Source organism: Hibiscus syriacus, unplaced genomic scaffold, assembly GCF_006381635.1.
Source record: "Hibiscus syriacus cultivar Baekdansim isolate YM2019G1 unplaced genomic scaffold, ASM638163v2 tig00111582_pilon, whole genome shotgun sequence".
NCBI lineage: Eukaryota > Viridiplantae > Streptophyta > Magnoliopsida > Malvales > Malvaceae > Hibiscus > Hibiscus syriacus.
In genome coordinates, this window is record NW_024063126.1 from 391,634 (window position 1) to 463,722 (window position 72,089).

General features: G+C 34.0%; 3 protein-coding genes across 3 annotated transcripts; 1 reads left to right on the plus strand and 2 right to left on the minus strand.

Moving 5' to 3' along the window:
* Positions 1 to 9,303: 9,303 nt before the first annotated feature.
* On the minus strand, positions 9,304 to 14,038 carry LOC120165198. The gene is made up of 5 exons (XM_039174770.1): positions 13,889 to 14,038; positions 13,192 to 13,320; positions 11,634 to 12,446; positions 10,577 to 10,745; positions 9,304 to 9,473 (listed from the first exon to the last, which is right to left on the minus strand). The coding sequence occupies exons 1-5, from the start codon at positions 14,036 to 14,038 to the stop codon at positions 9,304 to 9,306; spliced, it is 1,431 nt and encodes a 476-aa protein (XP_039030701.1).
* A 23,291-nt stretch (positions 14,039 to 37,329) lies between these two features.
* LOC120165199 (L-ascorbate oxidase homolog) lies at positions 37,330 to 38,839 on the plus strand. Its single transcript, XM_039174771.1, has 3 exons — positions 37,330 to 37,438; positions 38,146 to 38,431; positions 38,539 to 38,839. The coding sequence occupies exons 1-3, from the start codon at positions 37,330 to 37,332 to the stop codon at positions 38,837 to 38,839; spliced, it is 696 nt and encodes a 231-aa protein (XP_039030702.1).
* A 10,826-nt stretch (positions 38,840 to 49,665) lies between these two features.
* On the minus strand, positions 49,666 to 51,583 carry LOC120165162 (L-ascorbate oxidase homolog). The gene is made up of 3 exons (XM_039174743.1): positions 51,333 to 51,583; positions 50,097 to 51,203; positions 49,666 to 49,990 (listed from the first exon to the last, which is right to left on the minus strand). The coding sequence occupies exons 1-3, from the start codon at positions 51,581 to 51,583 to the stop codon at positions 49,690 to 49,692; spliced, it is 1,659 nt and encodes a 552-aa protein (XP_039030674.1). The 3' UTR covers positions 49,666 to 49,689.
* Between the last annotated feature and the right edge of the window lie 20,506 nt (positions 51,584 to 72,089).

Genomic DNA, 72,089 nt, shown 5'->3' on the forward strand with positions numbered 1-72,089 from the left:
AGATGAAGAAAAGACAATTTTTAGATGCTCATTCGGAACATTCGCTTATTGGCGAATGTTTTTCGAATTATGCAATGCGTCGGGTACTTTTCAACGATGCATGTGCATATCTTTTCGAATTATATTGAGAAAGGAATTGAGGTATTTGTGGATAATTTCACGGTATACGGTAACTCTTTCGATGAATTACTTTCTAATTTAACAAATGTATTGAAGCGATGCTTAGAATACAACCTTATTTTAAACTAAAAAAAATGTCAATTTATGGTTGATAAGGGGTTGACTCTAGGCCATATCATTTCTTTGGATGGAATTATGGTTGATAAAGCCAAGACTGATATTATAAGCTCACTCCTCTACCCCAAAATGGTAAGGGAAGTTCGATCTTTTCTTGGCCATGAAGGATTTTACCATAGATTCATTGAAGATTTTTTGAAGATAGCGAGGTCATTTTGCAATTTGTTTAAAAAAGATCAAGTATTCGACTTTAATCCAAAATGTAACTTTTTGTTTAATATTTTGAAGGATAAGCTAATATCATTTTCGATTGTACAACCACCATTGGGACTACCCTTCGAGCATATGTGTGACGCCTCGGATACTAGCGTGGGCGCCGTTCTTGGTCAAAATATTGACAAAGTGCCACATGTGATAGGTTATGCATTTCAGACTTTGGATTCAGCGTAGAAAAATTATTCTACGACCGAAAAGGAATTTTTTGCTATATTTTTTTCTTTAGAAAAATTTAGATCATATTTACTTGAAACTAAAATAATTGTTTTTGCTGATCATGCAACACTACAATACTTGATGACCAAAAAGGAAGCGAAGCAGAGACTAATATGATGGATTTTATTGCTTCAAGAATTTAATTTGGAGATTAAGTGCAAGAAAAGGTGCGAAAACTTAGTAGTCGATCACCTTAGTTGTATACCCCTTTCCATGACTGATCCACCAATTCAAGAGGAATTTCTCGTAGAAAATCTCATGATGGCGCACAAAATCACTCCATGGTTCGTAGATATGGTAAATTATTTGACCACAGGTAAGTTAACTTTAGATTTACCAAGAGTAGAGATTTATCGAATTAAAAGGGAATCATGATTTGATATTTGGGATGATCCTTACCTTCGGAAGCACTGTTCTGATCAAGTAATTCTGCGATGCATCGCCGAAAATAAGGTAAATTTGATCTTAAACTTTATCATTCATATTCCTGTGGTGGTTATTTTGGACCAAAGCGAACCGCCTATAAGATTTTAGAATGTGGATTATTTTGCCTACAATATTTCTTGATGCTTATTTATTTTGCAAAACTTGTGAACAATGTCAACGTGAAGGAAATTTAGGCCAAAGAACGAAATGCCTCAAAATCCGATTTATATATGTGGATTTTTTTTTATGTTTGGGGAATTGATTATATGGATCCTTTTACTTATTCATTTGGAAACACTTATATTATTTTAACTGTCGATTATGGTTCTGAATTGGTTGAAGCTAAAGCTACCTGAAATAATGATATTAGATCCATAATTATTTTTTGAAAAACTTTATTTTTTCCAGGTTCGACACGCCTAGAGTGATTATTAGCGATCGAGGAACCCACTTCATCAATCGGACTATTGATGCACTCATAAAGAAATTTGGAATGACTCAAAGAATTTCCACGACATACTATCCACAAACAAATGGGCAAGCAAAAGTCTCGAATCACGAAATAAAGGCAATTATTGAGAAAATCGTTAAGTCGGATCGCAAAGATTGAAGTCTTAAGCTTTCTGATTCGCTATGGGTGTATCAAACGACTTATAAAGGCTCCATTGGAATATAACATGGAGATGAAAGCGATTGTCGAATTGCGAAAGCTTCACATTCAAGAATTGGAGGAAATCCGACGAAACACTTACGATATCGCTCGAATCTTCAAGGAAAAAAAAAAGAATTTATGACCGCAAAATTTCTTTTAAATTTTTCATTATCGATAAAAAAGTTTTGTTGTATTCTAAACTTAAGCTTTTTGCAGGTAATCTTAGATCGAAGTGGCTCGGACCATACACAACATTTCAAATATTTCGTAATGGTGCGATCGATATTGAAGATAATACCAGAGATCGATTTAAAGTTAACGACCAATGATTGAAACCGTAATACGAAAATGCTTCAATTGGTTTGATCAAAGAAATTACTTTGGAGGAATCGAAGATTTAATAAAGGTCGTCAGGCTAAAGACGTTAAAAAATAGCGCTGATAGGAGATAACCCATTTTTTTATTTTTATTCGATTGTTCCAATTCTTCATTTTTATTTTTTTATCTATTTTATTTTTTAGTTTTAAAATTTTGAAGGTACCCGTTGTTCCTAATCAAGTTTGGATAAAGCGAAGAATTTATTTTTTTATCGAAAATGGTGAAAGCAAAATTGCATGGGAATTTAATGCGCACCGTTTCATCAATGGTGCAGGGTAGCATCTCCCATTGGTGGCAAACACACATTAGCAAAACCCCTTCCAATTTGTTTTCTAATTGTTGCCCATTCATCCTACTTTCCCCTAAAAACCCAACACTGATTTATTTATCTTCTCCCAGCCGCCAACTTCCCCCAATCCCTTCGTAACTTTTTGCACGTGAACCCCACCATATCACTAAATATCCCCTTGTTCAAACTTTTTTATTAATAACTTTGACTTCACAAACAACTCAACCCTAATTTAAACACTTCCATTTTTTATCACGTGCAAGAAACCCTCACTAAAACTAAACTCTTCTTCTCCATTTTATTTCCCCCAAAACCCTCGTCGTTCCGATCCAAGGTACCACCATTGTTAATTATTTTCTCTCTATCTTTTCTTCTTTCACAATGGTGAGAACAAGGAACCAAACTGATAACACTTCTCGATATCCGGTCACCCTTGATGGTGGTCACTGTCGTTTCGTCACCCCACCCGTCATTGAAATACCAAACGGGTCTGACTTATTGCCATAACCATCACCTCATTGCGCCCCCGCGTCTGTAGCTCATCTGCGCAAAAATCGTGTGCACGTTCAGCTTCTTCCGAGCCCGTTCAAGTCCCCCACCATCGCCACCTTCGGCCGCCTACTATTCTATCAATTTCTTTTTGCAATCGCACGATTCTATCAGTCCATCCAGACCACGGTAAAACTGACCATCATCATCATCAAATCTGACTTTTTACTCCATGCTGTCGAGATCCTTTTCTCAGTCGATGTCGGACGAAACACCTTCATTTTCTGCTCATACGACATCACCTGAACAATCCGAGGTAAATTATGAACCTGTCAATAATGAACCATTACTAATGTGGCATCCTATTTTTAGATATTTCGAGGAGTGGGTTTCCATCCGGAGTAACTTCATCACCATCTCCACAATCATCCGGGCAGCCGCATGCTTCACCATGTTCTGCTGCAAGTTCAAGCAAAGGACATATGAACGAAGATAATGCACATGAATATGTGCATTATTCTGAACGCCATCGTCATGGGTGCACCTATTCTATCCCGGTTGAAGAAGTTTTTCGAGGCTACTTAGACTTTGATGATGAGGACACTTTGCAGTTCAATATCATTCAACACTGTAAATTTCAGGTTTGCAAATTCATTCCCAAATATACTCTTGATTCATTGCACTTACATGAGTCGGTTATGCATTATTTTGATACTATTGGTTGGTGATCATATTTTGAGATTAGGCGTAGCACATTTTATGAATTATTGTTTGAATTTTACGCTAAGTTTACATTTTTGCCTCATCGAGTTGTGACAAATGATTCCCCTGATGTTATATCTTTCCATTTGCTTGGACAATATTTTTCTATGACTTTAACTGATTTTAATTTTTCCTTGGAGTTCATGACAAATGTCATGGACCAGGATTATCTTACCACTTTAAGTGAAATGCCGCATGACGTTGACATGGACACAATATACGAGGCACTCATTGGTTCGACCGGAGCTCGATACAATACGAGGACGACAAAGGGATATCACATTCATGATCATGCCATCCGCTACATTCATCGGTTTTTGGCATACAACTATTCTAGATATAATGACACTACGTCCTATTTGAGTAAAGTTGAATTATTTTTCTTATGGTGTATGCAAACATAAATAAAGGTAACCTTAGGCTTTTGGTTTGCGCACACTTTCGAGAGAGTAGTACTCTCCGATCACCCATTGATTCTCGACCCTTTTATTTTTAATCTTGCATCTAAAATATTTCCATTGACTTTTGATTCTTCACAATTCACTTATGCTTTTGCGATGAATCTATTAAATGATGATGCTTGGATTCGATGAGAATTCTCGCTGGCACTCTTGATGTGCCACATATCGTTCCTACTGGTATTATTACCCCACACAATGTGCGCATATTTCTTCAGAGGGACATGCCTAATGAAGCACCGAAAGAGCTTCCTCAGTCGGACGTGCGCAATAAAACTCATGAAGTACATGGCCGATTGGATTCCATCGAGATGAACCTCACCAAGATTCTCCATACCTTCACCCAGGCCCATCTCAACATGACCATAGCCACAACAATACCTCTCGGTGTAAACAGTAACATCGAACCTATCAAATCTGCACTACTCCTTTTATTCGTTGAAATCCTATCCTTATCTCTAAGCTGGATTAGGCCCTAATTAGCAACTAAAACCCATTGCTCACGTATATCCTCCCTTAGTTTCTCTCAAACACTAAGGATCATTAACCTAGTTTCTCTCGAACACCAAGTGTTATAATTAAGAAATGGACACTCTCATGCCTCCTACAATCCCAATTAATTAAGCACAATGAGCAAAACAAATAGATAAATATAAAAACCTTAAATCATTCAATAAAACAAAAACTTAATCATCCATGAGAACCCACACCAAATAATGTTTAGTTTATGGTAGGGTTCGAAATATCCAAGTGAATAAATTGTTCCATAGAACCCAAGTAAATTGAAAGAAAATAAAGCAAAGGGATGGAGGAAACTCCCAACGCGCTCTACCGTTTGCTCCTCGGGCCACCATGAACGACACCTTAGCTGGCTAGCTCCTCTAGGACGCCTAGCACGCCATTCCCTAAGCTGGACTATGGAGGAGACCCTTGAAAAGAAAAAAAGGGAAAGAAAGTTAGAAGCTTTATAGCCGCTTTGCTTAGCTCATTCTTTCCTTAAAGAATCCTCTCCTATTTTTGGTAGCTACCTTTTCTATTTGTACTAGGGAATTTCCTAGGTTTTAGTGTAAAAATCCCTATAGTACCCTAAGGTACATTTCTTTTATGTGAAGGTGGTTGCAATGGAGGCTGTGGTCCCCTTCTAGGCGGTTGGTGGCAAAAAACGTGTGATTGTGTACAGCTGGCAGCTTCCATAAAAATATCTTCTTCAGTTTTTGTCTTTTTTATACGTACAGGAGTTGTCCCAATTTGCCTCGACAATTCTTCTTGCTCACTATCCAAGAATGTTATACCAATTCTCCATGCTCACCCTCTGCTTCATCGACCTGTACATAACCAACAAAAGTACAACCTTCCCTGTAAAATAGCACCATTTACATATTAAAATTCCACAAAAAAGGCAAACCACCGAATGTAATTATATTCTTTTATATGCATCTAAATGAACCTACATGTACCTTGAGATAACCAATAACTTAAGTGAAAAGGCCCTAAATATAGTATTTTTATGGACTTATCACACCCCCAAACTTAAGTTATTTCATGTCCTCAAGCAATAGATAATAGTTAGCAAAAGAAAAATGTCATGGCAAAGTTCAGTTTCAGAACAGTTAGGTGTAATAGAGTTTCAACACTCAGAAATTTCTTGGCATCAACAAGTTAGACACACGAAGATTTCAATAATATTTCCCTAGGACAAGGTCTTTTGCAGGTGTGTATGCGTGCTTATATCCAATCTATGCTTAGTCAAGTTAGAAAATTCTAAAGAAAGTCTACTATTCTATCATAGCATGTTTTCAAGTTTAAGGACAAGTTCATTACTCTCATTTCATTAACACTTAATTTTTTTTAAACTGCTACGAGGGGAGTCAACCTATCACAATTACCCTTTACTCATGCTATTGCTTCCATTTATTGAAACACGGTATCCAAGTAATACAACACAAGACAAAGGAGCAGAGTCATCCCGTGACTACTTTCATTCCTTCTATGCTATGGCTTCCATTTATTGAAATATAGTATCTAGGCAATGCCATAGCAAAGAAGAGTGTTCCTCTACAATTATGCCGAAGCATTTATTCACCATTAACCATAATTCAAAATATAAAAGGGAGTTTAATTGAAACAATTAAGTTCAATCTCATTAGTACACATCAAGGTATTCAAGCTTTCTTCATAAATAAATTTTTAAAATTCCTAAGCATAGAGAACGTACAATCGTGTAACAATTCAAAGCGCAAAAAACCAAGTCCTTGAACAAATCCTATCAAACTCCAAAGTCACATACATTTGGTTCTATCCATAAAGAAGAATATCGACGTTATCAACTTATTCCAACAAACTATCCTAAAACGTACTAATGCCATAGAAAAATAATTATACTAACCCTATTATGCAAATGACCTAAAAAGAACACTACCTTCCCCAAACTTAAGGGTTATATTACCCTCAATGCAGAAAATAAAATAAGTTAAATCTAAACTACATGCTATGAAATGCAATGCAAGGTACCTCGGGTTAACTAAGATGGTGGTGGTTCTGTGGCGGTTATGTTGCTCCTGGTGCGCCTCTTCAATGGGCGTCGGCTCAGTTCTGAGTTCAACGAGCAGGTCAGGCATCTGCTCAGGATCCTTAGAAGTTGAGCTCTTGACTCTCCCCGCGGACTTCTTCAGGAGACATTTGGTCCTGCGCACGGGTGATTGTTACGACATTTTAGATTGTGTGGGTACTTCCCCTTATGGCTCATTAGTAGTGGCATGAGTCTCCATGTGTTGTGTGGGCACCTCTTTGGGGAGCTGTTCAACGGTAATGGATGGTTGCATGGGTTGGTCCTATTCCCTGTAGCTTACAGCTGGTGGTCTTGCTCTTGGTCCTCATCCTCAGGCTCCATGTTGGTCTAGGTATCATCTTATGGTTCGGGTGGTAGGGGATCCAGAAATGCCGAGGCATTCTTATATTAAGGTAAGATTGAATTAGTGAAAGTTAGAAGATCCTGGGCCAACTATAGAAGTATCTCCCTGAAGTAAGACTAAATCACTGAGTCTCTTTGCTTGACATAAACAAAGAATGTTTAGAGATCACCCGATAAAGTTTAAACTTGTTCCCTATTCAATCACGATGATTCCTCAACAACAATTAGTTTTGTTGTGACATTTGACCTTGCAGCAGTCTCTACAATCACCTCGGGCTTGTCCTCATTGAACCCCAATAATACCGATAGCTTGTCTGTAGTGATTCCTTCAACCCAGGGATGAGTTCATCATAGTCATCCTCTATGACCTTTTTCTTTGAACATAGTGTCGTGATGAGACTTGGAAAAAAGAGGGCACTGGTCAGTCGCTTTAAACATGCATGGGTCTACTCCACAATAATCTTCCCCACATCAATTGACCATTCCATGAGTATCGAGTATAATAGCATCATACGGGGTAGTGAAATAGTGGTGTTTTGGGCGGTGGGCATCAACTTATGCTTCATAAAATGGTTATATAACTTCACCATTAGTTAAAGCCTCTCCCAATTCATCGAGAGACGAGTAGCTTGAACATCATTCCATGCAGAGTTCGCAAAACATAAATATTCCTTAACCCAAGATAAGTCTCAAAATCGATATCCTCCTCAAATATTATATGATGATCTACAACCTCTGGAATTTTAAAGTAGCGGTTAATGGCAGTAGATGAAAAATGAACATTTTTATGTCTCACATAAACCGATCATTTCTTTAGTTCAGAGATGTGGGTGAAAAACTTTCGAAAAATGGAGACATTCATGTTTTTGGGATATCGTACAAAATTTTCCTATTTGTGACTGTTAACGACTTCCATGAAATTCAACCTTAGGTCACCGTAGGAGAAGATAAAGCCTTGCTCAAAGGAAAGCCTTCGGTTCTTGATGCTTTGGAATCGTTCTTTGGATTCATCATCTTGGAATAGCTGGGGAAAAGGTGGAGCGGAATCGGGGGGAAAGGAACATACCATGGCTGCTTAAATGTACAAAGACTAAGACAAAAAGCTTGAAGCTTTGTTGGTTATGATGTTTTTCTCCTTTGAAGAAAAGAGAAGAAGATGAAGTTGAAAAGATAACAAAGGTAAGAGAAGAGAGTAATAAACAACAAGCGGTGGGGGGTTAATGAAGAAAATGTGTGGAGGGGGTTAAAAGTAATAATGAGAATGAAAAAAAGTGGAGAGAGAAAAATGAAATAAAAAGTCAAAAGGGATTTTTTTTGAAAACTAAAAATAAAGTCTCCATCTCATTTTGTTTTTAGCCACTCAAAACCAATAAAATAGGGTTTTGTCCTTCTTTTGTCCTTGAATCCCTTTCAGATGTCACTTGCATGGTTAACATAAAATATTCACCTAGGAAAATCAAATAGAAAATAATTAAAATAAAATTAATCATTGAAAATAAAATAAAGAAAATATGTTATTTATGAATAGAAGTAAAAAACATCATGGCATTTTCAATACAGGCATCCTGCAATTATAGTGTTGGCTTATTCGCATAATGACAGCTCCAGTGTATGCCTTTAAACATTGGCTGTTGATCTTCAAAATTATCTCATCATCAAGATTTTTGATGTCCACAACTCAATGGGGATAAACTTGGTGCATCTTAAATAGTCCAGACTATCTTGACTTAAGTTTTCCCGGTAATAGTTTCAATCTTAAGTTGTAGAGGAGAACCTGCTGACCAATATGAAAATGACGTGGTAAAATGGTCTGATCATGCCACTTCTTAGTCTTTTCCTTGTATAACTTGGAATTTTCATACGCTTGTGCCCTGAACTCCTCCATCTCATTGAGATCGAATAATTTTTTTTTCACCAACTAATTGGGCATCAAAATTGAATTTCTTGATGGCCCAATAGGATTTGTGCTCTAACCCAACCGGGAGATGGCACACTTTTCATATATCAACTTAAATGTGGACATGCCTATCAAGGTCTTAAATACTGAACGGTATGCCCAGAGCGCTTCATCAAGCTTCGGTGACCAATTATTCCTTTTGGGTTTCACCACCTTTTCCAAAATCTGCTTGATCTCGAGATTTGAGACTTTAGCTTGCCCATTGGTTTGGAGGTGATATTCCATGGTAATTTTATGCTGCACTCCATACCTCTACAATGTTTTGGCAATTAACTTGTTGTCAAAGTGGGTGCCCTTATCACTGATGATAGCTCTATGTGCACCAAATTTCTTAAAGATGTAGTTATGAAGGAACTTAAGCACAATCTTTGAATCATTCGTTGGCGTAGTAATTGCTTCAACCCACTTGGACACGTAGTCCACTGCCAGTAAGATATATAAGTCTCTAAATGAAGACGGACAAGCCCATGAAGTTGATGCCCCACACATAAAAAAGTTTTATCTCCAAGATATTTTGCAAGGGCATTTCATGTCTCCTAGAGATGTTTCCTGTGCGTTGGCATCTATCACAAGTCTTGTAAAATGCATTGGCATATTTAAAAAGGGTAGGACAATAAAAGCTTGATTGAAGGACCTTTACAGCAGTCCTTGCACCTCCAAAATGACCTCCGCACGGACCCATGTGACAATGATGTAAGATTTCTCTTTGATCCTATTCGGGGATACACCTTCGGGTTATCTGGTCTGTACATCGCTTGAACTGGTATGATTCGACCCAAAAATAGAATCTAGCATCGTACATGAATTTCCTCTTTCCCTGGCTATTTATGTCATAAGGTAAAATACCACTAACAAGAAAATTAACAATTCCAGCGTACCACAGAACTGTCGTGGCATATAATATTTTCTCATAAGGGAATTCTTCTTTAATGCCCAAATTGTCACGACATTCTGAATTGTTTTCTAGCCTAGAGAGATGATCAACAACTTGATTCTCTGTACCTTTCCTATCTACCACCTCTAAGTCAATTTCTTGCAAGAGTAGTATCCACCTAATGAGTCTAGGCTTGACATCCATCTTGTTCACTAAGTATTTGATAACTGAGTGAGCATTGTGAACAATAACTTTGGTGCCTATCAAGTATGACCTAAACTTATCAAATACAAATACCACGACAAGTAATTCTTTCTCAATAGTAGTATAGTTAAGTTGTGCATCATTCAATGTACGGCTGGCATAATAAATAACATGGAAGATTTTACCTCAGAGTTGCCCAAGCACAACTCCTATGACATAGTGGCTTGCATAACACATCAACTTGAAGGGCAACGTTCAATCAGGAGGAACTATAATTAGTGTTGAAATGAGGCTTTGCTTTAGCTCTGTGAATGCGCCATGACAAAATTTATCAAAACACAAAAGGCTGATTTTGTTGCAACAAGGTACACAAGGGTTTAGAAATCTTGGAGAAGTCCTTGATAAACCTTCTAAAGAAACATGCGTGTCCAAGAAAATTTCTATTGCCCTTGACAGTGGTCGATGGATATAACTTCTCGATCTCCTCAATTTTAGCTATATCCACCTCAATACCCTTGTGTGAAATTTTGTGGCCTAGCACAACACCTTCAGTCACCATGAAGTGACATTTTTCCCAATACAACACCAGGTTAGCCTCTTCACAACACTTCAAAACCTTCACCAGATTGTCAAGTCATTTTTCAAAACTATCTCCAGAGACAGAGAAATCATCCATGAATATTTAAAAATTCCTCAACCATGTCGGAGAAAATGGCTTGCATGCAGCGTTGAAAAGTTGTTGGTGCATTACATAGACCAAAAGGCATCATACGGAAAGCATAAGTTCCATAAAGACACGTGAATGTTATCTTTTCTTGGTCCTCTGGTGCTATGGAAATTTGATTGTATCCCGAATATCCATCTAGAAAGCAATAATATGTCTTGCCCTTCAATCAAAAAAGTATTTAATTGACGAAAATGGTCCTTCTTGGTAGCCTTGTTGAGCTTACGGTAGTCCATACAAATCCTCCATTCAGTGACGATGTACATGGGCAAGAGGTCATTGTCGTAATTGCTCACCACAATTGTGCCTCCTTTCTTGGGGATGCATTGCACCGATCTCACTCACAAACAATTAGATATTGGGTAAATAACTCTAGCATCAAGCCATTTGATAATCTCTTTCATGACCACCTTTTTCATGACAGGGTTCAATCTCCTCTGTGGCTTTATGGAATTGCAATGCATTCCTCCAGCAAAATTTTGTACATGCCTATGGTAGGACTTATCCCCTTCAAATTTTCCATGGTTATCATAACGTTTTCTTATGCTTTGACAAAACGATTAACAAATTATGTTCTTGGTCAGGATTAAGGTTGGAAGAGATAAATAATGGTAATGTTTTATTATCACCTAAGTAAGCATATTTGAGATGTTGTGGCAAAGTTCTTAGTTCCAAATTGGGTGCATGTTATAAGGAGGGCTCAAGATGAATAAATTCTTTGAAATCAATATGTTCAAAGCATATATCTGGTCTAGCTGAGATTAAGCTTGACTGATGTACCTCTATGGGGAATTCCTCAGCCTCCTCTTTGTTATCCTCTTTCATAAGCTCTTCATAATCAACCAGTTGTGTGAAATTGATATGGAAAAATTGCTCAGCTTCTTCTATCATTAAGCCCGCTTCCGGAATGCTCTGACATTCTTCAAAATCATCCACATATTTAAGAGAACGAAAGACATTCACAATCACACTCTGATTAGCTACTCGCATAGTGAGTTCGCCTTTCTCACAATCAATAAGAATACGTCCCATGTCTAGGAAAGACCTTCCCAAAAGTATGGGTATATTTACATCAACCTCGCAATCATGTATAAGGAAGTAAGCTAGAAGTACGAATTTGTCCACCCTTACTATGACATCCTTGATATTCCCCTCAAGACGAACATGGGAACGATCAGCTAGTTGCAAAATAACAAAGGTAGGTATCGCATTTCCTATTCCAAGCTTGTAAAATATTGACTTGGGCATTAGATTCACGCTTGATCCAAGGTCACACAAGGCTTTTCCAACATAGTTCTCTCCTATAGAGAATGAAATAATAAAGTTGCATGGATCTTTTTGTTTCAATGATAGCTTGCTCAAGGCAGAGCAATATTCTTTTGATGTGGCAATTGTCTCAAACTTCTTGAATTTTCTCTTCTTGGTAACAATTTCCTTGAGAAATTTGGCGTATGTGGGCATTTTATCAATAGCTTCCATGAGTTGGACATTGATATAAAGTTGGTCAAGAATCTCAACAAAATTCTTGAGTTGAACATCATCATTATGCTTCTTCAGCCTTTGCGGGAAGGGTGGTGGGGGGTATGACTTCTTCTACTGATATGGTGGGAATAACTTTTTCTGTAGAATTTTTGTTTACTCCATTAGTATATTCACTTGTTGAACCCTTATCATTTTCCTTCTCATCGATTATCTCTTCTTGCATATCCGGTTTTGCTTGCACATTTATTGGAGTGGATTTATCTTTATTGTTTCCCCCAAACTTGTCTTTTTGATTAATTTAGGTGCCACTCCATAGTGTAAGGGCACTATATTGTTCCTTTCCATGAGGTTTAGTAACTTCAGTGTCACTTGGAAGATGACTTGGCTACCGTTCTTGTAATGCCGAAACAATTTGACCAATATGACCCTCCAAAGCTTGTATAGATGTGTTATGGATTTACAACAATGTTCCTTGACTCTTGATAGTTGAAGAATGTTCTTGAAACATCGTCTTTTCACTTGCTATAATTTCCTTTATAGTAGTTTCCAAGGAACTTGTATTTAATGAAGACACTGCCCCTTATTAGAATTATGCCAAGAAATATTTGATTAAAAACTTGGGGTTCATTTATATTCTGCTGCCGAGTAGGATGACTAGCATTAGTTGCTCCTTGATTTCCCCACGAAAAATTAGGATTCTGATTCCATCATGGATTATAAGTGTTAGAGTAGGGGTAGTTATTGTTGCTTTGATTGAAATTCCCCACATAGTTGATCGATTCTTGATTTTCTGTGATTCACTCCATGGTGATTGCCACAACATAATAAACATGTTGAGTTGGCCACCTTCTTTCACCTTACTGGAACGTTTCATATTCTTCAACACATTTGTGATAGCGGAGAGTTGGGCGGACATAGAATCCTTAGCATCTAGTTCGAATGTCTCTTGTGCCTTCTTCCATGTTCCAAGCCTCGAAGAAGGAAACTTGAAGTCATTATTAGCAATTTTATCAAGAATGTCAAAAGCATCTTTAGGTGATTTGTCTAGCAAAGTACCATTTTCCTAGGCATCTAGCATCATCCTAGTGGGTGCATTGACTTCATTGTAGAATATTACCACTTGATTCCAATCTTTAAATCCATGATTAGTACTCTTGTGAAGCAATCCCTTGTATCGGTCCCAACATTCATACATAGATTCGTCATCAGCTTGACGAAAAGATGCTACGTCATTTCTGAGTTAAGACTGCATGTTCGATGGATTATATCACAGTAAAAAAACTTTTACATAAATCAGCCCATGACTCCATCGAGCTGGATGGAACTCCACTCAACCAAGTCATTGTTCGGTCACGCAAAAAATGAAATAATTTAAGTTTCAACACATCTTCATGCACTCATTATTGCCTAAATGAATCACAAACTTCCAAGAAAGATCAAATGTGTTGCCTATCATCTTTATGAGACATGCCACTAAATTGTTCTATCAATTTCAACATATTGAACATATCTAGTTTAAGCTCAATGTGGGCTACCTATATCTCGAAAGTTACAATCATAGGGTTGAGATCATCCAAGGTAGGAGTTAAGTGATCTCGAATAGCTCTAGGTTGGGGTACAATTCCAGCATTCCGATTTGCAGTGCCATTTGGATCTATTGGATCTTGCACTTGTTGAGCTCCTTGGTTTTGATCGTTGTTCATGGCTCTATTGGCACATTGAGCAAGTTTCCTTGGTGAAAAACTGTCATCTTAAACATGGTAGCCTTTATTATAGAAATATATATTTATTTGTTCCATATGTTATGAATGATGTATTTAAACACCATAAAATAATTATAAGAAAATATAATTAATAAGGTATTGCATCCATTGTAATTTAAAAAATATTTTTGTACATGTTTGATTTGCAAAGTTTAATTATTTTTAATAATTTGTAACACCTATCTCCCGTATACTTGTCCGTACATGAGATACAGATGTCACATCATCTTTAGAACAATTCCTCATTTGAAAAACCCATAAATTTTTTTTCGATTTCTGAAAACATATTTTAATATAAAGCAAAACATTGATTGTAAAATGTTAAAAGTTATACTTAATTAAAGTTAAAAGCATTTTTAATATTGTGATTACATGCCAAATAAGTTTTTCCCAAAATAAACTAGGTTGTCTTGGTGTCACTTATGATTCCACCTTAAATTGATGATCAATGCTGCTATAGATGCACTCCTTACTCAGTTACTCTCTGCTTTTACCTACTCGTGGGAAACAACACACGTTAAGCATTTACTTAGTGAGATATAATATTGTAAAGAACATAAGGTATATATAAGTATCTCATGGTTATTTGATTTCAAACTAAGTTGTATCATCTATAAGGATTAGTTAAGTCACTCTTATTGAAACCAAAATTCTGTCATATTATCATCATAAACAGTTTTAGTATGTCCAACATACCTTTTTTTACTTCATTTTTATTTAGTAATTATTCATTAATTTTAGTTAGGTTCTCTTTTCATGTATTAATACACCCGTTCATACATTTTAATCATGGCATCCTTACATGGCCTAATGTATCCTTTCATGCATTTTAGTTATGGCATCCTTTCATGCCTTAATGCATTATTTCGTGCATTTTAATTTTGGCATCCTTTCATGAATTATGGCATCCTTTCATGGCTTAATGCATCCGTTCATGCATTTTAGTTATGGCATCCTTTCATGCCTTAATGCATCCTTTCATGCATTTTAATTATGGCATCCTTTCATGCCTTAATGTATTCGTTCATGCATTTTAGTTATGGCATCCTTTCAAGCCTTAATGCATCATTTTATGCATTTTAATTATGGCATCCTTTCATGCATTTTAATTATGAATTCGATTTAGAGCCGATACCCCCTTTCAGGATCGATACCATTTCTATATTCTGTGTTGCATGGTATCGATACCCTTTTCTCAGTATCGATACTACTATATTATGGTACTGATACTCCCTATCAGTATCGATACCATTTTGATTTTTTGGATCCATGGTATCGATACTTTCCTTTGTTAGTATCGATACCTTATCAGTATTGATACCTCTTTCATCGGTATCGATACTGTTCTTCCCATTTCTACCTATTTACACCTATAGTATCGATACTGTTCTATCAGTACCGATACCATTGCCCAAAAGTACCATTTTTCAGCTCGAATTTCACTTAATTTTGCCCTCTAATCTCATACTTTTACCTCAAACAATACTATTTAACTTCTCTTTATTTAACCCAACTAACTTTACTTCGTTTTGCCATCTTTAACATCTGACATCTTCATCGAACATCTCATCTCAAGAATCATACCATTTTTCTAAACATGTTTTTAATCTTATCTCATGCTTCTAATCTTTTGTTTAATCCTTTGACAAGTCAATTTTACTAATAAACCTCAATAAAAACACATATATCAACATGTCATTTAAAAACACATTTCTTTAAATCTCTTATAAAACATCCCTCACTTAGTTTAAATCTTCTTTAATCCTTCCTTAAGCTCACATAACACCTAATGTTACCAAAGCAACCCATAATTTGAAGAAAGAACTAGCTAAGAGAAGTTTACCTTATGCTAGAGAGGAGAGAAATACCAACGTGTAGGAGAAGAAAAAGAGTAGGAAATGCTTTACTTTCCTCTTTCCTCCTATTTACAATCCCTAATATATATTTAAATCGATTTTCCTCCAAAAAGACCAAAATGCCCTCTTAACTTATCTATTTATACAAATTAGTCTAAACACTATTCCAAATCATTTTTCTCATCTTTTACCACTTATTCAATTAAATCTTAAATTTCTGAATCTTTTCGATATAGTATCTGATCTGATATTTGGGGTATTAAATTTATCCCCTAAGAAAATTCGTTATCGAATTTAAATAAATACATGGAGCGAAAAGCTATGGAAACTGCATTCTCATGTCCTCATCTTTTTCCCAAGTAGCTTCTTCAACCTTATGATTTTGCTATAGTACTTTAACTAAAGGAATCTTTTTGTTGCGCAATTCCTTGATTTCTCTAGCCAGGATCTGCACTGGTTCTTCTTCATAAGTTAAATCTGTTCGGACCTCTATTTCCTCTGGTTTAATAATGTGGGATGGATCTGAACGGTATCTTCAGAGCATCGATACATGGAAAACATTGTGGATTTTGTCCATATCTGGAGGCAAAGCTAACTGATATGCTATTGGTCCTACTCTTTTCAAGATTTCATAAGGTCCAATAAATCTCGGACTCAGCTTTCGTTTGTGCCCAAATCTCAAAACTTTCTTCCAATGCGACACCTTTAAGAACACTTTGTCTCCCACTAGAAATTCGATTTCTTTTCTTTTCAAATCATCATAAGATTTCTGTCGATCGGAGGCTATCTTTAGATTTCCCTGAATAATCTTTACTTTCTCCTCTATTTCTTTAATCAACTCTGACCCAACTAGGTCTTAGTCTTTTAGTTCAAACTAATTTAATGGTGTACGACACTTTCTCCCATATAAAGCTTCATACAGAGCCATATTAATACTCTACTGGCAACTGTTATTATACGCAAATTTGGCTTAAGGCAAATACCTTTCCCGTGATCCTTTCAACTCAATCACACATGCTCTTAGCATATCCTCAAGTATTTGGATGACTCGCTCTAACTGTCCATCTGTCTTCGGATGAAAAGAAGTGTTGAAGTTCAATCGAGAACCCAATGCCTCGTGCAACGACTTCCAAAATCCTGAAGTAAACCTTGGGTCTCCATCGGACACTATTGATATAGGCACTCCATGCAGTTTGACTTTTTCTTTAATATACAACTGTACATACTTATACATCGAGTAATCTACTCTTACTGGAATAAAATGAGTTGTCTTAGTCAATCGATCTATAATTACCCATATAGAGTCCGTTTTGCCTGGTGATAAAAGTAGCCCCAAAACAAAATCCATAGTAACTGGCTCCCACTTCCACTCAGGAAAAAATATCGATTGAAGCAGTTCATAGGATACTTGATGTTCAGTTTTCACTTGCTGACACATCAAACATTTTGCCACAAACTCCGATACAGCTCTTTTCATACCCGACCACCAATAACGACTTTTTAAATCCTGATACAACTTATTCGCGCCTGGATGCATCGTCAAGGGGCTATAATGTTCTTCATAAAGAACGTGTTCCTTCAATTTTTCATTTTCGGGTATGCAAAGTCTTCCTTGATAATATAAACATCCATCGCCTCTTATTTCGAAATATTTGGTTTATTTCTTTTCAACTTGTGCCATTCTCGATGAGCATTTCTCATCTTGACCTTGGAGCTCTTTTATCTGATCCAAAAACATTAGATTTAACTTAAGCTCAGCAATCAAGGCACCATCTTCCTTTAATGACATATGCGCATCAAAAGCCCGTAGAGAGGCAAAAATCATTCGGCTCAATGTATCCACTACTATATTCGTCTTTCCAGGGATGATAATCAATAATTATATCATAATCTTTTAAAAGCTCGATCCATCTTCTTTGCCTCAAGTTCAGTTCTTTATTGTCAACATGTACTTTAGGCTCTTGTGATCTGTATAAATATGGCACCGTTCCTCACACAGCTAATGACGCCAGATTTTCAATGCAAACACAACGGCTGCCGATTCTAAATAGTGAGTCGAATAATTTTTCTCATGATTCTTCAACTTTCTTAAGGCATAAGCCACAGCTTTTCCATCTTGCATCAGCATACACCCCAGTCCATTATGAGATACATCAATAAAAACAACACAGTCTTTACCTGCCTCAGGTTGTACCAACACAGGGGCCTCTATTACTATCCTCTTGAGCCTTTCAAAGATTTACTGACATTTCTCCATCCAGACATTTCTCCATCCAGACAAATGGCATATCCTGGAAAAGATAACATTGAGAAGTTCTTCACAAACTATCTATAATAACCAGCAAGTCCTAAGAAACTCCAAACCTCCGAAACATTCTTTGGAGTTTGCCAATCCACTATAGCTTGGATATTTCTTGGATATACTCTCATACCTTCTATAGAGACTATGAGACCAAGGAAAGCAACTTGGGTAACCAAAATTCGCACTTTGTCAATTTGGCATACAACTTCCTCTCATGGAGTGTCTGAAGAACTACTCGAAGATGAGTATCTTGTTCTTCTCTTGACTTAGAATATACCGAAATATCATCTATAAATATCACCACGAATTGATCCAAGTACGATTAAAATACTCGGTTCATCAAGTCCATGAATGCCGCTGGTGCATGCATCACTACAAATTTATAATGCCCATACCGAGTCCAAAAAGTTATCTTTGAAATATCATCATCTTTAATCTTTAGTTGATGGTACCCCGACCTTATATCTATCTTAGAAAACACCGCTGCTCCTTTTAATTTATCAAACAAATCATCAATCCTTGGAAGAGGATACATGTTATTTATTGTGACTTTATTTAACTGGCGGTAAACGATACATAATCGTATAGACCCGTCATTCTTTTTCACAAACAACACAGGTGCTCCCCAAGGAGAAACACTAGGTCTTACAAACCCCTTATCGAGTAATTCTTACAGTTGGACTTTTAATTCTCTCAATTCAGTCAGAGGCATTCTATATGGAGCCATAGAAACAGGTTCGGTACCCGAGTAAATCTCAATCTTGAATTCTACCTCCCGATCTGGAGGTAATCCTGGTAACTCCTCAGGAAAAATATCCAGAAATTCTCTAACCATTGGAATATCATTTACTCTAACTTCCAAAATTTGAGTATATATCACATTGGCTAGAAAAGCTATACATCCCTTCGACATCATCTTCCTTGCAGTCATGGTTGATATCACATTTGATGGTGATTTCACTCTTTCGTCGATCACTATGATTTTTGAACCTTTGGCATCCTTTAGAAACAAGTGTTTTTTTACGACAATCAACACATCAATAATGTGAAGACAACCAATCCATGCCTAAAATAATTTTAAATTCATAAAAGGGCAACTCCATCAAGTTTGCCGAAAACACAATCTATTGGATCTTTATAGGGCATTTTCTACATACTCTAGTTACTCTCGCACTGTGACCCATGGGTTTACCGCTATCATCTCACTCACAATTGGTTATAAAGGGATTCCACTAATTTTAATCAATTTGGTACTGATGTATGAGTATGTAGAACCAGGATCAACTAAAACAAATACAGGCTCATCAAAAAGATGGAAAATACCTGTTATAATTTCAGGGTCATCCCGATCCTCATTAGTCTTAATATTGTAAATTCTAGTGACTTCCCAAGTCTCTTATCTCTACATTGAATCTGTTTGTCCCCTGGATCTACCCCTTCCTCTGCTTCTATTTGAGGCTGCTACCGATCTTTCAGTTTGCATGCTCCACTGTGCAATTTGCCACATGTTTGATATGTAATTCTCTCCCCTGATGCTCTACCCGAGCTAGCAGAAAAAGACTGAGATAGTCTATTTTTTTGTTAAGTTGCTGCAAAACTATCTCTATCAGTATATTTGGAACTCGAGCCCTTGCCTCTTTTAACATGATAGGGGAGTGGAAGGTATTCCCACTCTTTTCCCCGTCCGAACACTTTGCTCTGCAACTAACGTCTCCTCCTGAGCTGTTTCAACAACTTTGGCTTTGTTTATGACTTCTTGTAGACTCGGAAAGTTCAAGGCCAACATCATCTCTTTCATATGAACCAATTACGTCTTGCCTTGTCATTTGGAACAACTTCGATGGCAAAACAGCTCAACTTGTTGTACTCAGCCTTAAATTCATATACAACTCTATTACCTTGTTTCAGATTAAGTAACTTTAACAACATTGCACGTTTGAACTGTTCACCCATATATTTGTTCTTGAATTCTTCCAAGAATAATTGTCAGGTCACTTGCTCCGGTGGTGCATACATCGTAGTATTTGACCACCATCCTCGAGTTGATCCTCTAAGTAAAGATACAGCTCCTCCCAACCTTTTCAGATCCGTGCATTAAAGACTCTCGAGCATTAATATAACATCATTTAACCACAAGTCGGCCTCCATAGGACCCTCTCTCTTCTCCCTGAAACTTTGGAGCTCCCAAGCTTTTCAGCTCTTTTGGAATTATATTCTCAGTGCTGGAGGAGCAAGGGGAGGTTGAAACTGAGTCAGTATGGCGTCAAGGTCTTGCATGAAAGTTCCAAACTCAGGCACCGAAATTCCCTGAGGTGCAGGTGCACTAGCATTTTCAGAGGGGATAGACAGTTCACTATTTGCATCATAACTCTCACTACCAGTTCCTTCTTGCATCTCTTGTCCGCCAGCTTTTCGCGAATTCAAAGATTCCGACATCTTTTATAACATACATAATAATAACATTACAATTAGTAATGAGTGTCATCAATTTCGCTAAAATGACATTATACAAGTAATATTGATAATCTTTATGGAATGTAATCCCCTTTTATATTTTTTAAAAAATTAAAATGGTTTCTGCTAAGAATTGGCTAAACCTGTAGCTATGATACCAATAAACGTAACACCCATCTCCCGTATACTTTTTCATACACGAGATACAGATGTCACATCATCTTTAGAACAGTTCCTCATTTAAAAATCCCATAAAATTTTTGTTTTTCTATTTATGAAAACATAACATTTTAATATAAAGCTAAACATTAACTGTAAACTGTTATAAGTTCTACTTAATTAAAGTTAAGAGCATTTTTAATACTGTGATTACATGCCAAATAAGTTTTTTTCAAAAATAAACTAGATTGTCTTGGTGTCACTGATGAGTTCACCTTAAATTGATGATCACTGCTATTACAGATGCACTCTTTATTTAGTTACTCTATGCTTTTACCTATGTGTGGGAAACAACACACGCTAAGCATTTACTTAGTGAGATATAATATTGTAAAGAACATTAAGGTTTACATAAGTATCTCATGGTTATTTTACTTCAAACTAAGTTGTATCATCCATAAGGATTAGTTAAGTCACTCTGATTGAAACCAAACTTTTGTCATATTATCATCATAAACATTTTTAGTATATCCAACATACCTTTCTTTTGTTCATTTTTCTTTAGTAATTATTTATTAATTTTAGTTAGGGTCTCTTTTCATGTATTAATACATCCGTTCATACATTTTAATCATGACATCCTTTCATGCCCTAATGCATCATTTCATGCATTTTAGTTATGGTATCATTTCATGTGTTAATGCATCTTTTCATGCATTTCAATTATTGCATCCTTTCATGCCTTAATACATTCGTTCATGTATTTTAGTTATGTCATCCTTTCATGCCTTAATGCATCCTTTCATGCATTTTAATTATGGAATCTTTTCATGCCTTAATGCATCCGTTCATGCATTTTAGTTATGACATCCTTTCATGCCTTAATGCATCATTTCATGCATTTTAATTATGGTATCCTTTCATACCTTAATGCATCATTTCATGCATTTTAATTACGAATTCGGTTTAGAGCAGTTCATACGCTAAAACTCATTCATAATATTCTTTCCATACATATAAAGATAACATAATAAATATTATAAAATATATATAAATTTAAAAATTCTTATTTGAATGTTATTCATCTCAAATACTTACAATAAGGTACCTACCTGGTAATCCCCACTAATGATGTGTAGAGATGTCTGAATAATCAACATCTTTATCTTTCCCCATTTCTTGCTAGATTCAGGAGCTTGGTTCTGATCTACACAAGTACCCATTAAGTACACATAACATACCAATGTTAGTATACTCCTTAACATTATACTTTAAGAATATTCAAAATATCATTATTTCAATTTCCATAACCATTTCAACATATTTTGTCATTCCAAATAGTATCGGTACTACTACCCTTATACCAATACTTCTATACTATGGTACCGATACCCCCTTTCAGTATCGATACCATTTATATATTTTGTGTTGCCTGGTATCGATACCCTTTTCTTAGTATTGATACTATTATACTATGGTACCGATACTGCCTTTCAGTAACATACCATTTTGACATTTTGGATCCATAGTATCGATACTTCCCTTTGTTAGTATCGATACCTTATCAGTATCGATACCCCTTGAATCGGTACCGATAATGTTTTTCCCATTTCTACTTATTTACACCTATAGTATCGGTATTGTTCTATCATTATCGATACCATTGCCCATAATTACCATTTTTTTAGATCAAATTTCACTTAATTTTCCCCTCTAATCTCATACTTTTACCTCCAACAATACTATTTAACTCCTCTTTATTTAACCCAACTAACTTTACTTCGTTTTGCCATCTTTAACTTCTAACATCTTCATGGAACATCTCAACTCAAGAATCATACCATTTTTCTAAACATGTTTTTAATCTTATCTCATGCTTCTAATCTTTTGTTTAATCCTTTGACAAGTCAATTTTACTAATAAACCTCAATAAAAACACATATATCAATATGTCATTTAAAAACCCATTTATTTAAATCTCTTATTAAACATCCCCCACTTAGTTTTAATCTTCTTTAATCCTTCCTTAAGCTCACATAACACCTAATGTTACCAAAGTAACCCATAATTTAAAGAAAGAACTAGCTAAGAGAAGTTTACCTTATGCTAGAGAGGAGAGCAATACCTACGTGAAGGAGAAAAAGAAGAGTAGGAAATGCTTTACTTTCCTGTTTCCTCCTATTTACAATCCTTAATATATATTTAAATTCATTTTCCTCTAAAAAGACCAAGATGCCCTCTTAACTTATTTATTGATACAAATTAGTCTAAATACTATTCCAAATCATTTTTCTCATCTTTTACCACTTATTCAATTAAATATTAAATTTTCGAATCTTTTCGATATAGTTCTTGATCTGATTTTTGGGGTATTACATAATTTTTTCATCTCGTGCTATCAAAAGTGTCAACGTTGTGATAAGAAAAATCTCAAAACAGTTAGGAAGGTTATTATGTTTTGTTTAACGAAATCTCAAATTTGTAAGAATAATAGATGATCACGTCAACATCATTTATTACAATGTCAGCACCATATCTTTTAATGTTGGTCAAAAGGTAAAATTGATACAATTAAAATTCTGGAGTAACATTGTTGATTTGAGTTTACTTAAACGATAAAATAACCCCTTAAATAAAAAAAATATGACTTCTAGCTTAATTTTTATCTAATGTGACTTTTAAACTGAGAAAAAAATGTGATATAATCCATTGATCAACAAAATTCATTATAATATTGATATGATAATTTACGTTGAAGATAAAATATTTCATGATGATCTCCTTTTAAATTGAAATCTCTATAATTTTTCGATTGTAATTAATTTCCCTATTTTCATTCTTTTTTTCTATTTTCAAATTGAATATTTTCCATCCAAGTGCTCTAACTTGGTGAATATCAACAAACATATCATAATATAGTCTAGTAAACCATGATTATTGAATAAAGGAAGTTATGTTTCCTTGATATATTTTCCTAATAAATATCTAGCAATAGTTATCAATAATTATATAAAAATGTATAAAAATATAACTATTTACCACACACAAAATAAAATCCATATAATGGACATGCAAATTTCTTGTTCTAATAAAAAGAAAATGATTCGACTAGAAAAATTCAAAATGAAATTGATTTGTACTAAAAATGGCATGGTAATAAACATAAATTGGGGTCAAATATATGTATATGGAAGAAAGCAATAAATGGTGGAGAACGATAATAAAATTTGTGAATTTCTTGTATAAAAGGGCAGACTTAAATGCAATCTAAACCAACTTAAGCAATATCTTCCTTTATGAGGGGATAAATTGTTGTTCGTCAAATAAATTATATAGAATACATTTTAGTAAGAGATGGCTCAGTTGAAACTAATAGCGTTGTTATTATGTTTCTGGACTGAATTAATGCTTATCGTTGAAGGCGGAGATCCTTATATTTTTTTCAAATGGCATGTTACTTAAGGTACTATTTCTCCCTTAGGAGTTCCCTTCAAAGGTATTCTTATTAATAATGAATTACCCGCCCCGAATATAAACTCTACCACCAACAACAACGTTGTGGTCAATGTATTTAATAATATTAACAAGTCATTCCTTATAACATGGTACGTAACTACGATTCATGAACTAAGGGTAGTTTTCTTTTTTATCATTTGATTACTATAATTAATGGTTGAGATAATCATTTTTCGACCATGGGATGTGTTGCAAGGATGGTATCCAACATAGAAAGAACTCTTGGAAAGATGGTGTCTTGGGAACTAATTGTCCCATCCCCCTTGGGATGAATTACACTTAACACTTCCAGGTGAAGGATCAGAATGGCAACTACTTGTATTATCCTATCACCTGTATGCATAAAGCTATTGGTGGTTTTGGTGGCCTTCATATTAACAGCCATCCCCAAATTCTTATGTCATACGACCCACCTGCCGATGACTATACCATAATGAATGGAGATTGGTTTAACGAAAGACACAAAAATCTCAAGAAAATTCTTGATAGCGGTCGCAACCTTGGCGGAGCAGACGGTGTCTATATTAATGAGAAAGTGGCCAAAGGTGATGGTAAAGACGAACCTCTCTTCATCATGGAAGCTGGTAAAACCTACAGATATAGGATTTTCAATGTTGGTTTAAAGACATCTCTCAACTTAAGGTTCCAAGGCAAAACCAGGAAGCTGGTTGAGATATAAGATTCGAACACAATTCAGAATGACTATGAGTCGCTTGATGTGCATGTGGGACAGTGCTACATTGTACTGGTCAAAGCAGATAAGGAACCAAGGGATTACTATGTTGTTACCTATACTCGTGTAGGTTCCCCAGAACCATACAACCCCTGCAAAACAGTAAGGCCCTGAGCACAAAGCCGAAGAGCCTGCATATATATTTCCTCCAAAATACCCCCAAATAAAACATTTATAAAAAACCATAGTAAATTCCCCCAACCGAACACATCATAATGTGTAGGTTCCCCAAAACCATACACCCCCTGCACAACAGTAAGTCCCTGAGCACAAAGTCGAGGAACCTGTAAGTATTCTTCATCCAACAATAAACCCCCCAATTAAAACAGTTTTCCTTAAGTAAACAGAGATATTAGAAATCAAAACAGAATTCAGATCAGATATCAGAATAGAATCTAGATCAGAAATCAGAACAAAATTCATATCAGAAATCAGAACATAATTCAAATTGGAAATCAGAACATAATTCAAATAAAAAATCAGATAAAATATTCATATGATTAAGGAACACACTAGAGTTTCCAGATATTATTCAGAGATACTGAATAATCTTATCAGGCAGAGAAACACAGATCTTCGGTTTACCAACGAATGTCAGAAGTTAGAATCATTATTTGAAGAGTTTATTAACTGAAAGAATCGTCAGTTATTCAGAATATAAATTATCATGATCATATCTTATTCGGATATTTTTTGGAAGCTGTACGTAATTAGAAGGGTATTCAGAATCTTTTACATCTGAGTTACTTGTGTTTTTAGATATGACCAGCGTAATTTGGGATGATAAGGAAGAACGAAGATTTAGGACCTTTACAACTATGTCGATTGATCGAATAATCGAACTACTCGAGATGAATAGCTCCTAGAACAAATTCTTGTCGACTGGTCAATTCATTGTCCTTCCAGGGTATTTATTCTTTAATTCCATAAATTCTTGTCCACAGATCATCTTTTAGAATCATCGCTGAATATATCTTCCAATGGTCTTTATTTCATTTCCACGCTTCCACGATATCATGAAATACTGATGTACTTGATTAGTAGTTCATGACCCAGAAGAACAGTACACGATGTAAACTCATCAGAGTTTCCAAACTTATCCAGATCACATACTTAATCCTCAGTCATTGTGGTTACTTAGCTCATTTAGCAGTCAAGGCCATTCCAGTTACTTCGGTTTTTTCCAGAGTAATTCAGACATATTTGAATTTCGGATGCATATTGTACTTTCGTTCAGTTCAGTTTGGTCTTCGTTGTTAATTTGTCTAACGAATATTCAATTCTTAGTACCGAATGCGATCAAGAGTTGAGTTAAACTCAGCTGTGTACTTATAAAATTATCATCAAACAAAACTTGAGAAGACGAACACGCATTCAAGTGATATATATGTTGTTCAGGTACTAACATGTCATTAGGGTTGATCGGCTCACTTAAGTTGTGTTCCATACTTTTAAGGTAGTACAACACCCATGTTTATTTGGATTCCTGAATTAATCCAAGACATTTACTTAGTCTAGTCTATAAGGGTATTTTGGTCATTTTGGTGCACAATGTTTTTCTATTCATTTTAATGCTCGAGGACATCCAATTATTACTGGGCTTGGTGATATTCTTGAGTCATTTCTATTATAGGGGTATTTTGGTCATTTTATAAATCCAATGTATTTCAATCATTTCCTTCCATCTGATCTTATTATTTAATTTAATCTTATCACTTACTTTAGTCCTTTCAAATAATCCTTATAAAGGAGCACCCTCAATAATTTATTCTTAACTCGGAGATTTTTAGGTCTATTTCCTTCTTAGAAGTTACAATCAGGTTATCAGAAATTTTTTGTACAAAGACATAATCTTAACATTTAAATCCATAATTTATTGTGCGAAATATGAATCCTCAAAGTATTTTCTCATTCAGGATCAACTTGGACTATTTTTACCTCTCAAGGGCATTTTCGTAATTTCTTAACCAAATAATTTCGATATTAACTCTTAACAAAAATAATTATAATATAGAGATCCTATGGTTAATTGCTTCCCTGAACATTCTCTGATCTTGAAATGATTCCTTAATAGACTTATAGAACTTACCCAAACCCTCTTAGGGTTAAAAACCGATTATCCAAATTTTCCGAGTAAAACTAAAATTTCTTATGCACATCAGTAGTTTTATCAGATTAATATGTCTTTTCAGATTTATTAATCAACTTCCAGAGACAATTCTTTTCATTTTCCAACATAAGGGTAATTTCATAATTTTACCTAATGGAAGTATTTTCATACCTTATCAAATTAGATAGATTATAAATTGCATATCCAGTGTTGATCCTTATATCACTCAATCTCATAACTTGTAATTAAATTCAAATTGTCCTTCAATTTTCATATTAGTCATTTGATCCATATTCAGTTACCAAATTTTTACTATATTCGAATAGAGTGTAGAACTTCATTAATTACACATATGAGACCAAACATTTCCATTCATGCATTTACTAACACCAACATGTTCCATAAAGCATGAAAAGGTAGTAATGTATTACCTCGATTTCCATGCCATACTGATCAATCATAAAAGTTTCATTCGAACTCCCTCGATCTTTAATTCAACTTCTAATAAGTTCTCAAATACATAACAATAGAAATTTCATAAAAACGGGGCTTAATTTTGAAAATCGGATCGAATCAGATGACAAATCAATGAAAAAAAGCTTATTTGGCTTGAATTTGGTGAAACAGACCCCAAAAATAGATTCAAGACATCAAAAAACATCAGGATAGGTATATCCAGAAAAAGTCAACGGTCGTTTAATAGTCGGTCAACGCCAGTCAAAGTTCTGGTCAACGGTGGTCAACACCAGTCAATGCCGGTCAACGGTCACTGGTCAACGGGTCGGGTCGGACTGGGTCGGGCCAGTCAAACTGGTTCAAATCGGTTTTTTTCTATTTACCTGCGCAGAACCATTCCACACGCAGGGGCCGACGCGTGGGTTGCGTGCGGCATCCTAGGGCATCCAAAAATTCCCAGAAAAATTACTAAAAAATATTTTAAGGCATTTTGAGACATTTACCAAGATCGGTTCACAAATTTGAACGGCAGAGAGCTCGATTTCGAAACATCGAAATCTTTAACTTTCTCACTCCTCCACGCGCCGGCGATGACGAAGAAACAGAGGACACCGGTGGACTCAAAACGATGCCAAGGAACACTATGGTGTGAGAGGTGTCGAAAACATATGGTCGGATTTACGTGAATCGACGGAAAACCAATGGAAATTGAGTTAAAATCGACGATACTTTCGACTAAAATTAACGATGAACGGCGTCGATTCATGACGAGAGGTGACCGGACGATGAGTAGATTGGAGATTAAAGGAGGGTCAAAGGGGGAGAGAAAACTGGGAAAAATTTGGAAAAACATACGGGAAAAGGGGGTTTATAATTCTCTCCAAAATAAAAATGGGTAAACCATGAATTTAGTCACTGAATTTCCTACACTTCTTAAAATGGTATGCTAACTTTACAATTTTACAATTTAATCCTCAATTTCTTCCAAAATACCAAATTAAATCCAATAATTTATAATTTCTAAATTTTTAGCCCCTAAATTGGGGTGTTACAATTATCCATTTCTTAAAAGAATTTCGTCCTCGAAATTCATTTATGTCACAAAATTGCAGAAATGAAAACTCCACCAGTTCTTTCATATCTTCAAGTAGCTTTTACAAAAGTATGTGTCCTCTACTAATCCTTAACCAGTTGAGTATACATTCTCATTAGAACTCTCCCTCATTCCAATAAAAGAATCAGAACAAATTTATCCTTGTGGAATCAATTCAGCATTGGTTACAAGAATAGGCCCATAGAGCGATAACATATCCCAATTTCATTTTTTGAGTCGGGTCAGAATTTCTCAGATGAGTAACTCTCACATGGTTCGTGTGGTACTTAACATAATTTAGACAGACGTTACTAGTATTCCTTTATAAAAGAATAGAGTCCTAACGGATGAAAACTTAGGTTTGCTCATTATAGATAGGGACTCAACCTTAGAGTTCCGGCTCAGAGAAGTACGATTGTAGTCTAGGGTCATATAATGATCAGACATCTTTTGAAATTCGACTGGCCGGCCTATCTTGAAAAATTTGTCTCAACCATAGCTCTGACACCACTAAATGTAACCCCCTCAGACTAATGCGGGTAACCCGATCCGATCTAGACTGTCACATTAGGGCCACCGGAGTCACCCACTGTAAAAATAGCAGAAAATTTAAAACTTTTATCAGAACATGTAAACTCATAAAATCATTTATCAGTATTAAGAAATAAAACAAATTTTCAGACTCGTATATATAAAACAAAATACAATTACATGCCCCCTAATCAATTGTATCATACTCTGCAAGCAATGCCGGAAGAACTCCCTTACTAAATTTGATAGATGCACTGATACAATTCTTTTAACCTGAAAAGATGAATAACATAGAGAGCTTTGGAAAGCTCAGTAATACATAACTACCAGATGATGCTGAAGAACGTGTAGATACATATAAACATAGATTTCCTTATTGGTTCAGACGTCTACATAATTTTATATCGAGCAGAAATCCTACTGATATTTCAGGTGATAACAGATAGTGAACTTTCAGTTCAGAGAAATATTTCAGATGACTGAGTTCAGGAGATCATAATAGGTTATCTAGTGTATTCCCGTAAAACCAGTGAAAAGATACAAATATTTTTAAAAACATATTTTCATTTATAAAAAATCATAGTAATCCCTTCAACCGAACACAACATAATATATAGGTTCCCCAGAACCATACAACCCCTGCACAACAGTAAGGCCCTGAGCACAAACTCGATGAGCCTGCATATATAGTTCCTCCAATAATACCCCCAAATAAAACATTTATCAAAAACCATAGTAAATTCCCCCAACCGAACACATCATAATGTGTAGGTTCCCCAGAACCATACACCCCCTCACAATAGCAAGACCCTGAGCACAAAGCCGAGGAACCTGTAAGTATTTTTCCTCCAACAATAAACCCCCCAATTAAAACATTTTTCCTTCAATAAACGGAGATATCAGAAATCAAAACAGAATTCAGATCAGATATAAGAACAAAATCCAGATCAGAAATCAGAACAGAATTCAGATCAGAAATAAGAACATAATTCAAATCGAAAATCAGAACAAAATTCAAATAAGAAATCAGATAAAACATTCATTTGATTAGGGAACACAATAGAGTTTCCAGATATAATTCAGAGATACTGAATAATCTTATCAGGTAGAGAAACATAGATCTTCGGTTTACTGATAGAATGTCAGAAGTTAGAATCACTATTGGAAGAGTTTATTAACTGACAGAATCATCAGTTATTCAGAATATAAATTATCAGAATCATATCTTATTCGGACATTTTTCGAAAGTTGTACGTAATCAGAAGGGTATTAAGAATCTTTTACATCTGAGTTACTTGTGGTTTCAGATATGACCAGAGTAATTTGGGATGATAAGGAAGAACGAAGATTCAGGACCTTTACAACTATATCGATTGATCGAATAATTGAACAACTCTAGATGAATAGCTCCCAGAACAAATGCTTGTCGACTGGTCAATTCATTGTCCTTCCAGGGTATTTATTCTTTAATTCTATAAATTCTTGTCCACATATCATCTTCAGAATCATCGCTGAATATATCTTCCAATGGTCTTTATTTCATTTCCACGCATCCACGATATCATGAAATATTGATGTACTTGATTAGTAGTTCATGACCCATAAGAACAGTACATCATGTAAACTCATCATAGCTTCCAGACTTATCCAGATCCCTTACTTAATCCTCAGTCATTGAGGTTACTTAGCTTATTTATCAGTCAAGTCCATTCCAGTTACTTCGGAGTTTTCCAGAGTAATTCAGACGTTTCTAAATTTCAGATACATATTATACTTATATTCAGTTAAGTTTGATCATCATGGTTGATTTGTCTAACGAATATTCAATTCTTAGTACCGAATGCGATCTAGAGTTGAGTTGAGCTGGGTACTTCTAAAATTATCATCGAACCAAACTTGAGAAGAGGAACACGCATTCAAGTGATATATATGTTGTTCAGGTACTAATATATCATTAGGGTTGATCGGCTCACTTAAGTTGTGTTACATACTTTTAAGGTAGTACAACACCCATGTTTATTTTGATTCCTTAATTAATCCAAGACATTTACTTAGTCTAGTCCATAAGGGCATTTTTGTCATTTTGGTGCATAATGTTTTTCCATTCATTTCAATGCTTGAGGATATCCATTTATTACTAGGCTTGGTGATATTCTTGAGTCATTTTCATTACAGGGATATTTTGGTAATTATACAGATCCAATGTACTTCGATCATTTCCTTCCATCCGGTCTTATTATTTAATTTCATCTTATCACTTACTTCAGTCCTTTCAAACAATCCTTATAAATGAGCACCCTCAATAATTTATTCTTAACTCCGAGATTTTCAGGTCCATTTCCTTCTCAGAAGTTACAATTAAGTTATCAGGAATTTTCTGTACAAAGACATAATCTTAACATTTAAATCCATAATTTATCGAGTTAAATACGAATCTTTAAAGTATTTTCTCATTCAGAGTCAACTTGGGATATTTTTACCTCTCAAGGGCCTTTTTGTAATTTCTTAACCAAATAAGTTTGGTATTAACTCTTAACAAAAATAATTATAATATAGAGATCATATCGTTAATTGCTTCCCCGAACATTCTCTGATCTTGAAATGATTCTTTAACAAACTTCTAGAACTTGCCCAAACCCTCTTGGGGTTAAAAAACGGTTATCCAAATTTTCCAAGTAAAACTAACATTTTTATGCACATCAGTAGTTTTATCAGATTATTATGTCTTTTCAGATTTATTAATCAACCTCCAGAGACAATTCTTGTCATTTTCCAACATCAGAGTAATTTCGTAATTTTACCTAATCGAAATATTTCCATACCTTATCAAATGAGATAGATTATAAATTGCATATCCAATGCTGATCCCTATATCACTTAATCTCATAACTTGTAATTGAATTCAATTTGTCCTTCAATTTCTTATATTAGTCATCTGATCCATATTCAGTTACTAATTTTTTACTATATTCGAATCGAGTGTAGAACTTCATTAATTACACATATGATACCAAACATTTCCATTCATGCATTTATCAATACCAACATGTTCCATAAAGTATGAAAAGGTAGTAATGTATTACCTCGATTTTTGTGCCATAATGATCGATCATAAAAATTTCATTTGAATGCCCTCGATCTTTAATTCAACTTCTAATAATTCCTCAAATACATAACAATAGAAATTTCATCAAAAAAGAGTCTTAATTTTGAAAAACGGATCAAATTGGAAGATAAATTAGTGAAAACAACATACCGAGTTCAAATTTGGAAAAACATACCCCAAAAACGAATTTAGGACGTCGAAAAACGTTAGAATATGTATACCCAAAAAAAGTCAACGACCATTTAATGGTCGGTCAAAGTTCTGGTCAACGGTGGTCAACGCTAGTCAACGCCGGTCAACGGGTCAACCGGTCAGGTCGTTCAGTCGGGTCGGACCGGTCAAACTGGTTTTTTATTATTTACCTGCGCAAAACTATTCCCACGCGCAGTGGGCGGAGCGTGGGGCGCGTGCAGAGTTCTGGGGCGTCTAAAAATTCCCGAAAAATTTACTAAAAAATATTTTAAGGCATTTTGAGACACTTACCAAGCTCGGTTCACAATTTTTAACGGAGGAGAGCTCAATTCCGAAACATCAAAAACTTTAACTTTTTTACTCCTTCACGCGCTGGCGACGACGAAGAAACAGAGAACAACGGTGGACTCGGAATGATGCAAGGAACATGATGGTACGGGAGGTGTCAAAAACGGATGGTCGGATTGACGTGAATCGACGGAAAACCAATAGAAATTGAGTTAAAACCGACGATACTTTCCACTGAAATTAGCGACGAATGACGTCGATTCGACTAGAGGCTTGAGGGATTTTGTTCATCTTTCGACAACGAACACGATAGTGGTTTCGGTTCATCAAACGGTGATCGGATGGTGAGTAGATCAAAGATTAAAGGAGGGTCAAAGGGGGAGGGAAAACTGAAAAAAAATCTATAGAAACATATGGGAAATAGGGGTTTATAATTCTCTCTAAAATAAAAATGGGTAAACCATGAATTTAGTCACTGAATTTCCTACACTTCTTATAATGGTCTGCTAACCTTACGATTTTACAATTTCATCCTCAATTTCTTCTAAAATACCAAATTAAATCCAATAATTTATAATTTCTAAATTTTTAGCCCCTAAATTTGGGTGTTACAATTCTCCACTCCTTAAAAGAATTTCGTCTCGAAATTCATTTATGTCACAGAATTACAGAAATGAAAATTCCATCAGTTCTTTCATATCTTCAAGTAGATTTTACAAAAGTACGTGTCCTCTACTAATCCTTAACCAGCTGAGTATACATTCTCATCAGAACTCTCCCTCATTCCAATAAAAGAATCATAACAAATTTATCCTTGTGGAATCAATTCAGTATTGGTAACGAGAATAGGCCCATAGAGCGATAACATATCCCAATTTCATTTATGGAGTCAGGTCAGAATTTCTCAGATGAGTAACTCTCACCTGGCTCGTGTGGTACTTTAAAGAATTTAGACAAACGTTACAAGTATTCTTTTATAAAACGATATAGTCCTAACGGATGAAAACTTAGGTTTGCTCATTATAGATAGGGACTCAACCTTGGAGTTTCGGCTTAGAGAAGTACGATTGTAGTCTAGGGGCATGTACTGATCAGACATCTTTTGAAATTCGACCGGTCGGTCTATCTTGAAAAATTTGACTCAACCATAGCTTTGACACCACTAAATGTAACCTCGTCAGACCGATACGGGTAACACAATCCGATTTGGAGTGTCATAATAGGGCCACCGGAGCGACCCACTGTAAAAATAGGGAAAAATGTTAAACATTTATCAGAACATGTAAACTCATAAAATCATTTATTAGTATTCAAAAATAAAACAAATTTTTAGACTCGTATATCTAAAATAAAATACAATTTTATGCCCACTAATCAGTTGTACCATACTCTGCAAGCAATGCCGGAAGAACTCCCTTACTGAATTTGATAGATGTAAGAATACAATTCTTTTAACCTAAAAAGATGAATAACAGAGTGAGCTTTGGAAAGCTCAGTAATACATAACTACCAGATGATGCTGAAGAACATGCATATACATATAAACATATATTTCCTTATTGGTTCAGACATCTACAGATTTTTATATCGAGCGAATATACTACTGATATTTCAGGTGATAATAGAACATGAGCTTTCAATTTAGAGAAATATTTCGGATGACTGAGTTCAGGAGATCATAATAGGTTATCTAGTGTGTTCTCGTAAAACCAGTGAAAAGATACAAATCTTTTTAAAAACATATTTTTATTTATCAAAAATCATAGTTATCCCTTCAACTGAATACAACATAATGTGTAGGTTCCCCAAAACCATACAACCCCTGCACAACAGTAAGGCCCTGAGCACAAAGCCGAGGAGCCTACATATATACTTCCTCCAATAAAAGCCCAAATAAAACATTTATCAAAAACCATAATAAATTCCCCTAGCCGAACACATCATAATGTGTAGATTCCCCATAACCATACACCCCCTGCACAACAGCAAGGCCCTGAGCACACAGCCGAGGAACCTGTAAGTATTCTTCCTCCAACAATAAACCCCCCAATTAAAACATTTTTCCTTTAGTAAACGGAGATATCAGAAATCAAAACAGAATTCAGATTAGATATCATAACAGAATCCAGATTAGAAATCAGAACAAAATTTAGATAAAAAATCATAACATAATTCAAATCAGAAATTAGAACATAATTCAAATCAGAAATTAGATAAAACATTCATGTGATTAGGGAACACACTAGAGTTTCCATATATTATCCAGAGATACTGAATAATCTTATCAGGCAAAGAAACACAGATCTTCAGTTTACCGATAGAATGTAAGAAATTAGAATCACTATTGGAAGAGTTTATTAACTGACAAAATCATCAGTTATTCAGAATATAAATTATCAGGATTATATCTTATTCGGACATTTTTCGGAAGTTGTACGTAATCAGAAGGGTATTCAAAATCTTTTACATTTGAGTTACTTGTTTTTTCAAATATGACCAGAGTAATTTGGGATGATAAGAAAGAACGAAGATTCAGAACCTTTACACTATGTCGATTGATCGAATAATCCAACAACTCTAGATGAATAGCTCCAAGAACAAATGATTGTTGAGTGGTCAATTCAGTGTCCTTCCGGGGTATTTATTCTTTAATTCCATAAATTCTTGTCCACAGATCATCTTCAGAATCATCGCTGAATATATCTTCCAATGGTCTTTATTTCATTTCCACGCTTCCACAATATCATGAAATACTGATGTACTTGATTAGTAGTTCATGACCCATAAGAATAGTACATCATGTAAACTCATCAGAGTTTCCAGACTTATCCAGATCACTTACTTAATCCTCAGTCATTGAAATTACTTAGCTCGTTTAGCAGTCAAGTCCATTCTAGTTTCTTCGTGGTTTTCCAGAGTAATTCAGACGTTTCTAAATTTCGGATACATATTGTACTTCCGTTCAGTTCAGATTGGTCTTCATGGTTGTTTTGTCTAACGAATATTCAATTCTTAGTACCGAATGTGATCTAGAGTTGAGTTGAACTGAGTACTTCTAAAATTATCATCGAACCAAACTTGAGAAGACGAACACGCATTCAAGTGATACATATGTTGTTTAGGTACTAATATATCATTAGGGTTGATCGACTCACTTAGTTGTGTTCCATACTTTTAAGGTAGTACAACACCCATGTTTATTTGGATTCCTTAATTAATCCAAGACATTTACTTTGTCTAGTCCATAAGGGCATTTTGGTCATTTTGGTGCACAATATTTTTCCATACATTTTAATGCTTGAGGATAACCATTTATTACTGGGCTTGGTGATATTCTTGAGTCATTTCCATTACAGGGGTATTTTGGTCATTTTACAAATTCAATGTATTTCAATCATTTCCTTCTATCCAATCTTATTATTTAATTTAATCTTATCACTTACTTCAATCCTTTCAAACAATCCTTATAAAGGAGAACCCTCAATAATTTATTCTTAACTCGAAGATTTTCACAATCAAATTATCATGAATTTTCTGTACAAAGACTTAACCTTAACATTTAAATCCATAATTTATCGAGTTAAATACGAATCCTCAAAGTATTTTCTAATTCAGGGTCAACTTTGACTATATTTGCCACTCAAGGGCATTTTCGTAATTTCTTAACCAATTAATTTCGGTATTAACTCTTAATAAAAATAATTATAATATAAAGATCCTATGATTAATTATTTCCCCGAACATTCTCTGATCTTGAAATAATTCCTTAACAGACTTCTAGAACCTTACCTAAACCCTCTTGGGGTTAAAAACCGGTTATCCAAATTTTCCAAGTAAAACTAACATTTCTTATGCACATCAGTAGTTTTATCAGATTAATATGTTTTTTCAGATTTATTAATCAACCTCCAGAGACAATTCTTGTCATTTTCCAACATAAGGGTAATTTCATAATTTTACCTAATCGAAGTATTTACATACCTTATCAAATGAGATAGATTATAAATTGCATATCCAATGTCTATCCCTATATCACTTAGTCTCATAACTTGTAATTGAATTCAAGATGTCCTTCAATTTCCTATATTAGTCATCTGATCCATATTCAGTTACCAAATTTTTACTATATTTGAATCGAGTGTAGAACTTCATTAATTACACATATGAGACCAAACATTTCCATTCATGCATTAACCAATACCAACATGTTCCATAAAGCATGAAAAGGTAGTAATGTATTATCTCAATTTTCGTGCCATACTGATCGACCATAAAAATTTCATTCGAATGCCCTCGATCTTTAATTCAACTTCTAATAATTCCTCAAATACATAACAATAGAAATTTCATCAAAAAACGGGGCTTAATTACGAAAAACGGATCGAATCGGATGATAAATCAGTGAAAAAGGCTTATCGGGTTCGAATTTGGTGAAATGGACCTTAAAAACGGATTCAGAGCGTTGAAAAACGTCAGGATGGGTATACCTGGAAAAAGTCAACGACCGTTCAATGGCCAGTCAACGCCGGTCAACGGTCAACGAGGTCATTTCTTACCCCTCCACTTACCGGCGACAACGAAGAAATGGAGGACACCGGTAGACTCGGAACGATGCAAGGAACATGATGGTGCGGGAGGTGTCGAAAACGGATGGTCGGATTGACGTGAATCGACAGAAAACCAACAGAAATTGAGTTTAAACCGACGATACTTCAGACTGAAATTAACGACGAACGACGTCGATTCACGACGAGAGGTTTGAGGGATTTTGTTCATCTTTCGACAACGAACACGATGGTGGTTACGGTTCGTCAAACGATGACTGGACGGTGAGTAAATCGGAGATTAAAGGAGGGTCAAAGGGGAAGGGAAAACTAGGAAAATCTGCAAAAACATACGGGAAATAGGGGTTTATAATTCTCTCCAAAATAAAAATGGGTAATTCATGAATTTAGTCACTGAATTTCCTGCACTTCTTAAAATGGTCTCATAACTTTACGATTTTACAATTTAATCCTTAATTTCTTCCAAAATACCAAATTAAATCCAATACTTTATAATTTCTAAATTTTTAGCCCCTAAATTAGGGTGTTACACTTATATGATATTCCAAAGCCACCAGTTGGATGGGCTTGGTCACTCAATCAATTTCGTTGGTTCCGATGGAACCTTACTGCAAGTGCTGCAAGGCCTTACACTCAGTGATCCTACAAATATGGTGGCATTAACATTACCCGTACCATCACGCTAGCTAACACTGGTGAGAAGGTAGATGGAAAGCTTCGATATGCAATTAATGGAGTGTCCTTTGTGGAGTCAGCCACTCCTTTGAAACTTGCGGAATACTACGGAGTTGCAGACAAGGTTTTCAAGTATAATAATATTCTAGATGAGCCACCAGCTGAGATCTCAAAAGTAGCTCTAGAACCTATTGTCCTCAACATGACACATAAAAGCTTTGTGGAAATTATATTCCAGAATCGTGAAATGGCCATTCAATCTTGGCATGTCGATGGCTATGCATTCATCGATGTGGCGTAAGCACTGTTGGATTGGAACCACTAATTAATCTAACTAAGACTGTTGCTTTTAACATAATCATTTGAAATGAACAATGACTTGTTTTTATAATGATTGTATGCAGCGTAGAGATAGGAAAATGGAGTTCAGAAAAGAGGATGAACTATAATCTTCTAAAAGCGGTGAGCAGGCACACCATTCAGGTATTCCCACATTCATGGGTTGTTGTCCTTGTCTCTCTCGACAACTGCAGAATGTGGAACATAAGGTCCGAGAAATGGGACATGCATTACCTTGGACAACAGCTTTACATTAGTCTTCTTTCCCCTAAATGTTCCATGAGGGACGAATACAACTTGCCTGACGACGTAATGACTTGCAGCGTCGTGGAAGGCATGCCAAGGCCTCCTCCATTTGGTAGTTAAATAAAGCTGATCTATGTGTGCCTAATTTCGGTTTAAATACATATTAGAGTGAGTGAGAGAGTATGAGGAAGTTTGAGTTTCAAACGGAGTTTGTAATTCCTAATGATGTGGTTTATAAGAACTTTATGGTCAAATAATAGCATATATTAAATAGTATGATATGAAATAAATTTTTGAATCGAAGGAAAATAAAATTTTCGCTTCATTATATTATTAAATTTTACATAAAGATTCTTTAATTTATTACGATAGATTATGTATTCTTATTAATTTATAATGTTGAAATAAAATTTTATACTTATATTAAATTAAGTATAATTAGTATTGTTACACAAAATAAAAGTATGGATAACAGAATTACAAACTTATATTAGTAATTTTCTAAGAATGCAAATATCCACTAAAAAAATAAGAATTGTACTCTAATAGGAATTGTTGAATATCCTTTCACTAATGCTTCTTGTATACAACTATAAATCTATTAGTATACGAACGAAAATATAATTCAAATGTTGAATTTTATAAGTTCAATAATAGATATCTATTTTATCATATTATACAAATAATAGATATAAGCTTAAACATATGCATCGATCAATAATACACATCTATTTATCTCCAAGATACAATTTATACCGTGATACAAATCCATAAGCCATCACCATTAAGTAGGTGCATCCATAAAACAATAATCATATATTTCAGTGTACCTCATGTTAAAACAACAAAACAATTTATTAAAAAAATAAGGAACACACTAGAGAAATCCTAGTACTTATCAGAGGCATTTTGCAGTTATCAACATAGATAACATGAAACTGATGTCTTTTGATTAAAAATGTGTCAATTACTAGTCGTTCAAATCATACATTTAAAACGATACTTTAGACTCCCACTATGATTCAGGTGTATCAGGAATAACCGGAGTGATTTGAGTCGAAAAAGAAGAAACAAATATTCAGGCAATTACCATCCATGACAATCGATCGAATTATCGAACAATTTGAGTTGAACAACTCTCAGAACTAATGCCTGTCGACTGATCAATTCATTGCCCTTCCTGGTATTCACTCTATAATACCAACAATTCTTGTCCATAAGTCATCTTCAGAATCATCGCTAAATATACCTTAAAGAATCGAACATACATCCTTATAATCTTTATTTTCTTTCCACATTACTACAATATCAAGAATTGATGACGTATTTGATTCTTAGTTCATAACCATAGGGACTGTACATCATACAAGTTATTGTATTTCCAAACTCATCCAATTACTTACTAAATTCTCCGTCATTAAGGTTCCTTGGTTCACTTAATAATTAATGCTATCTCGGTTACTTCAGAGTTTTCCAGAGTAATTCAGACACTTCTGAGTTTCGGATACATGTACTTCCATCCAGTTCACTTTGGTCGTATACTAAAATCGTTTTGGTATTCGTGATTGATTTATCTCACGAATATCCACTTCTTAATATCGAATGCACTCTAGCGTTGAGCTGAGCTGAGTATTTCCATAATTATCATCAATCCAAACTTGGGGAGATGAACTAGTATTCAAGTGGTACCTATGTCATTCAAGTACTGATATAACACTAGCATTGTTTAACCGGCTTAAGTTGTGTTCCATAATCTTTAAGAGCTGTACGATATCCATGTTTATTTGAATTTCTTAAATAATCCAAGACATTTACTTAGTCTAGGACATAAGGGTATTTTGGTTTTTTTTATGCTCAATGATCTTCCATTCATTTCCAAGCTTGAGGTTATCCATTCATTCTTGGCTTGGTGATATTCTTTAATCATTTCCATTATAGGGGTATTTTGGTCATCTCACAAAATTAGAATATTTCAATCATTTCCTTCTGTCCGGTCTTATTATTTAATTCAAACTTATCATTTATGTCAATCCCTTCGAACTATTCCAACAAAATATCACCATCGATAAATTATTATTCTTCATGTACTTACTCAAGTCGGAGATTTCCAGGTTAAATGTCTTCTCAGATGTTACTAACGGATTATCAGGAATTTTCCATACAAAAATAGGATCTCAACAATCAAATCAGTAATTTATCGATTTAAAAACAAATTCTCATGTTACTTCCTCATTCAGAGTTAACTTGGACTATTTTCACCTCTCAAGGGCATTTTCGTAATTTCTTAATAATATAATTTTGGTATTAACTCTTAACGAAAATAATTATACTTTAGAGATCCAATGGTTAATTTCTTTCCCGAACATTCTTTGATCTCGAAATGGTTTCTTAACAGACTTCTAGTATCTTATACAAACCCTTTTGGGGTTAAAAACCAGTTATCCAAATTTCCTAAGAAAAACTAGCATTTCTTTTGCACATCTATAATTTTATCGGATCAATATGTCTTTTCAAGGTTATTAACCAACTTCCAAGAACAATTATTGTCATCTTACAACATAAGGGTATTTTTGAAATTTTACCCTACTAGAGTATTCTCATAAGTTCTCATCCAAGTACCTTTAACATTTAACCTTTGATTATAAGCTACAAATCCATGATAATACCTTTATCACTAATCACATAACTCATAATTTAATTCTAACAATCAATCTATTTCTTATATCAGTCATCTGAGCCATATTCATTTACCAAATTTTTACTGTATTCGAATCGTGTGTAAAACTTCATTAATTACACATATGAGACCAAACATTTCCATTCATGCATTTACCAATACCAACATGTTCCATAAAACATGAAAAGGTAGTAATGTATTACCTTGATTTCCGTACAATACTGATCAACCATTAAATTCCATTCGAACGCCCTCGATCTTGAAATCATCTTTCAATAATTCCTCAGATACATAACAATATAAATTCCATAAAACGGAGCTTAATTCTGAAAAACATGTCGAATCGGATGATTAATCAGTGAAAACCAACTTACCGGGTTTGAATTTGGCGAAACAGACTTCGGAATCGAACTCAGAACGTCGAAAAACATATAATATGACTTTTCAAAAATTTTGACTTTCGAGCTTCCAATCTTTCTCTCACAATCCGAAACCCTCTAAATTTTGAATTTGAATCCAAATAAATTTTAGTCACCATAAAAATTAACTTATTAGAATCTAAAAAAACAATTTGGGAAGCCAAATGGTAAAACTAAAAATTGACGATGCTATTAGAATATTTAATTACTAAAATCAGGGCTAAAGCAAACTAATCTAAACTATCAAAGCATGGTTGAAAATATACTAAAACTAGGTGACAAAGTTTGAATCTTACCGAAATAGAGGACTGAAGCTATGATTAGCCCTTTCTTCATATCAACATTTTCAAACCCACGTGCTCGCTAAACTCATTTATATTTATTTATTATTTTCCCATTATCAGCTCTCAAACCTTGGTTGAGATATCCAAATGATAAGCACTAAACCAACTAGGACAAGGAGAAAGCCGATGGAGAGCATGGATTTGAGAAGTCTTGAGTAGTTTACACCATGGTTGAAATCATAACCTTCAATTCTAGTAAAAGTCCCTTCAAGGGAATCCGAATCTTTGAAAATTATGGAGTGTATAGAGTTTATAAGCTTATCATCCATCATCTCCTCCTACTGCCTTTTGTTCTTCGCCGAGAAAAACTCTTTAAGCTGTTCAACAATGTCCTTCAATGATTTCTCCTCGTTTTTAAGCTTTGCTAGTTCTACTTCATCTTTAGCTATATCTTCTTTATCACTTCAATTTCCTGCTCTCTCAACGTAATCCCCTCCTTATAAGTACTGATTTTGTTTTCCATCAACATAACTCTAGCCACTTTACCAGCCTCCCAACACGTATTGGGGCACTTCACTTTACCATCATACTCATCACTCTCATCACAACAATAGCAGATGACATCATGACTCCAGAGGAAAACAAGAATTGCGAAACATGTCCAACATTTTGACAGTAGAATTTTGCAGCCGACAGGCGGATGTACCAGGTTCATCTGTACCGTCAGGACAATCGCATAAATCATCATTGAGCTGAGATTTGGATAATTTCCCGGACCCGTCTTTGCATTTAATGATATCCGATGATGATTTGTAGTAATTCAAATCTTTAGGAGAAATTCCATGGAAATGGTGCATAGGAGTAAAAGAAGATGATGATCTAAGAAATGAAGCTAAGAAAAATACAATGAGAACGAAAATGGAATATGATTTCATCATTCTGGTGCAAATAAAAAAAACTCAATCAAAAGTTTTCACAAAGCCAGTCAAAGAAAAATACTAGTCGTCTTCAACAGCTTCCAATTTATCTGATTTAAAACCAAGTCATCCCAAAAATACCTTTCAAACATATGGTTCTCCATTTTCCATATTATAAAAATAATAATAATTGAAGTGGTTGAACAAATCTTCCCACTTGTGTTTATTCATTTTCCATATTTTAAATTTAAGAAATCTAACCCCATATTGGGGTGTGACAATTCTCCCCTCCTTAAAAGAATTTCGTCCTCGAAATTCATTAATGTCACAGAATTGCAGAAATAAAATTTCAATCAATTCTATCATATCTTCAAGTAGCTTTTAAAGAAGTACGAATCCTCCACTAATCCTTAACCAGTTGAGTATACATTCTCATCAGAACTCTCCCTCATTCCAATAAAAGAATCAGAACGGAAATATCCTTGTGGAAACAATTCAGCCTTGGTTACAAAATTAGGCTCATAGAGCGATAACATATCCCAATTTCATTTCTAGAGTCGGGTCAGAATTTCTCATATAAGTAACTCTCAATTGGTTCGTGAGTTACTTTACAGAATTCAAATAGATGTTGCTGGTACTCTTTTATAAAATGATAGAGTTCTAACGGATGGAAACTTAGGTTAGCTCATTACAGATAGGGACTCAACCTTGGAGTTCCGGCTTACAGAGGTACGATTGAAGTCTAAGGGCATGTACTGATCATACATCTTTTTACATTCAACCGACCGGTCTATCACGAAAATTTTGACTCAAACCATAGCTTTGATACCACTAAATATAACCCCCTCAGACTGATGCGGATAGCCCGATCTGATCTGGAGTGTCAAATTTGGGCCACCGGAGCAACCCACCGTAAAAATAGCAAAAATTTTAAAACTTTTCTTAAAACTTGTCAAATCATAAAATGATTTATTATTATTCAGAAATAAAACAGGTTTTTCAAACTCAGATATAAAACAAATACAATTACATGCCCCCTAATCACATGTACCGTACTCTGCAAATAGCACAGGAAGAACTCCTTTACTGAATTCGATAGCTACACTGGTACAATTCTTTTAACCTGCAATGGTGAGTAATAGAATGAGCTTTAGAAAGCTCAGTAATACATAACTACCAGATGATGCTTACATGACATGCAGATAAATGGAAAGCCATCTAAATTCCTTATTGGATTAGACATATACCAGTTGTGGAATAATCTGGGGTTCCATCAGTAGTTTATCAAGTTGAAGCCATGAAGATAATAGTTCATAGGAAACATTCAAAGTATGACATTTTCAGGAGATCGAATAGGATGTCTAGTGTGTTCCATCAATACGATAAAATCATAATAGGTACACTAATCAAATGATAGTTCAGTAAATCCCATAAACCATACTGTAGTGGAGCTTTTTAAACTTGTATTTTAAAACCATCGTACAAAGAGTTAACCTAAGGGAACATCTTAGGGCCTGAGAGCCTACCCAAGAAAGTTTGGGGCCATGGGGCCTACCTAAGAACACATCTTAGGGCCACAAGGCCTACCCGAGAATGATCTCAGGGCCGCAGAGCCTACCTAAGAGTCACATTAGGTTCATAAAAATTTTCCATCTTGATCAGAGCTGTACTATACAAATCTGTATCTCCAAGATACAATTTATACCGTGATACAAATCCATAAGCCATCCCCATTAAGTAGGTGCATCCATAAAACAGTAATCATATATTTCAGTGTACCTCATGTTAAAACAACAAAACAATTTATTAAAAAAAATAAGGAACACACTAGAGAAATCTCAGTACTTATCAGAGGCATTTTGCAGTTATCAACATAAATAACATGAAACTGATATCTTTTGATTAAAAATGTGTCAATTGCTAGTTGTTCAAATCAGACATTTAAAACGATACTTTAGACTCCCACTATGATTCAGGTGTATCAGGAATAACCGGAGTGATTTGAGTCAAAAGAGAAGAAACGAATATTCAGGGCAATTACCATCCATGACAATCGATCGGATTATCAAACAATTTGAGTTGAACAACTCTCAAAACTGATGCCTGTCGACTGATCAATTCATTGCCCTTCCTGGTATTCACTCTATAATACCAACAATTCTTGTCCATAAGTCATCTTCAGAATCATCGCTAAATATACCTTAAAGAATCGAACATACATCCTTATAATCTTTATTTTCTTTCCATATTACTACAATATCAAGAATTGATGACGTATTTGATTCTTAGTTCATAACCATAGGGACTGTACATCATACAAGTTTATTGTATTTCCAGACTCATCCAATTACTTACTAAATTCTCTGTCATTAAGGTTCCTTGGTTCACTTAATAATTAATGCTATCTCGGTTACTTTAGAGTTTTTCAGAGTAATTCAGACACTTCTGAGTTTCGGATACATGTACTTCCATTCAATTCACTTTGGTCGTATACTAAAATTGTTTTGGTATTCGTGATTGATTTATCTCACGAATATCCTCTTCTTAATATCGAATGCACTCTAGCGTTGAGCTGAGTTGAGTATTTCCATAATGATCATCAATCCAAACTTGGGGAGACGATCTAGCATTCAAGTGGTACCTATGTCATTCAAGTACTGATATAACACTAGCATTGTTTAACCGGCTTAAGTTGTGTTCCATAATCTTTAAGAGCAGTACGACATCCATGTTTATTTGAATTTCTTAAATAATCCAAGACATTTACTTAGTCTAGGACATAAGGGTATTTTGGTCCTTTTTATGCTCAATGATCTTCCATTCATTTCTAAGCTTGAGGTTATCCATTCATTCTTGGCTTGGTGATATTCTTTAATCATTTCTATTACAGGGGTATTTTGGTCATCTCACAGATCTAGAGTATTTCAATCATTTCCTTCTGACCGGTCTTATTATTTAATTCAAACTTATCATTTATGTCAATCCCTTCAAACTATTCCGACAAAATATCACAATCGATAAATTATTATTCTTCATGTACTTACTCAAGTCGGAGATTTCCAGGTTAAATGTCTTCTCAGATGTTAATAACGGATTATCAGGAATTTTCCATACAAATATAGGATCTCAATAATCAAATCAGTAATTTATCGATTTAAAAACAAATTCTCATGTTACTTCCTCATTCAGAGTTAACTTGGACTATTTTTACCTCTCAAGGGCATTTTCGTAATTTCTTAACCAGATAATTTCAGTATTAACTCTTAACAAAAATAATTATACTTTAGAGATCCAATGGTTAATTGCTTTCTCGAACATTCTTTGATCTCGAAATGATTCCTTAACAGACTTCTAGTATCTTATACGAACCCTTTTAGGGTTAAAAACCAGTTATCCAAATTTCCTAAGCATAACTAGCATTTCTTTTGCACATCTATAATTTTATCGGATCAATATTTCTTTTCAAGGTTATTAACCAACTTCCAAGAACAATTATTGTCATCTTACAACATAAGGGTATTTTTGAAATTTTACCCTACCGGAGTATTCTCATAAGTTCCCATCCAAGTACCTTTAACATTTAACCTTTGATTATAAGCTACAAATCCATGATAATACCTTTATCACTAGTCACATAACTCATAATTTAATTCTAACAATCCATTCATTTCTTATATCAGTCATCTGAGCCATATTCATTTACTGAATTTTTACTGTATTCAAATCGTGTGTAAAACTTCATTAGTTACACATATGAGACCAAACATTTCCATTCATGCATTTACCAATACCAACATGTTCCATAAAACATGAAAAGGTAGTAATATATTACCTTGATTTTCGTGTCATACTGATCAACCATTAAATTCCATTCGAACGCCATCGATCTTGAAATCATCTTTCAATAATTCCTTAGATGCATAACAATATAAATTCCATAAAAAATGGAGCTTAATTCCGAAAAACATATCGAATCGAATGATTAATCAGTGAAAACCAACTTATCGGGTTTGAATTTGGCGAAACAGACTTCGGAATCGGACTCAGAACGTCGAAAAACATATAATATGACTTTTTGAAAATTTTGACTTTCGAGCTTCCAATCTTTCTCTCACAATCCGAAACCATCTAAATTTTGAATTTGAATCCAAATAAATTTTAGTCGCCATAAAAATTAACTTATTAGAATCTAAAAAAACAATTTGGGAAGCCAAATGGTAAAACTAAAAGTTGACGATGCTATTAGAATATTTAATTACTAAAATCAGGGCTAAAGCAAACTAATCTAAACTATCAAAGCTTGGTTGAAAATATACTAAAACTAGGTGACAAAGTTAGAATCTTACCGAAAATAGAGGACTGAAGCTATGATTAGCCCTTTCTCCATATCAACATTTTCAAACCCACGTGCTCGCTAAACTCATTTACATTTATTTATTATTTTCCCATTATCAGCTCTCAAACCTTGGTTGAGATATCCAAATGATAAGCACTAAACCAACTAGGACAAGGAGAAAGCCGATGGAGAGCATGGATTTGAGAAGTCTTGAGTAGTTTACACCATGGTTGAAATCATAACCTTTAATTCTAGTAAAAATCCCTTCAAGGGAATCCGAATCTTTGAAAATTGTGGAGTGTATAGAGTTTATAAGCTTATCATCCATCATCTCCTCCTACTGCCTTTTGTTATTCGTCGAGAAAAACTCTTTAAGCTGTTCAACAATGTCCTTCAATGATTTCTCCTCGTTTTTAAGCTTTGCTAGTTCTACTTCATCTTTAGCTATATCTACTTTAGTCACTTCAATTTCCTGCTCTCTCAACGTAAGTACTGATTTTGTTTTTCATCAACCTAACTCTAGCCACTTTACCAGCCTCCCAACACGTATTAGGGCACTTCACTTTACCATCATACTCATCACTCTCATCACAACAATAGCAGATGACATCATGACTCCAGAGGAAAACAAGAATTGCGAAACATGTCCAACATTTTGATAGTAGAATTTTGCAGCCGGCAGGCGGATGTACCAGGTTCATCTGTACCGTCAGGACAATCGCATAAATCATCATTGAGCTGAGATTTGGATAATTTCCCGGATCCGTCTTTGCATTTAATGATATCCGATGATGATTTGTAGTAATTCAAATCTTTAGGAGAAATTCCATGGAAATGGTGCATAGGAGCAGAAGAAGATGATGATCTAAGAAATGAAGCTAAGAAAAATACAATGAGAACGAAAATGGAATATGATTTCATCATTCTGGTGCAAATAAAAAAAACTCAATCAAAAGTTTTCACAAAGCCAGTCAGAGAAATATACTAGTCGTCTTCAACAGCTTCCAACTTATCTGATTTAAAACCAAGTCATCCCAAAAATACCTTTCAAACATGTGGTTCTCCATTTTCCATATTATAAAAATAATAATAATTGAAGTGGTTGAACAACTCTTCCCACTTGTGTTTATTCATTTTCCATATTTTAAATTTAAGAAATCTAACCCCATATTGGGGTGTGACATGAGCACCATAGATGCTAGGGATGTGAGCGTTCAATATTGAAAGGTTGAGACTTATGTTTGAACAAATACTACCTTTTACTATCTTAGATTAATAAAAAAATCAGCTATATAACAGATTTTTAATAAAATAAACATTAGAAACATATTTTATTAAAAAAATAAACACTCAAAACAAATAAAAAATATTATCTGAATATTTAATTTTTAATTAACTCTTATAATTTTAATATAGTTTTTTTAATAGTATGGTGTGATTATAAGGTATTATATGTTCATAATATTTTTTTAATTATTTACAACACACACCTATAAACACAATTACCAAAACTCATAACTTTAACCAGAATAACACTCGCTTTAATCATTAAAGTCACCCATTGAGTTCTAACAATAGTTAATTTTTTAAATCACTTAATAAAAGCACTTTATATAAACATACCATACAAGAGTTGATATTCTACATACGATTAAGTTTAAAAATGAATAAATAAGAATAATTTAACATAATATTTTTAACGATTTTATATGATTTTAATTAATATACTAATAAACTGATTCTTTAATATTGATGTACTATATAATTTGACCCTATCAACAATGTTTTTATTTTTAAATATTATATTTAATATGTTTGGTCCACTCATTGGCTTAAATGTTGACTTAAGATTTGTATATCTAAAAAATCGTAAAGAATAAGGAGTAAAAGGGTTCCATTGAAGTATTTATTCGGATTAATTTAAAATTTAGACATAATGTAATTGTAAGACATTTTTATTAATTTTTAGCTCGATTTTCTACCGTCTGCTTTGCATTATATTGATTTCAATGTTTCATGCAATCATGCTGTTTATTTCCACATATATTGTAATATGTTGTTCTGATAAAACTGAAACATTGACATCAAATAATATGTTATTCTACTAACATTAAAAAGAAACCCTTACTATATATAGGGATGTTATGATAATTATTTTGGGGTGAGTAAATAATGTACACCCTTAAATAAACCTTAAAAAATTTAAAGAAATTTAACCGACTCAAATAAAATTCGATTTTTAAAATAATAAGAAATTGACCTTTCAGGATTGGATCAGATCTGTCGATTTTGGATTTTTTTTCCCAATCCTGAGTACCGATAATAAATAGGTTTCATTTAACTGCTAAACGGCGGAGGCCTTGGCATGCCTTCCACGACGCCGCAAGTCGTCACGTCGTCAGGCAAGTTGTATTCGTCCCTCACGGAACGGTTAGGGGAAAGAAGACTAATGTAAAGTTGTTGTCCAAGGTAATGCCTGTCCCATATCTCGGACCTTATGTTCCACATTCCGCAGTTGTCGAGAGATATAAGGACAGCAGCCCATGAATGTGGAAATACCTGAATGGTGTGTCTGCTCACCGCGTCTAGAAGATTGTAGTTCATCCTCTTTTCTGGACTCCATTTCCCTGTCTCTACACTGCATACAATCATTACAAAAAAAACAAGTCGTTGTTCATTTCAAATTATTCTGTTAAAAGCAACAGTCTTAGATTAATTAGGGGTTCCAATCCAACAGTACTTACGCCACAGCGAAGAATGCATAACCATCGACGTGCCAAGATTGAATGGCCGTTTCACGATTCTGGAATATAATTTCCACAAAGCTTTTATGTGTCATGTTGAGGACAATAGGTTCTAGAGCTACTTTTGAGATCTCAGGTGGTGGCTCATCTGGAATATTATTATACTTGAAAACCTTGTCTGCAACTCCGTAGTATTCCGCAAGTTTCAAAGGAGTGGATGGCTCCACAAAGGACACTCCATTAATTGCATATCGAAGTTTTCCATCTACCTTCTCAGCGGTGTTAGCAAGCGTGATGGTACGGGTAATGTTAATTCCACCATATTTGTAGGATCCTTGAGGGTTAGGCCTTGCAGCACTTGCAGTAAGGTTCCATCGGAACGTACGGAATTGATTGAGTGACCAAGCCCATCCAACTGGTGGCTTTGGAATCTCAGATGAGGGCCCTCCCTTACCATTTAGGTAACGGATGATGCCCATTGCTGTAGACTCTCGTTTCGTAAAACGAGTAGAGGCAACAACATAATAATCCCTTGGTTCCTTGTCGGCTGTTACCAACACAGTGTAGCACTGTCCCACATGCACATCAAGCGATTCATAGTCATTCTGAACTGTGTGAGAACCTTCCATCTCAACCAGCTTCATGGTGTGGCTTTGGAACCTGAAGTTGAGAGATGTCTTTAAACCAGCATTGCAAACCCTATATTTGTAGGTTTTGCCAGCTTCCATGGTGAAGAGAGGTTCGTCTTTACCATCTCCTTTGGCCACTTTCCCATTAATGTGGACACCGTCAGCTCTGCCGAGGTTGCGGCCGCTGTCAAGAATTTTCTTGAGATTAGTATGTCCTTTGTTAAACCAATCTCCAATCATTATGGTATAGTCATCAGCAGGTGGGTCGTATGGCACAGGAATTTGGGGACGGCTGTTAATACGAAGGCCACCAAAACCACCGACAGCCTTATGCATAGAAGTGACAGGGTAGTACATGTAGCTGCCAATCTGATCCTTCACTTGGAAGTGATAAGTGCAATTCGTCCCAGGGGGGATGGGACAGTTAGTTCCCAACACGCCATCTTTCCATGAATTCTTCCTATGCTGGATACCGTCCCTGTAACAAATCCCATTGTCGAAAATAATTACTTCAACATTCATTACAGTAATAAAATGGAAAACTATCCTTTTTTCATGAATCACAAGTTACTTATCATGTTACTCGGAAAAAAAGTAAGTTACTTACCATGTTATAAGGAATGGCTCATCAAGATTATTAAATACATTGACCACGACGTTGTTGTTGGTGGTAGAGTTTATATTTGGACCAGGGAATTCATTATTAATAAGAATACCTTTCACGGGAACTCCCAAAGGAGAAATGGTACCGTAAGTAATATGCCATTCGAAAAAAATATAAGGATCTCCGCCTTCAACGATAAACATCGATCTAGCCCAGATACATAATAACATCGATATTAACTTTAACGGAGCCATTTCTTACCATGCAATTTATTAACGTACAACTCTTTATCCCCTGTTAAAGATATTATTTGGGTTGGCTTTAGATTGCACCCAGACTATCCTTTTATACTAAAAACTACCTCTTTCACTGTCATTTTCCATCATTCATTGTTTCCCTCCGTATCCGTTCATTACGCTCTTTTTTTATACTCATACCATTCTTAGCATAAATAGATTTGATTTTGATTGCGCATAATTAAATCATTCTCTTGTGTTACATCAAAAGATTTGTACATCAATTATATGGATGATACAATTATTTTTTTAGAAACAAAGCTGTTTTTTTATAATGAACTAGCACATTTTTATTTGTTTTTTAAATATAAAAATGATAACACTGTAAATTTTTTCTTTTCTAGATTTGAAAGTGAAAATTATAATTGTCATGAAATAAGTCTTTATAATAGTGTTACTTTATAATATGGTGGAAAGATAACTAATAATTTCTCTCAATCAACATATTTTATTAAAGGAAAGTATGTGAAGTGACAATATATAAATTGAAGAAGAATTATTTTGAGGGTAATCGAACTTGACACCTTAGGAGGAATTACTCATTGAGCCAAATTTAATATTTGATGTCAACTATTTTCATACAACCATAGAGAATGATGTTGTAAAGTGAGACAATTAACCTCCTCGAGTCTAGTTTTGTCTACAATTGGGTTTCATTTGCTTGTTGCTCGACAAATACTTCAAGATCATCGCTCTATTCAAGTTCATGGCATTTGTTAATCGGAAAACGCTGCGACTCACACGTTAACTCAATTTACTTTATCATTATCCACGTCTGTTTTGTAACCCCTCTTTTCAGTATTTATGACCGAATACGAGTCAAAGATCTCACATCAAATATTTAAAATATCGGAAATTGATAAATTTTGTTTCTTTTAAAATCATCAAATCTAACATTAATCATGAAAAATATTTAATAGAGTAAAATTAAAATCTAATGTTTTAACATTCAAATCAAGTTCAGACAGCAATATAACAGCTCAATATTGTATTATATTTTAAGTGAAACTGCTAAAAATCTGCCTAAATGAAAATTCATTTTTATTCTTATGCTAAAAAATATAACTTTATCAACTTATGAAACCAAAATCCATGTTCATAATTATATATTACTACTAAATTCTACATATAAATTATTACAAACCATTTAAACATTATAGACATATCAATGCATTTTTAATTCATTTTAATATATTATGGACACTCATTATATGTATACATGTCAACTAGAAATTCAAAAATAACAGTAGGATGTCATTACTGATACCAGTAGATAGACCTCGATAAGTGATGCCAAGCTAAGCTCCTTACTCCACTTGATCTCCTTTTCTTACAGGTAAAATCATCACACGCTAAGTATACACTTAATGAGGCAATCATAGTAATAATCAATGCAATACAACCCATAAATATATATAAATAACATTACTCAATGCATTATGATCACTTTACCTATATTTCAGTCATGTTACCATATATTTACATGATATAAACTACATATTTTTTTTACTAATATATTTATCATTCATTCCAAAAGCTCGTAAGTTTATTCACCTGTTTATCATTTATTAACCAATAACTCAAATATAAACCTAAGAGGACCTTGAGTACACAATTAAAAAATATGCATCGTAGTTCTAGTACATATAAAATCGTGCCCACCATATGCACTAAGTGTCCTTTATATATAATATAGTGCTAAATCAAATATGCAGTATGATGCTAGACTTTATGGCATGCCAACTATACCACTATCCCTCAATGACGTACTTGGGCATATAGTTTATATTTATTTCATCCATGACAATGTATATCAACATAATTCAACATTGGGAAGTTCATACCTGAAATAACATTCATGATATAACATCATATATAAACTTGTGATCAATACATTTTATAGTCATTTTGACATATTTAGAACATGTCAAATATATGATAAACATAAATATTATGTCAATATATATAAGGTAGACTCATCACAAGTCATTCTAATGTTGTATAAAAACATCCATGTATCTTGTTATGTATGCATTACACTCACTTGATATGCCTCACTAACAAACCATTACTATTGATACAATTACTTATGAACTTTTTCCATAGCTTTTAGCTTGCTTCAATCTCGGTTTTGGTCATGATATACATGAACATCATTTACAAAACACATACAATTTAAAAGTACATGTTAGTATCTTACTAACATGAACATAGACGCACATTAGCGCAAAAATTTCTAAAAATTCTTTCGATACTTAATCGATACTAAATCCAATTCATATGTTCAATACCAATCTCAAATTTTCAAAATATCATTAATCCTTCACATAGTAACTTCAAATCTCTCGATGTTCATTTCAACAAATAATTCACAAAATCATTCCTAAATTTCATAATTTAACTATCAAAATGAAATCTTTTAGAATTCACCCCAATATTTCTAAAATATTCAAAATGGCCCCTTACGATTTTAACTTCCATTTCAAGATTCTACACCACATTCAAGCATTTCAACAATGCATTTAAGCGTTACACATCAACTTCATATTAATTTTTATTTCAATATCATATTTTCTACACTTTGTGATTTGATCCCTTAACCTTACAAACTTCTAAATTGGTCCAAACAAAATTCTAAAGCTTGTGTAATCAAATTCATCATATCTAATCTTAATAAAAAATTTCCATAAATTTTCCCATTTTTCTTCAATTGGCCCAATACGACAGGTCATTTTAGACTTGATTTCCAACTTGATTCAAGCTCGAACTCAACTTGCAAACATCATTTCTAAGCATTATCAATCAATCCAATATCAATTTCCTCATCAAACAACATTTACTAATCAACCCTTTTTTTTTAAAATTGTCAAATTAGTTCCCTATAGTAAATCCTTGGATTTTCTCTTCAATCAACACTCTAAGACTTTATAAACCTTAATCCTTCGTGACACAACTCAAAATAAATTTTCACATCAATCCTATACTTTTCAATAAAAGCCATAAAGGTTCTCATGGCTTTAACATGGATTTTCAACTTAAAAAAAACATAAAAATAATAAAACATCGTCTATGCTTTCATAATCCATCACCTATTCAATCGAATCCTTAAACTCCAAATTCTCTCTTCTCAAATTACATAACATATACTAACCAAAACCATAATTAAATGGTACCAAGTTGTAAAGAGTTTAATGGATAATACAAATGGATTTTGTCTAAACCTTAAATCCAACTTAAAAGGCTTCAAACTCAAATTTAAAAATTTATCAATTTTTCTTGGGTGTTCACGGCAACAGCAAGTTTTGAAGAATTCTTGAAACTTTGTTTTTCGTTTTTTTCTTACAAGCCATTTGTCATATAATAATCAAATGAATTTAAAATTCATTTTAATATCGAATGACCATTTTTCCCTTGAAACCTCATGTTTATTACCATGCAACATGTCTATTTTGTTCATCCAAAGGTCAAAGATGAACCAACAAATTATTAACTCTCAACTTTTCCCTTGTAATTTTACAAAAATTACAATCTTGACATTTTTAATCCAACGATCCATATTTAACATGGAAAATAAACTTAAATCCAAAGGTCCATATCAAATCCTTCCATATTAAGGCATGAAAATGAAATTATTAGCCTTATCTTATCATCCTACAAAATATCTCAAATATTCAATTCGATTTGATTATTCGATTTTTTCTCGAATTTTCTCGATTTATAGTCATTAATACAAACTCTATACGAAAAATCCGAGTGACACAAAAATATCATTCTTGGAGCTAAACTATTCATTTAAGGGATAAAATATATTTTTTGAAAAATTACCATTTTGGTCCTTGAATCTTTCAAAATTCACACTTTGGCCACCGAACTTTTAATTTATTCATTTTGGTACTAGCCAAATGTTTAGGGTATTACATGTTTTTTATGTCTTTGATTCTCCTTATTTAAACACTGTTACTTTCGATGCTATTAATGATTAATATTATCAAAACAAATCGTTTTTTTTTAAATAGCATATAAACTATTACATTTTGTATGGTGTGATCAATCATGTGGAAGCTGGTATATTCATTCGGTTCATGATTCATTTTCTGTTTGGTGGCCTCCTTGTTCTGAGATTTTAAGGTATTCGGTATTTCATGATTACGCCTAACTTCTTTTTTTCTTTCGTTCAAGTGTATGGTTTTTTTTTTTTTTTGATAAATGTTAGAGACATGATCTTGTGGGACAAGTTTTGTATTTGTTCTTGCGATGGTAAAGCAATGGTCATGATCTGCCCTTTGAAATTAAAATTCATTGTGCAGTTTTGATTCTTGATCATGTTTTCTTTTTAGTTCTTGGTGGGTAATGGAGATGGCTATGTTTTCTTAAGCAGCTTTCTCCTTAATCCTTTTGTGTAAATGCGAGGATTTGCGTGAGTTGTGGTGTTGGTTGGTTGCCTGTTAGTTCTTTGATGAGTTACTTATCTAGAGTTTTATTTTGTTTGGGATTGTTAAGCTAAATGAATTGTATTTTGGAGTTTTTCATTGCTTATGTCTTGGTGAATGCTCGAATGAATGGAAAGGTGTTAAGGTGTTTTCTGCTGTTGATGTGGCGTAGTTGCTGGTGTTTTGTTCTCTGAGGTTGCTGGGTATGTTTGTTGTTCTATTGAAGCTTGGTTTTGTTTTGATCGATGGGCTCTTTGTCTGAGTTCTTCTTGTTTGATTCTTGCAAGTTTTTTTTGTTCAAATTGTATGTACTCTTTTCTTCCATTTAGGATTAAGGATGTTTTTAATAAATTCTAATATTTTCTGAGCAAAAAAATATTATAGTTAATTTCAAAAGAAGAAAAAAAGAAAGAAAAATAAAATTGACCAAATAAAAACTCAAAAATAAACTAATTATGGAGAATAAATCACTTAAATCATTGAAACAAATCTAATAATCGATTTATAATTGAATATATACACATATACATATATTAAATAATAGTTAGTGTAATATTTAAAATAAAAATTAGTTTATAATTTTATATTTTTTAATTAAAATTTAATTTTTCTTTTTTATATTTATAATTTAATTTAAAGCTACAAAAATTATAAACTCTTTTTTTTTTTTATATCTTACATTGATTATAATTTTAAAATATTTATGAAATGTATTCAATTGTAAATTAATTATTTAAGTTATTTGTTATTATATTTTAAATAATAATTACTAGGGTTTGACCTTATTTTCTCTCAATTGACTTGGCTGTTTTATAAGGTTATGCCTTTTTTTCCCTTGAGTTTTTCTACTTCACAGACGGTTTGATAACGAGTATGGGAGATTTGGAGCGAAAGTTGGAGGATTTTCTCTTAGAGGAGGATGAAGAAGAAACCATACAAATTGAGGTGTAAGGTCAAGAAAAAGGGCTATCTTTCAACAATTGTTTTGTGGGAATGATATTGACGTTGAGCATAGTAAATTTCAATGCATTGTGAATGATGCTAGCCAATGTATATCATCCAATTGGAGGGATCTCCATCACTGAAATAGGAGAGAATAGATATATGTTTTGACTATATCATCAAGTGGATGTTGACATAATAGAAAACAAAGGTCCATGGTATTTTAACTCACATATTTTGTTGCATCACAAACTGGAACCAGGAGAGGATCCAATGTAAGTTTCGCTGCTACGGTGGATTTATGGGTACAAATTAATGATCTTCCAACGGGATTTATTTCAGAGCAGATATAACGTAAACTAGGGGATGTTTTGGGATAATTTTTGTCATATGACACAGCGGCAATATAATTGGGCTACAACGACAATATAAGAGTAAGGGTCAGGTTGGATGCAAGGTACCGACTTAAAAGGAGGAAAAAATTAGTACTACCAAATGGTAAACATGTTTATGCTACCTTCTAATATGAGAAATTGAGATTGTTCTATTATTTATGTGGGAAGTTGGGACACGGAGAAAATTTTAGTCCATTGTGGTTGAAGATAGCTCAAGAAGAACTTGTGCCATAATAGGATAGCTCGTTAAAGGAACCAATGAGACAAAGATCATCTCATACAAGTCCATGGCTATGGGAAAAAGGTTCAGCAGTAATGAAACTCCTAGGATGCAACGTTTGTGGATTGGGGAATCCCCGAGCAGTTAGACGTCTTCAGCACATGTTGCGAGACATTAACCCCACTGTAGTTTTCTTATCAGAAATAAAACTACAAAGATCAAGAACAGATGTAGTTTGACGATCACTTGTTTTCCCGAATGGCATTGAGGTGGTGGCAGTAGGAACCAGTGGAGGGCTTTGTATAACTTGGAAAGACACATGTGATGGTCAGTTGTGTACCACCCTAAACATGATTGGACCTAAAGTGTAATATTGGGATACTGAGACAACCCTTGATTTTTTAAAACACGTTCTTTACTTTTCAAACATATTGAATGGTATCATAATTAAAACATACATAACTTATATGAAAACATTTTACAAAATCGGAGCACCTTGGCACATAATTTAAAACCGAAATAATAAAAACTTTGAGTTTAATAAATTGAATACATGTGTAAGGTTTTATGAATACATATGCCCACTAAAGCTACAGTAAAATACTTTGATGGAAATGCTAGAAGTCCTGCAACGACAGTGTTCCACGAATTGCCCAATCTACTTACCTGCCAACGGAAAACATCCTAATACTGAGCTTACAAAGCCTAGCAGTATAGTCGCTAATCTAGAACAACATAAGAATTTCATAAACTTAAGCATGCTTAAGATTGGGTACAAAGCAGTAGGTACATGCATGATCTAGATCAAGTGCAACCTACTTGAGGTTTAACTATTTTATCACTGAAGTAGGGGTCTCACGCTTCCCTTAATCATCTACTAAGGGCCACGCCATGAGTACACCTTGAAAGGATCTCTAACCCTAATGAATGTAACTGCTACACATTATCTAAATGCGACACTGAGACTCCTGGGCAATATCTAAATGCAAACCTGACTGGATTGTGCATTATATGAATGCAACATTGACTATGCTATGCTAGTGTCTAGTATCACACAACATCAGATACTAGTGTACTGAGAGGGGGTACCGGTATCACATAACATCAGTAAAGTCTCCTCTAATCTACTGTATGATATCCTGGTATAGTCATATCAAGGCAATTTTAATTCATTTAATATATTATGGAAACTCATTATATGTATACATGCCAACTAGAAATTCAAAAATAACAATAGGATGTCATTACTAATACCAATAGGTAGACATCGATAAGTGATGCCAAGCTAAGCTCCTTACTCCACTTGATCTCCTTTTCCTACACATGAAAATAATCACACGCTAAGTATACACTTACTGGGGTAATCATAGTAATAATCAATGCAATACAACCCATAAATATAAGTAAATAACATTACCCGATGCATTATGATCACTTTACTTGTATTTCAGTCATGTTACCATATATTTACATGATATAACCACATAATTTTTTTTACAAATATATTTGTCATTCATTCCAAAAGCTCATAAGTTTATTTACCTGTTTATCATTTATTAACGAATAACTCAAATATAAACCTATGAGGACCCTGGGTACACGATTAAAAAATATACACCGTAATGCTAATACATATAAAGTCGTGCCCACCATATGCACCAAGTTTCCTTTATATGCAATATAGTGTTAAATCAAATATGTAGCATGCTGCTAGACTCTATGGCATGCCAACTATACCACTATCCCTCAATGACATACTTGGGCATACACTCTATATTTATTTCATCTATGACAATGTATATCAACATAATTCAACATTGGGAAATTCATACCCGAAATAACATTCATGATATAACATCATATATAAACTAGTGATCAATGCATTTTATAGTCATTTTGACATAATTAGAACATGTCAAATATATGATAAATAACATAAATATCATGTCAATATAAATAATGTAGACTCATCGCAAGTCATTCTAATGTTGTATAAAATATCCATGTATCATGATATGTATTCATTACACTCACCTGATATGCCTAACTAGCAAACCATTACTATCGATACGCTTTACTTTTAAACTTTTTCCTTAGCTTTTAGCTTGCTTCAACCTCAGTTTTGGTCATGATCTACAGAACATCATTTACAAAACACATACAATTTAAAAGTACATGTTAGTATCTAACTAACATGAACATAGACGCACATTAACATAAAATTTTCTGAAAATTCTTCCGATACTTAATCGATACTAAATCCAATTCATATGTTCAATACCAATCTCAAATCTTCAAAATATCATTAATCCTTCACATAGTAACTTTAAATCTCTCGATGTTCATTTTAACAAATAATTCAATAAATCATTCCTAAATTTCATAATTTAATTATCAAAATGAATTCTTTTAGAATTCATTTTGATAATTCTAAAATATTCAAAGTGGCCCCTTACCATTTTAACTTTCATTTGAAGATTCTACGCCACATTCAAGCATTTCAACAATGCATTTAACGTTACACATCAACCTCATATTAATTTTTTATTTCAATCCCATATTTTCTACACTTTGCGATTTACCCCCTAACCTTTCAAACTTCCAAATTTGTCCAAACAACATTCTAAAACTTGTGTAATCAAATTCATCATATCTAATCTTAATAAATTTTTTCAATAATTTTTCCTATTTTTCTTCAATAGGCCCAATATGACAGGTCATTTTAGACTTGATTTCCAACTTGATTCAAGCACGAATTCAATTTCCAAACATCATTTTTAAGCATTATCAATCAATCCAATATCAATTTCCTCATCAAACAACATTTACAAATCAATCCCTTATTATTTTTTTAAATTGTCAAATTATTACCCCATAGTATATCCTTGGATTTTTGCTTCAATCAACACTCCAAGACTTTCTAAACTCTTAATCCTTCGTGACACAACTCAAAATAATTTTTCACTTAAAATCCTAAACTTTTAAATAAAAGCCATACATGTTCTCATGGCTTTAACAATTGATTTTCAACTTTAAAAAATATAAAAATAATAAAACATCGTCTAGGCTTTCATACTCCATCTTCAATTCAATTGAATCCTTAAACTCCAAATTCTCTCTTCTCAGATTACATAACATATACTAACCAAAACCATAATTAAATTGTACCATGTTGTAAATAATTTAATGGAAAATAAAAATGGATTTTTTCTAAACCTTATAAATCCAACTTAAAAGGCTTCAAAATCAAATTTGAAAATTTACCAATTTTTCTTGGGTGTTAATGGAAACATCAAAGTTTTGGAGAATTCTTGAACTTTGTTTTTCGTTTTTTTCTTACTAGCCTTTTGTCATATAATAATCAAATGAATTTAAAATTAATTTTAATTCAAATGACATTTTGTCCTTGAAATATCATGTTTATTACCAAGCCACATGTCAATTTTGTTCATCCAAATGTAAAAAATGAACCAATAATTATTAACTTCCAAAATGCCCTTTTACTTTTTCGACAATTATAATCTTGTCATTTTTAATCCAACGGTCCATATTTAACATGGAACGTAAACTTAAATCCAACTGTCCATGTTAAATGCTTCCATATTAAGGCATGAAATGAAATTACTAACCTTATCTTATCATTCTACAAAATATCTCAAATATTTGATTCGATCTGATTATCCGATTTTTTCTTGAATTTTATCGCTTTATAGTCATTAATACAAACTCTGTACGGGAAATCTAAGCGACACAAAAATGTCATTCTTGGGGATAAACTATTCATTTAAGGTACAAAATGTCTTTTTTCATGAATTACCATTTTGGTCCTTAAAATTTTCCAAATTTTCACTTTGTCCACTGAACTTTCAATTTATTCATTTTGGTACTAGCCAAATGATTAGTGTATTACATGTTTTTATGTCTTTGATTCTCCTTATTTAAACACTGTGTTACTTTTGATGCTATTAATAACTAATATTATCAAAACAAATCATTTTTTAGCATATAAACTATAACATTTTGTATGGTGTGATCAATCATGTGGAAGCTGGTATATTCATTCGGTTCATGATTTCGGTTTCTATTTGTTGGCCTCCTTGTTATGAGATTTTAAGGTATTTGAAATTTCATGATTACAGGTAACTTGTTTTTTTTAGTTCAAGTGTATGTTTTTTTTTTGGTTTTGATAAATGTTAGAGACATGATCTTGTGGGAAAAGTTTTGTATTTGTTCTTGTGATGGTAAAGCAATGGTCATGGTCTTCCCTTTGAAATTAAAATTTATGGTGCAGTTTTGATTCTTGATCGTGTTTTCTTTTTAGTTCTTGGTGGGTAATGAAGATGGCTATGTTTTCTTAAGTAGCTTTCCCCTTAATCCTTTTGTGTAAATGCGAGGATTTGCGTGATTTGTGGTGTTGTTGGTTGCCTGTTAGTTCTTTGATGAGTTACTTATCTAGAGTTTTATTTTGGTTGGGTTTGTTAAGCTAAGTGAAATGATATTTTGGAGATTTTCATTGCTTATGTCTTGGTGAATGCTTGAATGAATGGAAAGGTGTTAAGGTGTTTTCTGTTGTTGATTTGGTGTAGTTTCTGGTGTTTTGTTCTCTAAGGTTGCTAGGTATGTTTTTTGTTGTATTGGTAAATGCTCAAATTGAAATATCCCAAATGGTAGGTTGGGACTACTTTAAAGAAATTAAAAATTTGAGAGTTTAATTTAATAAATGTTAAAGTATAAGGAATGATTTGAGTAAGAGCAATTAGTAAGAAAGGGATAATTAAAAGGGCATTTTGGTCCTTTGTAATGAAATGAAATTAAAAATTATCTTTTAAGATTAGGGATTTAAGAAAAAGGGGAAATTTAAAGATTTAGCTAAGTTACTTACTCTTCTTCTTCTTCCTCCCGTGGGTTGTGCTCTCCTCAATAGCAACAGGTAAAATTCATTCAACTAGTTATTCCTTTCGATTTTGGTTTGCTCTTGTAACATTAAGTGATATGTAAGCCTAAGGAAGGGTTCAACAAGATTAAAACTAAGAGGTGGAAGTTTTATTTTAGATTTAGAGAAATGGGTTTTTGAATGATATGTTGATATATTTGTTTTTATTGAGGTTTATTATTATATTTGACTTGTCAAATATAATAATAAGAGATTAGAAGCATTGGATATGATTAAAAACATGTTAGAAAAAGTGGTATGATTCTTGAGTTGAGATGTTCTTTGGAAATTTTAGAAGTTATAAGAGGTTAAATGAAGGAAAGTTAGTTGAGTTAAGTAAAGAAGAGTTTAATAGTATTGTTGGAGGTAGAAGTAAGAGATTTAAGGGAAACGTTAGTAAAAATAGAGCTGAAAAATGGTAAATCTAGGTAGGGGTATCGGTACTGGAAGAACAGTACCGATACTATAGGTTTAAATGGGTAGAAATGTGATGAACAGTATTGATACTGATGGGGTATCGATACTAAAAGTAAAGTATCGATACCATGGATTCCAGAATGCCAAAATGGTAGCGATAATGAAAATGAGTATCGGTACCATAGTATAGTAGTATCGATACTAAGAGAAAGGTATCGATACCACGAATTAAAGACTGTTAAAATGGTATCAATACTGAAAGGGAGTATCGGTACCGTAGTATAGAAATATTGATACCATGGTAGGGGTATCGATACTATTAAGCGTGAAACTTTAAGATAGGTTGAAATTATTATAGAAATTGAAATAATAGTACTTTTGAGTATTATTAAAGTATAAATGTTAGGGAATATACTAACACTTGGTATGGTATGTCTTTAATGGATGCTTGTGTAGATCATAACCAACCTCCTGAATCTAGCAAGAAAATGGGCAAAGATAAAGTTATTGAGTAGCCGACATCATTACATCTTATTAGCAAGGATTATCAGGTGAGTACATTTATTGTATTTGATTGAGATGAACAAGATTCACAATGATTCAAATTAGAACATATTAATTTAATTTATGTTTTATCGTATTCAATATGCTTTCATTATATAAATGAAATGCATAACGGTGCATTAAAGGCATGAAAGGATGCCATAAATGAAATGCATAATGGTGCATTAAAGGCATGAAAGGATGACATAAATGAAATGCATAATGGTTCATTAAAGGCATTAAAGGATGCCATAAATGAAATCCATTACGGTGCATTAAAGGCATGAAAGGATGCTATGAAGAAATGCATAACGGTGCATTAAAAGCATGAAATGATGCCATAAATAAAATGCATAACGGTGCATTAAAGGCTTGATATGATGTCATAAATGAAATGAATAACGTTGCATTAAAGGCATGAAATGATGCCATAAATGAAATGCATAACGGTGCATTAAAGGCATGAAAGGATGTCATAAATGGAAATAATGAATAATTACTAAAGAATAATGGGAAAATGTACATAAAGGTATGCCGGACATACTAAGAATGTATATGATGATAGTATGAAAGAAATTTGGTTTAGTTAATAGGGTTTTATCTAATCCTTATGGATGATACGAATTAGTTCAAAACCAAGAAATCATGATATACTTATGTATACATTAATGTTTCTTTACAATATTATGTCCCACTAAGTAAATATTTAACATGTGTTGATTTCACGAGTAGGTGAAGGTGGAGATTAGCCGAGTAAGGAGTGCAGCAGTAGCAACAACTATCATCAATTAAGGTTGACTCGTCAGTAACAATAGGACAATCTGGGTTATTATGAAAAACTTAGTTGGCATGTAATTAAAGTATGAAAAATGCTTTGAATTGTATTTAAGTAGAACCTCGTAACATATTTCAATTAATGTTTTGTTGTACATAAACAAATGTTATATTTTAAGAAATCTGGAAACAAAATTTTACGGGTTTTCAAATGAGGAAATGTTTTTAAATGTGATGTGACATCTGTATCTCATATGCGAAAAGGTATACGGGAGATGGGTGTTACATTTATTGGTATCAAAGCTATAGGTTTAGCTGATTCTCGGTCGAAACTAATTTTATTTGAAAATAGAAAAGGTATTACATGGCATTAAGATTGTCAATGTTACTGATCTGGTGTCATTAGAGTATGATTGATGGCACTCCTTACTAATTGTAGTGTTATTATTATGTAGGTCTTAATATATTTCAGAATCTTCAAACTCGCGAAGAGCAGAGGAACAAGAGATGAGAGAAGGAACTGGTAGCGAAAGTTACGAAGCTAATAGTGAACAACCTATCCCATTTGAAAATGCTACTGCGATTGCACATCAGGGGATTCTGGTACCTGAGTTTGGGACTTTTATGCAAGCTCTTGATGCCATACTAACTCGATTTTAACCTCCCTCTGCTTCTGCAGCACCAATGATGTTTATTCCAAAAGAGTTGAAGAGCTTGAGAGATCCAGAGTTCCGAGGAGAAGAGGGTGAGGGTCCTATAGTGTCTGACTTATGGCTGAATGATGTTATAATAATGCTTGAAAGTCTTCAGTGCTCGGATCCAAAAAAGTTGGATGGAGTTGTATATTTACTTAGAGGATCAGCTCGAGTATGGTGGTCAAATACTACGATGTATGCACCACTGGAGCAAGTGACCTGACAATTCTTCATGGAAGAATTCTAGAACAAGTATGTGGGTGAGCAGTTCAAACGGGAAATGCTATTAAAGTTTCTTAATTTGAAACAAGGTGGTTGAGCTGTATATGAGTTTGAGGCTGAGTACAATAAGTTGAGCTGTTTTGCTACTTAAGTGGTTCCAAATGATAAAGCACGAAGTGATTGGTTTATAGAAGGTTTGAGGCCAAATTTCAAAGAGATGATGCTGTTTTTGAACTTGCCACGTTTTTAAGAAGTCATAAACCGAATCAAGGCTATTAAAAGATCTCAAGAAGAGACCTTAGCTGCAGAACAGAGTTTTCAGACAGGGAAAAGAGTAGGAATACCTTCAACTCCCCATCAGGTTAAAAGAGGCAAGGACTCGAGTTTCATATATACTGATAGAGATAGCTCTTAGGCAGCTTCACAGAAAAATAAACAATCTCTGTCTTTTACTGCTAGCTCGGGTAGAGCATCGGGGGAAAGGAATCCATGTCAAATATGGGGTAAATTGCATCGTGGAGCATGCATACTTCTAGGTGGAGCTTGTTTCCAATGTGGCGAGATGGGTCACTTTGCTCAAAAATGTCCTAAGAAATCGTGGGACAATTCAATGCAATATGAGAGATTGGTGGCAGCCTCTAATAGAAGCATAGAAATGGGTAGATCTAGGAGATAATTTGATTCAATGTAGAGACCGGAGACTCGGGGAGTCGTTAGAATTTACAACATTAAGACCAATGAGGATCTAGATGACCCTGAAATCATAACAGGTACTTTCAATCTTTTTGATGAACCTGTAGTTATTTTAGTTGACCCTGGTTCTACACACTCATACATTAGTGCAAAGTTGGTTATAGCTAGAGGAATTCCTTTAGAACCAATTTTTGGTGAGATGATAGTGGTAAACCCTATGGGTCACAGTGCGAGAGTAACTCGGGTATGTAGAAAATGCCCTATAAAGATCCAAGGGATTGTGTTCCCGGAAAACTTGATGGAGTTGCCCTTCGATGAATTTGAAATTATTTTGGGAATGGATATGTTGTCTCCATATTATGGATGGGTTGATTATCGCAAGAAACAATTGTTTATAAAAGATGCAGAAGGATTAGAAATCATAGTGATTGGTGAAAAAACGAAATCACCATCAAATGTGATATCAACCATGACTGCAATGAAAATGATGTCAAAATGATGTATAGCTTTTATAGCCAATGTGTTAGACACTCGAATATCAGAAGTTAGAGTAAATGATATCCCCACGGTTAGGGAATTTTCGGATGTTTTTCCTAAGGATTTACTGGGATTACCTCCAGATCGTGAAGTAGAATTCTGGATTGAGGTTTACCCGGGCACTGAACCTGTTTCTATGGCTCAATATTGGATGGCTTCGACTGAATTGAGAGAATTAAAAGCCCAACTGTAAGAGTTACTCGATAATGGAGTTATAAGACCTAGTGGTTCTCCTTGGGGAGCACCTGTGCTGTTGGTGAAAAAGAAGGACGGATCTATGCAATTATGCATCAACTGAATAAGTATCCTCTTCCGAGGATAGATGATTTGTTTGATCAACTGACAGAAGCAGCAGTGTTTTCTAAGATAGATCTAAGGTCGGGGTACCATCAATTAAAGATAAAAGAGGATGATATTTCAAAGATAACTTTTCGGACTTATTATGGCTCTATGAATTTGTAGTGATGCCATTTGGATTGACTAATGCTCCTGCAGCATTTATGGACTTGATGAACCGAGTATTTCAACCGAACTTGGATTAATTCGTGGTGGTATTTATAGACAATATTTTGGTGTATTACAAGTCAATAGAATAACATAATGCTCATCTTCGAGTGGTTCTTCAGACACTTTGAGAGAATAAGTTGTATGCCAAATTATCCAAGTACAAATTTTAGTTAGCATATATTACTTTCCTAGGTCATATAGTTTCCACAGAAGGCAAAAGAGTAGATCCTAAAAAGATCCAAGCTATAGTCCAAAGAATGTTTTTGAAGTTCGGAGATTCTTGGGGCTTGTTGGTTATTTTAAACGGTTCGTAAAGAATTTTTCAATGTTAGCGTTGCCGCTAACTAAGTTTTTACGAAATGATGTACATTTTGTTTAGGATGAGAATTTCCAATAAAGTTTTGAAAGGCTCAAGAGAATAGTAGTAGAGGCCCCTATGCTTGTGCAACTTGAGTCAGATAATGATTATGTAGTTTTCAGTGATGCATCCCATAATGGACTGGTGTGTGCTGATGCAAGATGGAAAAGTTGTGTCTTATGCCTCAAGACAGTTGAAAAATCAAAAGAAAAATTACCCTACACATGATTTGGAATTGGCAGCAGTTGTGTTTGCCTTGAAAATCTGGCGTCATTATCTGTATGGTGAGCGATGCCATATTTATACATATCACAAGAGTCTAAAGTAACTATTAACTCAGAAAGAACTGAACTTGAGCAAAAGAAGATGGATCGAACTTTTAAAAGATCATGATTTAATTATTGATTATCATCCCAGAAAGGCGAATGTAGTAGTGGATGCACTTAGCCAAAAGATTTTTGCTGCTCTACGGCTTTGGATGTGCATATGTCTTTAAAGGAAGATGATGCCTTGATTACTGAACTTAAGTTAAATATGATGCTTTTGGATTAAGTAAAAGAGCTGCAAGGTCAGGATGATAACTGCTTGGTGATGATGGCACAAATAGAAAAATAATAAACCACATACTTTGAAATGAGGGCTGATAGATGTTTATATTATCGGCGACAACTTTACATTACCGATAATGAGTAATTGAAGAAATATATTCTTATTGAAGCACATTGTAGTCCTTTAACGATGCACCCAGGTGGGAATAAGATGTATCAGGATTTAAAAAGTCGTTATTGGTGGCCTGATATGAAAATAGATGTATCGGAGTTTATGGCAAAATGTTTGACATGTCAGCAAGTGAAAGCTGAACATCAAGTGCCATCTGGATTATTACAACCGATATCCATTCTTGAATAGAAATGGGAACGAGTCTAAATGAATTTTGTTACGGGGCTACCTTTGTCACCAGGTAAAAAGGACTCCATATGGGTAATTGTAGATCGATTGACCAAGACAGCTCATTTTATTTCAATTCGAGTAGATTACTCGATGGATAAGTATGCAGAGTTGTATATAAAATAGATATCCAGACTGGATAGAGTGCCTATATCAATAGTGTCTGATCGAGACCCAAGGTTTACTTCAAGATTCTGGAAATCGTTACATGAGGCATTGGGTACTCGATTGAACTTCAGCACAACTTTTCATCCACAAACAGATGGGCAGTCAGAATGAGCTATCCAGATACTAGCGGATATGCTAAGGGCATGTGTGATTGAGCTTAAATGGTCATGGGAAAGGTATTTTCCTTTAGCGAAATTTGCGTATAACAATAGTTACCAATCAAGTATTAAGATGGCACTGTATGAAGCTTTATATGGGAGAAAGTGTCGAACACCATTAAATTAGTTTGAACTAAAAGACCGAGATTTAATTGGGATGGAGTTGATTAAAGAAATAGAGGAGAAAGTAAAAATTTTCCGGAGCAATCTAAAGATAGCCTCCTATCGACAAAAGTCTTATGCCGATTTGAAAAAAAAAAGAAATTGAATTTCAAGTGGGAGATAAGGTGTTTCTGAAAGTATCGCTTTGGAAGAAGGTAATACGATTTGGGCAAAAAGGAAAGCTGAATATGAGATTCATTGGACCTTATGAGGTCTTGAAAAGGATTGGACCCGTACCTTATCAATTACCGTTGTCTCCAGATATGGACAAGATCCATAATGTTTTCCACGTATCGATATTTAGAAGGTACATATCAGATCCATCCCATATTATCACGAGTGAAAAGATATAAATACGACCAGATTTAACTTATGAGAAGGAACCAGTACAAATCTTGGCTAAGGAAAACAAGGAATTGCGCAACAAAAATATTCCGTTAGTTAAAGTGCTCTTGAAGAATCATAGGTAGAAGAAGCTACTTGGGAAAGAGACGAGGACATGAGGAAGCAATTTCCACACCTATTCATTTCAGGTACTTCTTTAAATTCAAGGAAGAATCTTTTTAAGTTGGCAGAATTGTAATACCCCAAATGGTAGGTCAGTTACTATTTTGAAGAATTTAAAAATTTGAGGGTTTAATTTAATAAATGTTAAAGTATAAAGAATGATTTGAGTAAGACTAATTAGTAAGAAAATGATAATTAAAGGGCATTTTGGTCCTTTGGAATGAAATAAAATTAAAACTTATTTTTTAAGATTAGGGATTTAAGAAAAAAATGGAAAGTTAAAGATTTAGCTAAGTTACTTACTCCTCTTCTTCTTCCTCCCATGGGTTGTGCTCTCCTCCATAGAAAAAGGTAAACATCATTCAACTAGTTCTTTTTTCTGATTTTGGTTTGCACTTGTAACATTAAGTGATATGTAAGACTAAGGAAGGGTTAAAGAAGATTAAAACTAAGAGGTGGAAGTTTTATTTGAGATTTAGAGAAATGGGGTTTTGAATGATATATTGATATCTTAGTTTTTATTGAGGTTTATTATTATATTTGACTTGTCAAATGAATGAATAAGATATTAGAAGCATTGGATATGATTAAAAATATGTTAGAAAAAGTGGTATGATTCTTGAGTTGAGATGTTCTTTGGAAATTTTAGAAGTTATAAGAGGCTAAATGAAGGAAAGTTAGTTGGGTTAAGTAAAGAAGAGTTTAATAGTGTTGTTGGAGGTAGAAGTAAGAGATTTAAGGGAAAAGTTAGTAAAAATCAGGCTGAAAAATGGTAAATCTAGGTAGAGGTATCGATACTGGAAGAACAGTGTCTATACTATAGGTTTAAATGGGTAGAAATGTGATGAACAGTATCAATATCGATGGGGTATCGATACTAAAAGTAAAGTATCGATACCATGGATTCCAGAATGCCAAAATGGTAGCGCTATTGAAAATGAGTATTGGTACCATAATATAGTAGTATCGATACTGAGAGAAAGGTATCGATACCACGAATTAAATACTGTAGAAATGGTATCAATACAAAAAGGGAGTATCGGTACCATAGTATAGAAGTATTGATACCATGGTAGGGGTATCGATACTATTAAGCCTGAAACTTTAAGATAGGTTGAAATTATTATAGAAATTGAAATAATAGTACTTTTGAGTATTATTAAAGTATAAATGTTAGGAAATATACTAACACTTGGTATGGTATGTCTTTAATGGATGCTTGTGTAGATCATAACCAACCTCTTGAATCTAGCAAGAAAATGGGCAAAGATAAAGTTGTTGAGTAGCCGACATCATTACGTCTTATTAGCAAGGATTTTCAGGTGAGTACATTTATTGTATTTGATTGAGATGAAGAAGATTCACAATGATTCAAATTAGAACGTATTAATTTAATGTATGTTTTATCGTATTCAATATGCTTTCATTATATAAATGAAATGCATAACGGTGCATTAAAGGCATAAAAGGATGCCATAAATGAAATGCATAACGGTGCATTAAAGGCATGAAAGGATGCCATAAATGAAATGCATAACGGTGCATTAAAGGCATGAAAGGATGCCATAAATGAAATGCATAACGGTGCATTAAAGGCATGAAAGGATGCCATGAATGAAATGCATAACGGTACATTAAAGGCATGAAAGGATGCCATAAATGAAATGCATAACTGTGAATTAAAGGCATGAAAGGATGCCATAAATGGAAATAATGAATAATTACTAAAGAATAATGGGAAAATGTAGAAAAACAAAGGTATACCAACCATACTAAGAATGTATATGATGATAATATGAATGAAATTTGGTTTAGATAATATGGACTTATCTAATCCTTATGAATGATACGAATTAGTTTGAACCAATAAATTATGATATACTTATGTATACATTAATATTTCTTTACAATATTATGTCTCACTAAGTAAATATTTAACATGTGTTTATTTCAAGTGTAGGTGAAGGCAAAGATTAGATGAGTAAGGAGTGCAGCAATAGCTGCAGCTATCATCAATTAAGGTTGACCCGTTAGTAACAATAGGACAATCCAGGTTATTTTGAGAAACTTAGTTGGCATGTAATTAATGTATGAAAAATGCTCTGAATTGTATTTAAGTAGAACTTCGTAACAGATTTCAATTAATGTTTTGATGTACATAAACAAATATTATGTTTTATGAAACCTGGAAACAAAATTCTAAGGGTTTTCAAATGAGGAAATCTTTTTAAAAGTGATGTGATATCTGTATCTCATGAATGGAAAGGTATACGGGAGATGGGTGTTACACAAATGAATGAAAAGGTGTTAGTTAAGATGTTTTCTATTGTTGATGTGACGTAATTGCTGGTGTTTTGATGAGTTACTTATTTAGAGTTTTATTTTGGTTGGGATTGTTAAGCTAAGTAAATTGATTTTTTGGAGTTTTTCATTGTTTATGTCTTAGTGAATGTTTGAATGAATGGAAAGGTGTTAGTTAAGGTGTTTTCTTCTGTTGATGTGGCGTAGTGGCTGGTGTTTTATTCTATGAGGTTGTTGGGTATGTTTTTTGTTGTATTGAAGCTTGGTTTTGTTTTGATTCGATGGGCTCTTTGTCTGAGTTCTGCTTGTTTAAGTGTTGCAAGTTTGTTTTGTCCAAATTATATGTACTCTTTTCTTCCATTTGGGACTAAGGATATTTTCAATAAATTCTAATATTTGCTGAGCAAAAAAAATATTATAATAATTCAAAAGAAGAAAAAAGAAAGAAAAAAATTGACCAAATAAAAACTAAAATATAACCTAATTATGGAGAATAAAGCACTTAAATCATTGAAACAAATCTAATAATCGATTTATAATTGAATATAAATACA

Excerpts from the sequence above, each read along its gene's own strand:
- LOC120165198 (XM_039174770.1), bottom strand. The coding sequence starts at position 14,038 with ATGAACAACGATCAAAACCAAGGAGCTCAACAAGTGCAAGATCCAATA. Across the intron at positions 13,321-13,888 it reads ATGATCTCAACCCTATGATT|TTTCCTTCTTCGAGGCTTGG; the intron begins GTAACTTTCGAG and ends AATGACTTCAAG. Across the intron at positions 9,474-10,576 it reads TCCATCGACCACTGTCAAGG|TGGACTACGTGTCCAAGTGG; the intron begins GCAATAGAAATT and ends TCTTACTGGCAG.
- LOC120165199 (XM_039174771.1), top strand. The coding sequence starts at position 37,330 with ATGGACCTTAAAAACGGATTCAGAGCGTTGAAAAACGTCAGGATGGGT. Across the intron at positions 37,439-38,145 it reads GCCGGTCAACGGTCAACGAG|CTAACACTGGTGAGAAGGTA; the intron begins GTCATTTCTTAC and ends CCATCACGCTAG. Across the intron at positions 38,432-38,538 it reads TATGCATTCATCGATGTGGC|CGTAGAGATAGGAAAATGGA; the intron begins GTAAGCACTGTT and ends GATTGTATGCAG.
- LOC120165162 (XM_039174743.1), bottom strand. The coding sequence starts at position 51,583 with ATGGCTCCGTTAAAGTTAATATCGATGTTATTATGTATCTGGGCTAGA. Across the intron at positions 51,204-51,332 it reads GAGCCATTCCTTATAACATG|GGACGGTATCCAGCATAGGA; the intron begins GTAAGTAACTTA and ends GATTTGTTACAG. Across the intron at positions 49,991-50,096 it reads TATGCATTCTTCGCTGTGGC|TGTAGAGACAGGGAAATGGA; the intron begins GTAAGTACTGTT and ends GATTGTATGCAG.